General features: G+C 41.6%; 4 protein-coding genes and 1 long non-coding RNA gene across 5 annotated transcripts; 4 read left to right on the top strand and 1 right to left on the bottom strand.

Moving 5' to 3' along the window:
- The first annotated feature begins 1,459 nt into the window (after nt 1-1,459).
- Nucleotides 1,460-7,784, top strand: LOC122760285 (ankyrin repeat domain-containing protein 33B-like). Its single transcript, XM_044015370.1, has 6 exons — nt 1,460-1,483; nt 1,690-1,852; nt 2,174-2,314; nt 3,168-3,309; nt 3,529-3,727; nt 4,330-7,784. The coding sequence occupies exons 1-6, from the start codon at nt 1,460-1,462 to the stop codon at nt 4,873-4,875; spliced, it is 1,215 nt and encodes a 404-aa protein (XP_043871305.1). The 3' UTR covers nt 4,876-7,784.
- A 14,228-nt stretch (nt 7,785-22,012) lies between these two features.
- On the top strand, nt 22,013-26,364 carry calm2a (calmodulin 2a (phosphorylase kinase, delta)). The gene is made up of 6 exons (XM_044015373.1): nt 22,013-22,125; nt 23,148-23,178; nt 24,482-24,625; nt 24,712-24,818; nt 24,901-25,036; nt 25,126-26,364. The coding sequence occupies exons 1-6, from the start codon at nt 22,123-22,125 to the stop codon at nt 25,152-25,154; spliced, it is 450 nt and encodes a 149-aa protein (XP_043871308.1). The 5' UTR covers nt 22,013-22,122; the 3' UTR covers nt 25,155-26,364.
- Nucleotides 26,365-27,607: 1,243 nt separating this feature from the next.
- stpg4 (sperm-tail PG-rich repeat containing 4) lies at nt 27,608-34,261 on the top strand. The gene is made up of 7 exons (XM_044015374.1): nt 27,608-27,698; nt 27,867-27,923; nt 29,173-29,427; nt 30,107-30,171; nt 30,415-30,460; nt 32,894-32,998; nt 33,891-34,261. The coding sequence occupies exons 1-7, from the start codon at nt 27,615-27,617 to the stop codon at nt 33,996-33,998; spliced, it is 720 nt and encodes a 239-aa protein (XP_043871309.1). The 5' UTR covers nt 27,608-27,614; the 3' UTR covers nt 33,999-34,261.
- A 6,228-nt stretch (nt 34,262-40,489) lies between these two features.
- Nucleotides 40,490-64,846, bottom strand: LOC122760286 (tetratricopeptide repeat protein 7A-like). The gene is made up of 9 exons (XM_044015371.1): nt 64,491-64,846; nt 63,429-63,486; nt 62,381-62,453; nt 62,105-62,265; nt 55,650-55,766; nt 54,351-54,463; nt 53,467-53,601; nt 51,280-51,482; nt 40,490-42,604 (listed from the first exon to the last, which is right to left on the bottom strand). The coding sequence occupies exons 1-9, from the start codon at nt 64,567-64,569 to the stop codon at nt 42,386-42,388; spliced, it is 1,158 nt and encodes a 385-aa protein (XP_043871306.1). The 5' UTR covers nt 64,570-64,846; the 3' UTR covers nt 40,490-42,385.
- On the top strand, nt 42,592-53,471 carry LOC122760287. Its single transcript, XR_006358363.1, has 3 exons — nt 42,592-42,653; nt 51,292-51,401; nt 53,411-53,471. It is a non-coding gene; the product is annotated as an uncharacterized LOC122760287 (long non-coding RNA).
- Nucleotides 64,847-65,430: the final 584 nt, after the last annotated feature.

Raw genomic sequence — 65,430 nt, 5'->3', positions numbered from 1 at the left:
TGCAGCTGATGCGTGCAGTGTCTATGCCTGTCTTGACATGAGTTGGTCTGACTGCTTGTCATTTGCAGCACACTTGGCTTCATTAAAGCACTAATTAAAAGTCCCATTTGGGTCTGCTGGTTTGCCAATTAATAGTTGGTGTGTGTGTGTGTGTGTGTGTGTGTGTGTGTGTCATTGTTTGTTCAATTTTGTTGCAACTTCAGTTTTCAGTTAAAGCTAATGTGGCTTTCGCTAGTCACGTCAAATAGCCGATGGTGTTATCGCAGAAGCACGGCCACTTGGTATCTTAATGGGCTGTTACATTTCTCCAGAAAACAAAACCTGAAGGTCAGAGTCACGGTTTGAGAAACTGACGAAACACTGCAACAAATGGGCTGTCAGGTTTTCTAAAGAGTGGCAGTGGGGAAAGAAAAACTCCCCGCAGCCACCCAACTGATTTGATCTGAATGATAGCCATGTGGGAGACACTGGACAGGGAGGGAAAGAAAATACATGGCGCGTAAGAAGCCCATGTTCCAAATGTAAACAACTCAGACTTCATTGAAAACAGAAAATCTCTCAGGACACAAAAACCAACTGTGCACGGAATCTCCAGCCTGCCTATGTAACCTCACAGTCAGGCTGATTGCCCTCAGCTGTGGGAGAACACAGGTGCGTCCACTAGCTCCTGATTAACCAAGACACCTGTGACTTACATTGTGGATCTCTGTCTATAACCGGACTATATTATATTAAGATTAAGTTTAAAAAGCAACTAACCAAATGATGTACCTGTCCCGTTAAACACAAGCTTTTTCTTAAGCTTATAATACGAACCTTTGTCATGTAGAAACTGGAAGAGGAACAAAATAAAATAACATTACATTTTATTTAATGTGAAAACATGTTTTGGGGGAAAACATGTGTTAACCATTCATACACTTACACAATGAGTAAAAATATGTGTTTCTGTGTATGATAATGTTATATGTGTCAGTTTAGAACTGTTGTTGTTGTTGTTGTTGTTGTTGTTGTTGTTCTGCCTCTTCTCTCCTCCCTGTGTTTGTAAACGTGTTTGTTTTGGCTAGTGTGTGCACCTTCTGGAACTAATTCAATGTCTATGCAAATTTTCAGTCACATTCACAGACAAACATTTACACATTTGCCGACACACACACACACACACACACACACACACACACACACACACACACACACACACACACACACACACACACACACACACACACACACACACACACACACACACACACACACACACACACACACACACACAGGTTTGTGCAGTTATCCTTTTAAAGACTTGTTCTGACTCCCATTTATTTGTAGAGCCTAAACAAAGACTTAACCACAACCAGTTAATGCCCAACTCTAACCTTAACCAAACCACAATTCAAATCTTAGCCCTAAACGTAACCAGTTCCTCAGAAATTAGTTTATGAAATAGGTTTCCGTCTCCATGGGGACGACTGGTCCTTACAAGGTCAGTGTTTATGCCAGAAAAGAGCCTAAAATTGTAATAAACACAGAAACACATACAAAAGTATACAACAAATGGAGAGACAAATTCAAGGTGTTTATGTCAGGCATAATCACAGATATGACCTTTGTAGCAAAAAAAGAGCAAAACACATTTTTTCCCTTTTCCCTAAACTTCCTCTAACCTTTTCCTCATAATTCTAACTGTATTTTCTGTCATGTTTTCTTTCTTTTAAATATAAGATCGGGCTGTTGGTTGCGTGTTACCAAGGATACGTGGACGTGGTCATAGCGCTGTCACAGTGTCCATATCTGGATGTCAACTGGCAGGACAGTGAAGGAAACACTGCTCTCATCACTGCTGCTCAAGCTGGTAAGAGATGGACAAACCACAGGGTCACATAAACATTTACACCGGCCATTAATGGTAGTGATGAAATACTGACACACACACACACACACACACACACACACACACACACACACAGAATGAAACTAATGCTAACACACAGTTGAATATATAAAAAAAATACTCCAAGTGAATAAGGAGCGGTTATACTGACGTGGATCTGTCTAAAATATAGCAAACAGGCGTGAATGAGTGTTTAGCAGGTCTATTATAAAGCCAACACACTGCTTACAGACTGTGAAATGTGAATCACAGTAACTTCTCCCTTTTATTTGCTTTTTCAAGGCCACATAACAATCACCAACTACTTGCTGAACTACTTCTCTGGGTTGGACATAGAGAGGAGAAACTGTCACGGCTTCACTGCACTGATGAAAGCAGCCATGCAGGGCAGGGTGGATTGTGTGCGCTCAATCATGATGGCAGGTGAGGATTTCATGTACACCATTAAAATAATGTATCCAAAGTTTGAGTGTCAAGATTTCACAAACTACTGGCTAGATTCTAGAAGCAGATTCCGTTATCTTCTGCTTATATGGGACTGGGTTGCGGGGGCGTCACCCTTAGCAGGGAAGCCCAGACCGCCCTCTCCCCAGCCAGTTCTACCAATTTCTCCGGGGAGAGCCCAAGGCGTTCCCAGGCCAGTCAAGATATATAACCAGCGTATCCTGGGTTGGCCCGAGGTCTCCTCCCAGAAGGACATGCCCGTAACACCTGACCAGGGAGGCCTCCAGGAGCACCCCCACAGGATACCCCTGGGGACACGGGCATAAGGGCATAAGCTCCTCCTCAATCTGAAGTTCAACAAACGACCGGACCCCTCCTCTCCAGGAGTAGACCTTTCCAGGGAGGCTGAGGAGCGTGATCCCCCGATAGTTGGTACACACCCTCTGGTCCACTTTCTTAAAGATGGGAACCACCATCCCAGACTGCCGCCCCACACGCACTGCCCCCGATGACCACGCAGTGTTGCAGAGGTGGGTCAGCCAAGACAGCCCCACAACATCCATAGTCTTGATGTTACAGCGGATCTCGTCCACCCCTGGGGTTCCACCTCGGCGACTTCTGCCCCAGAGATTGGCCAACCCCCCCGCCCCCAGGCTCTAGACTACTTGAATAATGACCAGTGTTTATGCAAATGTTTGTTGTCCTATAAGTGGTAACTTTGACATGTAGACATATTTTATTTAATTACAGAGCATATTTTGGCTCATGTGGAGTTGTGGTGGTCAGCATCGTCACCTCATCACTTAATGTATCCACCCGCTCTGTCTACCAGGTGCTTCCCTAAATGCGAGAGACTGCGGGCGACATTTGACTGCAAGGGAGTGGGCCCTATTTACGGGCCGTTATGAAACTGCCTGGGTGATGACACGCTTGATGGAACGACCCTGTCCCCACCAGTACCGTGATACATACAGGTTAACATACTTACTTGTTGATCTATGTTTATCATGTGCAGTAACTCAACCCTTTAATCCCTATGTTGCCACATTTTCAATTGTATTTCAACAGAGGATAATGGAAGTTCAACAGCTGTAATATCAGTTGTTTTCATTTGGAAAATACTAATAGCAGTGCATAAAATGAGCATGTGAGCGTGTCACTGTGACTATTTTACGTCAAACTTGCTCCCCCAGTCTAGAGTGGCCCCGGCTGGCTTCACTAGTCGTCAAAGCCCAGGAGTCTCGTGGCTGTCTGAAGCGCCTGTCTGACACCATAAAAAACGTTTTCAGCATCGCTAATGTCACCAACCCCGAGGACGAGGGCGTGATTGACCACATGGTTTCTGTAACGACGGCCATGAGAAGCCCTTTCCTCGCTGTGGCCTGCCAAACAGTAAGTAATGGAGCTCCAGCTTATGGTTACATTACTTATTTATATTTAGTAATCAGCATAAAACAACAAGTGTTCCACAAATATGCTGAGATAAGAGTATCAGTACATTGTCTGCATTATTTCTCTTGTGGTATCTATACATACTTCGCATATTTACTTTTGAGCGGAACCAAATAGTCTTGCAAAAAAAACCTGTTCCGCAGACTTGAAGTTTGACAGTTGATGCTGCGTGTCTTGTGTTAATATGCAAATGACTAAAAAGGTTTGTCACAGCGGCTTTATACTGTACAAGTAAACAACTAAGGAAAGAAAAATAAATGTATATTTTGTCATCAAACTATTCTTCTGCTGTCATAGGATTAGTCTTAATGAAAGGATACAAATCATGCAAGGAATTATTTATTTATTTATAATTAATTCCTATCTGATAAGAGGTTTAATTCAAGATTATAAATTCCATATTAAAACACTAATGGAGACTAAGCCATGCTTTTTTATCATAGATTAAACACCAGGAATGATGCCTGTTTTTGCTTTTGCAGTGCTACTGATATTTGTCAGGAGAAAAACCTGACATTGAAGGACTGTTGATTTTGTTTCAGGTGTGTCCTGACAGTCCCCCAGGCGTGGGCAAACGGCGTTATGCAGTACCCGAGATCGTCCGCCAGCAGCGTGCCAAGGAGCTCCACTCGGCCAACCCGGACAGGATGGACAGCCACCTCAAACTCTTCCAGAACTCTCGGGTCACTTTTGTGGCCAAGACCTCAGTGGATCGCCGGGCCAGCCTCCAGACCCAGAGCCTGAGGTCTCGACACAGAAGCTCCAGCCTGGGTACTGTGGCTTGTCATGAAGCTATGGAGCTGCAAAGAACCAGCCTCATGCCCGTGCACATGGTGATGAGGAGGAGCAGCGTCAGGCCGGGCTTCAGCATCCCCAGACTCAGGGTGTCCAAGGCCCCGCCACCAACTTATGAACCGGAAAAGATCCGAAGGAAAAGTAGCGCCAAAGATGGAGGAGGAAACCTGCTGCAGATCCCAAAGTGGCGGTACAAGGAGCTAAAAGAAGAAAGGAGAAAAGCTGAGGAGGCTGAGAGAAGGAGGCTGGAGGCTGTAACCAAGAGACACCTCACTGCTGGGAAAAGGAAATAATAATATAATTGCCTCAAGCATAACCATAAAACATGGGTTTTATGCTGGAAAGGTCATCAGGTTGAACACATTTGTGTTTTTCTGCAACCTTTTAAAATCTTAAACGCTCAGGGCGAGATGACCAGCAGAGTTTCTGTAAGACAACAGTAAGACGAAGACGATGGATTTGTTTGCTCTTGGTCTTTTACAGCAGATCTGTATAATGGTTGGTGATGCTCAGTGTCCTTTACACTGTCAAACAGTGTAAACCCAGGATATTTGATACTTGAAATGTTTTAGATAACTTATTTTTTTTTTTTTCGTATTTATTGCTTTTTAAATTGTCATATATATTTCTTTTCTTGTAGTGTGCTGCACTGTTATTGTAGAGCAGAAGACACTAATTGCAACCCTAACCAAAGCAGATGTGCGTCCATCTATTTTCCTAAAGAAATGGAGATGTTGTGGAGCAATGTCTTGAAAAGAACACAGACACTCTGAAATTTAAACATAAGCTTTTATAGATATTATTGTCATTTGACGGACACATTTTAGATACCTTTATTTTGCTTAATGATGATAATTCTATTAACCTATTTTACTTACATATTTTTATATATATATATATATTAGAGATTTTAATGCTTTCTGGTGACAACTTTATTTTTTATTCAATATGGACTTTTCATCGGCCATTGCGGGAAAGGTTCTGTAGTCTTATTGTTTTGAGACTGAAACCAACGATGTAATGCACTTTTGTGGTGGTTTTGTATTGAAAAAACCCAAATTAACACTGGTTATGTTGGCGGTATAGCGTCACGCAAAGGAGATGTGTGCGTTTGGTGTGTGCAAGATGTAGAAGATGTGAATCAAAAATAAAAAAAAACCCAACGACATCTGCTAACAGGAACGTCGGGCGTGATAGCCATTAAGCCAACAATTTAAAGGTGTGTTGTCATTCACCGACAAAGACAAAAAAGTCCTGTGATGAAAACCAGGTCATCTCCCTGCAGCGAGTTTAAACACACACACTGACAATGAGGAAAAGCAGTGATACAACGTTGTCTGGATTTGGAGAGGACAATTTCACGGTCCTAACTCCTTGCGGTGATTGCAGCCAAAGTGCCGTCCAAGAGTGCGCGTCTAATATAAATGGTGATGAGCTACTAAGGGGGTTATAGGGGCATTCCGTAGCCAAATTGTTTCTTTGAATAAACTTCATTGACTCCAGAGTGGCAATCGACTCACAGATGCTCCCCAGAGGAAGTCGTTTGCACGTGACAAAGGACGAACAAACTGCACTGTTTGTTGAACTCTATACAAATGGCTGCAGAATTAACACACTTAACACAAGACGATCCTCGTGTGCACTGAATCGCCGACAGTGCAGTATTTTGTGTCTCGTTCATCTTCACTAACTTCATGCTAGTGTGTTGGAATGGAATGCAAAAACTATTACCCCCAAATGCATCAGATAATATTTAGGCCATTGTTGTTGCTCAAACAGCTGTTGGCTCGGATTGTAATATAAGATTATGAGACACGACAGGCCCGGTCAGCACCTGCACAACCTAAATCCCTCACAGAATCTCTGAAGTGACCCAATGAATAAGGCAACAGCCACATGTGTTATGTCATGCTTTACCGCTGCAGGGTGACAGTCAGACAGGATGACCTGAATCTTTATGTGCACTGAAAGCTCCTGTCAAACCTGAGAATGCAGAGTGGGGAGGGGCTCTCTGGTGTTTGGTTTCGGTACTGCATCTAAGGGATTATTACACAGTACTGATACAATCTGAGCCAAATGTTTGCAAATAATACTTTCCATATCTTATCTTTCTTTTAACAAGACCCAAATATTATTCATCCCAATTCCTCCAGAAATAAAAGCCATATGATTCTTCCATTAAAGTGGGTCCCTCCTAATGAATTCCATTTCTAAAAAAGCATGAATAAATTATTATGTCTTAAAATTAAATCAGCACCAATGATGATGAATTTAAAATGACCTCATTGATAAAAAAAAAAAAAAGTGAGGAAAACTTGAGCAGAAAATCTTCTGGGAAGTTTGGTGACAGTAAACCTGATTTTGGGCTGCACTACACCTGTTAGTAGACGATGCAGAAACAGCATTGCGGCATGACATGGGTTAGTTTTTCAGAAAACGTACTGTTTGACAAGTAACGGGTGTGATTTTGTGGGATGTTGGGAAAACTGTTCAAAATGTAGGGGAAGAAATAAAAGTGATTCTGGGTCAAAAGTGTCAGTGTAACTTTATAATATAAACTTCTTATCTTATCATATGTTATCAACATAAATGACCTAGAGCGTGTCCAAAATGGCACTGACCTCACTGAAATACCTCTTCTGTCGCACTGTTGCTGGAGCAAACCAAAAGAATCCGTGAAAGGTTTTCGGTTGAAACTAGCTGTAGCCAGTTTTAATGTCCCTGATGTCCACATGGCTGCAATAGCTAGTGCTGTCTGTGTGTGTGTGTGTGTGTGCTCAAGGCTAATGTAATAAAGTGCTTCTAAATGAGAATGACTAGGTCCTGAGGGTAAAGTGCCATAACCTTCACTGTTTTATGGTGTTGGGAAAAAAAAACTTTAAAGTAAACACTTTGGAGTCAGACTGACCTCAACATATAACTTGTTTTCCAAGAGCAAACAAAGAGAGCCAATCAGTGAAAGTACCAGCTGAAATAAAGCTTCTATAGACTTATAGTGTAAAAAAACAGCCAATTTGAATGTATATGGAGCATTTTACCTTTTTTTTTTTTGACATATTTTAAGTGTTAGTGTTATGAACTAACTAAACACTTGCTGGACTAGCGATGACTTACTCTGAGTCATAACTGTTTTAGACTACAGACAAATAGCTTGTCCTTTTCCCCAAATAAAACCTTCAGGCTCTTCTTGAAAACCAGAAAACATGTTTGTTTTTGTTTTTTAAGACACTTGCATCCCCTCTTTCTTCAGTAACTGCCAAAAGTACACACATTTCACACAAACATGTCTCACCAAGGACACAGTCAGAACTATAAAAGCATGACTGAATGAATACATGGATAGATGCATGCATGTAGAATTCACAATCTTTTCCATTCCTGAACATAACTTCCCGAACGATACAGTGAAATATTGCGATATTTTGTGTGGTGATATTATATCACTTTTGAGACACAAAGTATCAATTTTTTTTATTTTTTTTTTTAAAGCAAAGTTACAAATAAAACACACTCTTTTCGTGGATTAGCATATAAAAATCTATTGACCTTTCAGGCCACTAGATGGTGCCAAGTGCTCACTCCCAATACCGCTCAGTATTTTCCAGTAAATATCGTGATAATATCGTATCATGGTGTCTCTGTCGAATCCCACACTTCGTGACTGTCCTCCTCAAAGTGGAACATGTAACATGAGCTTTGCTTGGATATCACTCCAGTAAATGCATGCAACCAGCTAACAAAATCAATTTTTATTTGCTTAAAATGCTGTTGTGCAGACTCTAAAAAGTTACTATGAGCTTAAGTATTTTTCTCAGACTTTTCAAGGTCTGGAAAAATTCAAAAGTCTATACATTTTAGGACTTTCAAGACCTGCAAATGCACCCTGTGCCCAATTGACCTTCTTTCTTGTATAATTCATGCAACCACAGGTGCATTTTCTGCAGCGGTGCTCTCACTCCGCCCAGTCAGAGTAATACTGCATGGCAGGGGGAGGAGAGCTCTGCCACACTGAGGAAACTATATCCAAACACGGAGAGTCAAGGAGATTGTGTCTGCTTTAATACGCTCTTTCAGCTTTCTGACATACACTCCAACCAACTAAGCCAGCACTGGCTGCTTTATTGGGCTAACATAAGCTGACAGAACACCTTGGTGCAGTGCTTGTGTAAAAATGGATTACACGCACCAACACCTGGTGCGCGGAGTGTGTGTGTGCGTGTGCGCCGAAGGGGGAAAAACAGCAGACAGCTCTTGGAGAGATGCTTCTGTTTCATTTGAAAACGCCAGCTGAGCCCTAATCCCTCAGAGTGAGGTGCTAATTCACCATGGGATGTTCAGGTACTCCAGACGAGGAGGATGTACAGTATGCGAGAAATTGTTTCTTTCAAGTGTGGATAACGCCGCACTGTATCACTGGAGCCATCAAGAAACCGGTTTATTTAATTTCATAACCACTCAACTCTTTCGAGTTTGGTCCGTTCGTCATTTCAATCAAACAAAGGCAAATTTTCCAAGATAGTCTATATCTTTATTTACTATGACAACCACACCTACTACCAAAGTCCACCTAATGACTAAAGATTTGTACAATTTGAACAATTTTCTCATGAAAAAAAGAAATGAGAAAAAAAAATAAAACTCTTTTAACTTCATTAAATTAACACAAGATCAGTCATTCTTGGCAAGGTAAATTTTCTTTAATTTTTTCCTGGAAACCTGAACGTTATTGTTGTCACAAATGACACTTAAGTGGAAGGGGACATGTGATTAAGGAAAAGGGTGGTGTGCGTTTTGTAAAAGCTGTCGACTTTTACGACGCAGCAGGTCGAGTTTGCACTAAAATGACTTAACACTGCGAGGAGAGCCAATGGAACCTCTGTCAAATACAGGCAAGAGGAGGAAACTGCAGCAACGGATTTAGAGTGGGACATTAAGACATGCAATATACTGTATCGTTAGAGAAAAATAGGTCCTGTTTTAATCTAATTTGTTCCCTTTGCGGGGCACATGTAAAGCGGAGTATATTAACTCATCTTCAATTGCAATCTGATAAATCATCTGGAATGCTTGTCAATGCTGCTGTAACCGCAGCATTTGGGTTAATAACTGGTTCACGCTCTCATGTTACCGTCTAGTTTTACTCTCTCTGGTCCTTGCTGCACACGTGCACTTTGGCAACAGTCAAACGTGATTCCGAATAAACAATTCTATCCATGTTTTTGGTTTAGGGTGAAAACGGTTAACTTGGTTCTTTTGGTCATTGGGCCCCGGCGCATCACCGCGGCGTGATTGGTTGGCGAGTTGGCCTGATTGACAAATTGTGGTGATCGGCTGGTTGTGGCAACACGGTACTGGTCAGCATACAGGTGGATTCAGAGTTTCTTCCACAGACTCAGATCTAAGATCAAGTTCTAATATATATGTATATACTGTATAATCTGAGAAATATAGTCACTGTAGAAGACCCCTCCCTGCCCCTTTACACCATCTTAAGACTAGACAACTTCTGCAGCAATCTCATGTAAGGAGTGGACCCACAATTGCAGAATATAAATGTTCAGCAACAATAAGAGCAGGTGCGTTAAGAGCGAGTCTTCTACAGTGACAATATTACCATTACACATCTGCTGCTGTCAAATTCCTTGCATATTTGAAGAAACAGCCTGATAAAAAAAAAAAATTACTGTCATTATTTAGAGGAGATCTGTGCCTAGAGGGGGAAACATCTGCATCCTGTGTGTTCCATTGGGGAAGGCCGGCTGGTGGAGTTAGCATAGCCACGGTAGCGTGCTGCCTGGCTCACTTGCGGGGCTGGTGGATGTGCTGGTTGATGTGCTGAGCAGAGGGCAGCTTGGGGACACCAGGCTGAGGCTTCTGGTGTGCCACCTGAGCAGCGGCCGGGGTGAAGTCCCGATCACCCTGAACACAAATCAGTCAGTCATCAGGACAGAACCGGCAATGTTGGTCAGTATGTTTGCATGACATTGGAAAGACAACAACTTACTGTGTTATAATGTGGTTATGAGTAAATTACTATTGTACATGTACTTTAAATCAGACTGAAATCTGACAGAAAGCAGCGACATCAGCAAGAAAAACAAGGAAAATCAGGCTTTTACAATTTGGACTGATGAGGAGACCAAATTTATGCTTGATCAGCTTAAAGAGTTAAATATATTTCCAGTTTATAGACGTTAGGGAGACTTGGAATAGTACTACTGAACAATTATTAAATGACTTAAACTTGCATGAACATGTTAAAAAAAGGGGATTTAAACACAACATTTTGAATTTACCTTTATATTGTCTTTATCGTTATTTACACTGTGTGTTAAACCCATGGATTCCACTGAACATAACATTAAAAGTGTAATTTTCAGAATAAAAGCTCCCGTTCTGTTTTGATGATATTGTTTTTATATGATGATCGCAATTTAAACACAAGTTTGGATTAATTGCTCAGCCCTACAACTAACTAGCCACCAGTAAAGGGACATTTTGGTCTATAACGTAACGTAACGTAGCGTAGCGGCCAACCAAAAAGCGGCTAATTCTAACAAGCTGAAACAGGGGCATATTGCCACCTGGCATAGTCCAGTCTGACACACTTCATTCAATAAATCAATTCGCCACTAGTTCTCTCCTGTTACAAGGACAGTAGTGCACATTGAAATTAGATGGTGGCGCTCCACTACACTGTGCATGGAAAAGCACAACAGCCACAGCCCTAGCATTAAAATGAGTTCAATCATATGAGTCTATGAAGATGAAACCATTTCTAAAATGACATTGACATGTTGACATTTATAAAAGAAAAACATATAAAACCAGAGAAAGTAATCAGTTATTATCAGTCATATTGATTTACGTGGGGGGGACAGGATTCAATGCTGAAAACCCCAGACAAGATTAAATCAGGTCCAGCAGGACATTTATATTATCTGTACATCTACTACAAACATATGACTGAACAGTGTGGTGACGGTGATGAAACTGTTACCAGTAAGTTGCTCCATGTCAATATTTGACATTGCGGACAAAGCAGTGTAGCAGAGTAATTCAACTAATGCAAAAAAAAAAAACACGACAAAAAATACTCATAATATTTATTGTTACTGCCCTAATATTGGTTTATAAAAGCACGTATGTAATGAAAATTAGTGTCTAAGTAGGGTGGACATTTTGGCCCATATTTAAATTAGTTTTCCCTGAAAAATCACGACAACCAGGAAATCCCTAAAATGGACAAAGGGCACAGCACTTATCTGGCTCATCTGCTGCGCAACCTCAATCTCTCGTTCCAAGCAAAATGCCCATAAACAGACTCGCTGATCAAATCGGATCAGGCAGGAATTTGATCCTCCACAAAAGGAAGACAGAATTTTAATCTGAAACTTCCATCACTTATTTCTCTTTCATGTTTATCCCTCTCTTTCTTACTCTTCTACTCTCTATGTGACAGGTTTTTTTCTTTTCTTACTTCCTCAATGTTACACATATACGTGGGTGTGAAAAATTGCATTTAAATGCAATGTAAAGTGGCTTAGAGGCAGCATTTATGATGAGCATACCTTCAACACAATATTTTGCAGCATAATTATTAGCAGTTTAATAGTTTTGGTCTGCGATCCTGGATTTAAGTCTTTACTTAAGTATGTGTATTAAGGACTCTGGTTCATGTGAAGCTAAATTATATAAAAGCAATTGAACCAAAGCTCTATAAATGCACACATAAGGAAACACACATCAGCTGAGTCTCTAAGCCTTTTCCTGAACTTGACTCACCCACCCCATCCTTGCTTGACCCTAATCCTCTCTGTATGTGTGAGTTAGTTTTGTCCCTTTTCACTGTGTGTGTGTGTGTAGGTGGGCATAGAACATTGACAGTGTGTGCTTCTCTCATTTAAAGCCAATTCCATGGCTAACTGTATGGGATGTGGATGGACCTGACCTCCATTTGCCCTTCCGTCTCATCTCCGAGGCTCAAACCTTCCCTTTATCTCCATCCCGGTGATGAAAAGGCACGGGAGAGAAACGAGACAAATTAACTCTATTACGGAGGAACACTGTGAATAGAAGCACTGTGACTGGCTACTAGTCATGTTTCCAACTTTATTCTCGCCATTCTAGTACATGGCTGAACTTACTATCTGAACAAGTAATGCGATACTTTTTTTTTTATATATACTTACTTACTTGTTCAGATGGAAAGTACACATATATATACATATATATATATATATATACATATATATATATATATATATATATATACACACACACACATACTGTACATCGCACTGAAAATGTATTAAAACGATGAAATAAAAAAGTTAATATGAAGACGGAACGCTTCAGTACTTCTCCTCAGTCAATACATTGTGGATTTTTATGAATATTTATGGATATTGTTATGAGTAATATATTTCTTGATTCTTATTACTAGCGTTAATGCCTCCTAAACACACCTTTTAATGATCATTTTGCACGTCAAGCCTGAATCATTTAATGATTAAATGAAATAATTCTAGGATGATTCACAGACCTGTGTATTTAAGACACTTTCTAGAGTGTGCTATGTGACATGACATAATGAGAGTTTTGCCAGAGTTTGTCGTGACTTAACGCTGACTCACCCTCCAGAGAGAAGTAAACAGAATGACGTGAAGCTGGACCTTATTCTGGGGCTGGTTCTGGGCCTCGGCATCCCGCTGCTGCTGCTGCTTCTCCTGGCTATACTGGCCTGTTTCTGCTGCTGCAAGAAAAAGACTGCGACTGGAGAGTGAGTGACACAAATGAGACATTACACGTCACATGAACCAGAAACACATCTTTTTATTTTATGTGCGTGATTGAGATAAAACGACTAGGGAGCTTTAAACTTTCCAGTGGCCGAGCATCAAATGCTCTGCATTTAGATGAATGAATTTATCAAAATCTATCAATTTTCGAGCAATCAACATCAGATGTGGGGTGACTATACCACATCACATATGTTCTCTGGTGTGTAGTGAACATTCAGACCACATTACAGCCTCTATAAGATGAGGCATGTCTCATAAAACAAAAGCAAAGGCACCATTAGACCCCAAAATCTAATTTATTCCTTGTCAAAGGGAGGCTGCTGGAGCCAATCCCAGGTGAAATAGAGCAAAAAGTGAATACATATAATGCAATAAATGGTTCCAAAACCAAAACATACAACTTTACAAAACTATACATCAATAAATTGACTAAATGTAATAGCCAAAGTAAACAAAATTCAACTAATACAGAATAAAAAAAGAAAAAGATAATTTAGGAAAGATAGGTTTTGTCCAGTAGAGATAGTTCTTTTGAAAAGTTTTAGTTAGGTAACAGGTAACAAAGACTATTCTGTTCAGCAACTCCAAGACTTTAAATCCCGTTTTCTGCAGCAGCAGCAGCAGCAGTGCTGTCTTCTTCTTATATTTAACTTCTCAGTTGGAGGACGAACTGCCCACTCTCTTACTATATTAAACAAAAACACTTCCTACTAACTGCTTTGGTCCGACTTATGAAACTGCACTTGGATAACACAGCGGAATGTTTGCAAATAGAATTTACAGTTTATCAAGGTAATGACGACGGTAACATGTCCACACGTTTGACGTGCTCACACAACAATCATCCAGTGTGCTGATTTGCTCCCCTGTAAAGCTCTGGTTTCTGTGGAGCGAATATAACGTTAAGCCAGTTATCTTTGCTTGGCTTAAAATGAACGGCTGCACAAATTGACTGTGGTTGCGTGAGTTGCATGTCAGATTATTTATGTGGTGAGATCAATAACACACAATGTATAATGTATACAAGAATACAAGTATATATGTAGGATTTTGGAGGAGCTGGTGGAATTTGTTTCCTTCAAAAAGTGCATGAGAGAATTAACCAAATTAATCGTGTACCAGTCTCAAGCCCAGATAAATAATAACAAAATCTCTGCCAAAGAAACTTAGTGAGGAATTAAATGTGCTTTTTCCCAAAGTGGTAAACTATTCCTTTAACTATTCCTATAATGCATGTTTCTTTTTCATGTAATAGTTTGACAACACAAGATTAAGTGACTGAAATCATCTAAACAAATAGCACATACTGTATGAAAATATCACATGATCAGAGGATTTTAGTGTAAAACTGAAAGGTTTGTGTAAAGTGGAAATCCACTCTCAAACAAGAATGCATGCATGTATGTGTGTGTGTGTGTGTTCTGTGCATCATAATGTCCTTGATGCCAGCATGTGTGTGTACAGATGTGTGGCATCTGGGGCAGGTGTTAGTGGGCCACAGAGACACGTAATCCCCCTGATGACTGCCCTGCTTTCTCTGTAAACTAGACTCAACAGGGAAATAATGGTTGTGGTCCACGCCAGCAGCATTGTGGGATTATATTGTTAGATTAACGTGAGAAGCAAAAAGCCCAGAGAGGAGGTTATGGTGCTGGCTTTAAACAAGATTATTTGGTATGATATAATTTGTAGGATGCACGTGATATGATGGGGATGGAGTAGTGTTATGTTATGATCACTTTCAGCTGTGTATCATTTTGACACAACGAGGCTGGCGCTTACAAGTAGAAAAATCAGTCGGTAGGATATGTTTCAAGAAATTATTCTAAATTATAGAGTCGTTTTTTTCCATTGCTCAACAGACTCCGAATTGCCAAAGTCAGACAACTGGGAGTGGAGAGAAACACTCAGGGTGTAGATTTCATGTTTTTAAGCAGCTTTGGCCCCAGAATTCTGCATGTTTAAACAAAGTGAATATCTAGGCTAGAACCGGCATGAATATTCATGATTCACTGAGAATGCAACAACAACAACTGCTGCCCATCCAAACATGTCCGCAGATTGCCTGAGATGATGGTCTACTGAGTAGTGAATTATAGAGACAGCAGTAATCAGAGCCAGGAACCCACTGAATAATGGTACAAAATGTGGTGAAAATAACAGCAATAGAGATGAATATACAGCATTACCACTCTGCAGTCACCTGAAGATGAGCACATAAAGATAATAAGGACATCACTCGACTTGTTTGCTACCATCTAGATGAGGGGTGTCAAACGTAGGGCCAGCGGGCCAGAACCGGCCCACCAGAGGGTCCAATCTTGCCCACAGGATGAATTTGTGAAAATGTCATATTATGATTAGATTTTAATCCTATATAATATAAGATTAGAATCCTATATTTTTCAGTAGATACATGTGACTAAAGGTTTTGTTCCTTTGTAGATCCACTGTGATTCGTAAGTTGCAATGCATGTGAGAAGTGTAGATGATAAATTTAGGCATAATATATATATTTTTTTAATTTTAAAACTGTTTTTATCAAGAAATTTCAGGTTGTTCATAATATGTTGTTCAATTTCAATTTCAATTATATTTTAGTTATATAGCCCAACATCACAAACACAAGTGACACCCTCTGTCTTTAGACCCTCACTTCAAGTGAGAAATAACCCAAACTTTTTTTATAAAAATATACTTCATTAAACGTGAAACAAAAGGAAACATTTGGAGTTCTTGTTGTTTATAGATAATAGATCTATCTATAGATCAAATTGCGCTGTATGTGGCCCCTGAACTAAGATGAGTTTGACACCCCATTTCTTGTATACCTCTGATGCATCCTGATTGGTTGATGTGTTTTCTTTTCAGCCTCCCCCACCTGTTGCCCAACCACATCCAGCAGCAGTACAACCCACCACCCTTCAACTACGCTGACCCTGCTCTGCAATACATGACCCACTGCAGCCCTCGGATCATAGACAACATCCCACCCAGGCAGCGTCTCAGATAGCACATAGTCAAACCCCATAAAAATGCAAGAATATGTTTGTAAATGGCACACTGAAAGACAAATGTACATGTATAAAAACACAATGCAAGCACTTTTGGAACCAAGTTGTTTTATAATAATGTTAAGATGAATGAGACTTATTTATATTGTAGGCAACAAGTACCTAAAGCAGAATAAGTTTGAAAGTCAACCATTTCCAGTTCACTCTGCTGAGCGATGGACATGCCAAGTGTGAGTTGGAAGTTGTTGGGTCTTTTTTGCCAGGGCAACAGTTTACGGTCAGAGTCTGACCCAGCAGAACTTGACAATCTCTTGGCTGAAGGCATGGATGAAAAGTATACCACTGCAGTGCTCTTTATCTTCCAGCTGACACTGGGCCAACAGCATCCTTGAGACCAACATTAGCATTTACCAGAATACCTGGCGTGTCACACTCCTGCCCTCTGTTCACACAATTATCCAGTTTATCAAAGTTCTTGTCCAAAATGTACAATACATCATTATTTGGAAAAAAAAAGGCACCTGTCACCGAAACATTGCTAATTTGATCTATGTTGGTGTGTAACTGTTTTGCAAACACATCAGTCCATATCCATCTCCCTTTGGTCACACAGCAACAAACTAACAGCCGATGATTGTTCATTTGTTGCATCACGGGTTTCACCTGGCAGCTGTTTTGTTCTTTTTAAGCATCAATTGTATGTAGGCAGAGGATGTTGTTGTTGTTTTGTTTGCATTTTTCAGCTTCAAATGCTCTGGCTTGTTTGTCCTTTCGGGCCGCTGTAGAAACATGGCAGCGCAAGATGGCGGCATTCGTACAGCCTAAAGTGCATAGAAAAGGCTTATTCTGAGGCTACGAGAACCAAAAGAGTTAAAACATTGTGTGATTAGACATATGTATGTATATGGTTTTTAGGCGTTTAATCACTGTAAAATAAAAATCTTTTGGTTCTCGCAGCATCTAGTATGAGCCGATACAATAACGGTACTGGTCCGATACTGGATGTAAAATCTGATACGATCCAAAAATCCTACATATCGCATGCTTCACTATGCAGAGACTGTAAAAATGGAAATAAAAAGCAACAGCATTTTAGCTGAGTCATGTTGTGGGCTGCTTATTTCATCATTATGGTGGAAGATTATTGGTTACACAGTTGAAGAAATATGTATTTGAAACTACCTGAATTCGCACAAATGTCTAAAATGACTATCGGGTTGATTTTATTAGCAGCACATACTCGAGTTTGTGATATCGGTATGGTATCGGACACAAAGAAGTGGTATCGTGACATCCCTAGAAACTGAAAGAATAAGGAGAACTGGTAAATGTGTAGCTCATTTTAACAAGTCATATTTTAAAACGACATCCCAAGTAAAATGCTTGCATTCAAACCTTAGGTCAGACAGTGCATACGTTTAATTATCATCATTATCGAGTAGCAAAATAAAGGTAGGAGATTTGTGAATTTAACAGTCAGGTGAGATGGAAACAAGCTTTTTTTAACTTACCATGTTGTGTTTATTTTATATATCACCATCCATGGAAAATAATTCTTTTAGATCATTTGTATTCTTATTATTATTGCATTATTATTACACTGTTGCATGGACTGTGCTAGTTGGCAAAAATAACTCAATACAATAGATGATCAAAGGCAAAAAATGCTCTCATGTACAGTTTTGACTAAATGTACATTGTCTTCTGGCTTAATATTCTTCTTATTTATTTGACCTGCATTTGCTCCTTTAGCCACCAGATGTCCCAGTTGAGTCCTCCACGCCAGGCAGATCAATCACATTTGTTTATGAGCAGGGTGTAAGAAGAAGAAGCACTGCACTGTCTCTCACACACACACACACACACACACACACACAGATGACGAGACACCTGCTCTGCAGCCTTGATCTGGAAGTTGCCTCAGCAGTGGCGGCGCCTGCTGCCCCCTGCAAAATGAGCTCATCTGACAGGGGTGCGGAGTGAGGCAGCCCTGCACGTCTCTGGCACTGCAGAGACAGACCCGGCCTTCGCCACAACCTGGGTCAAGAACGGGTCACTTCTGGAAACACTCATGCCCATCATTTCTGGTTATACACTACAGGATGCACTCAGGCAGACCACTAACCTTGTGTCACCTCTGCAGTGCTTCTTGCATGTGCACTGGGATGATGTCGACAATACTACATACAGGGTCTGGCGTGAAAACTTCTGTAAAGAATAAAAAAGCCATATCAAGTAGAGCTCCTGACACCTGTGATACAAAGTGAACTGCAGCCACTAAGGATGAAATCACCTTGGCAAGAGAGCTTTGTCGTGCCACTCTTCTGGAAGATTCCAAGTAGCAGTGTTTCATGTGCTGCTGAAGGCTGCAGTGTTTGAACTCCAGCTCCATGCTGACTGCAGAAGACAACCTGGAGGCATGCCAGTGAGGGAGAGAGGGAGGCAGGGACAGAGTCGGAGAAAGAGAGATACAGAGATAGGGAGAGGGGAGACGGGAGGGGCTGAAAAATGAGTCAGTGTAGATCAACTGCAAGGATTCAGTTTGACAGCCAGTAAATGGTTTTCTCCCTCAGATCCCCTCAAATAAAACAAGTGACATGTGCAAGTTTGGAGGCAGTTGACGATCTGATGCCAGGCAGAAACATGTTGCGGGGGGGGGGATAGGAAAGTAAGTGCATTCTTGCTTCACACTGTATCCATTTCATCACAACGTGGTTGAAATCGGCTGGGAATAGAATGCCTACCAAATCCTCTTAGCTGCTTTGAGGCCAATAATCATTTCTGCTTCTTAAGATATAATCTTGGAGAACAAGTGATTTCTCACAGGTAGGCCACAACACTGATGGGGTTGGCTTGTGTGTGGTCAGCCTGGACCTTGGCCATGGCTATAGCCCTTTATTGCATGGCTGTAAAACCATTCACGCTGACTGGAAGTAGTTTGCTGTGTCGACCAAAGCAAGACCTTTGGCCACTAGTGCTGGTAATCAGGAGCGCTCAGAGACCTGTCAGGTGAAGCCAAAAATTGCCCGAGAGTCGGATACCTACATAAACACGCCTTCCTTGTTGGTAGTATCATCAGTGCATGTATGGAGAAGCATTGTACAGATGCATGATGTCCACTGATCCCACATTAACACACGGGTGCAGACAAACGAATGAATGTGCTCACTCACACAATGTAAATGTTTTTTCAGTCATAGCAGGTACATCCATGACAAATGACCAACTGCCATTATCCCCCATGTAAGGCGATCTGCTCTCTTGGCATGGAACGAGCAGGTGCATTACAAAGCCTCATTCATTAATAATGGTCTCTGCGTCTTTAAGTTACACAGGTAAACATCTTCTCATATTTGTAACCAGTGCTTTGTCTATTAAAGTCCTCACAGGCCACTTAAGTAATTCAGTTTCTTGAAGCTATTCGCTCGAAAGCTGCTTAATTTTAGGGCTTGACTGCACAATGCCAACACAGTTCTACTGCATACCGTCTCTCACGTGGCATGTGTCAGCCCGCCCCCAGGGCCACAAACTAACCAGAACCACTTGATACGTTGGGTTTTTTTTTTCTGTGAAGGGGATAATGTAGGTAGGGCCCAGGGGGGGAGATGTTTTATGGGATACTGGGAGGTGACATTAATGAAAACGAAAGGTCTGACTCTAGCCTGCCCTAGGCTGAGCTAAAATGAACTTTGACCCCCTTTGTCATGTGGAAATGAAAGCTGCTGTTTTATAAAAGTGTTCAGGGTTGGGTTGTGACTGATAAGGACTTATTATGTGAGGCAGTTACTTATTCAAAGAGCTGATAACCGGAGGGAAACTTAACAGTGCACATTTCAGAGAATACAATAAAAAGCAGAAGTGTGACATATGCTGCATCGCCCTCCACACTGAGGGTTAACTCCTCTTTGGCCTTCATCAAGGAGATTGTTTTTTACATTTTATAGACCATTAAGTCATGTCTCCTGAGTTTCAGTATGCCCTATACATATTAATCTCCCACCTACAATCACCTTTGACCTGGCACAAGTCCTCTGAGACCTGGGATTCATTGAAGGACATGTCATCAACCAACCAAACAGCCGACTGTGCATATTGAATGCAGTGAAGCTAAAGAAATTGGTCAGGAGGACAAAGCAGAGGGCTCATCTGATTTTGAAATATTTATGACCCAACAGTTAACCATTTTCTGTAAACAACAACTCACTTTAGGTGCTGCTTAATAACGTATAAGACCGGAAGAAATCCAGTTATGTGTTCATGGCAACATCATGTTAATAGCTAAGGTCATATTTTAGTATACTTTAATAGAAGAAAGGGGTGAATTCATGCCTGTCCACATACTGTTGCACACACGTGCCTCGGTTTATCTGATTCTTGTGACAGATTTAGACATAGATGCCGTCACCTTTGGCATTACATAATCTGCACAGTGACAAAAAAAACTGTAATGGGAGAAAAAAAAAACAGATTTAAAAGAAAGGAAATGCATGGTTTCCTGATTGTTGGGTAAAAAAAGTGTGGTTGATTCTGAGGCTGTTGAGCAGAACACATGACACAGGCAGCATCACCTCTGTCAACACTGGCACTGAAGGTGGGAACTATGTTGGAGCCTTGGTTCTTACATCATCTTTGGAGATAGTGAGCTTTTCACAATCACTGCTCTCTGCTTATGGTTTTAATTCCATGTCTAATTATAATAGAGGCAGAAGATTTGGGAGGAATGGGGGGACTGGTGTGGGTTGTGGAGATTCTAGCACATTCTGAGCAGTTCTTCAAATCCTGCTCCTCACACATCTCCATCCACCCTCCTCCATGGCAGCTCCCATGGGAGCAGGACAGAGGCAGGTGGTCACTGGGAGATGAGCAGCACAGGCTATCAGATACTCCCGTCCACACCAGATCACAATTAGACCTGGGAATGCAGTCATCCAACAGCAAAGGCCTGCAGCAGTCCAAGTTATCTAAACATGATCACACTCAGTAGTTAAATCTAAACACACATGTGCATATAACACATAACGCAAAATTGTAATCAAAAATGAGCAAAGTCATGGAGAAATAACGATAATAGCTCTTGTGAACACAAACTGGGTCAAAACTACAGCAGTAACAAGTCACAAACTCTGCTCCTAGTGGTTAATTACTTATCGAAACTATCACACTTTGTCACTGTTAAGATGATGCCCATATGAATACACACACACACCATGCAGCAGAGTGTCGGCTGTGCCTGTGGCACTGACTATGAATGTCCATGGACAAGATGCAGCGACAACGCAGGCCATAGGAGTGACGCATTGCAGGTACAAACGAACCAATCAGAGAGCGCGATTTCTTTCTGCTACGTCTTGTGCCCCATCACAGAGTAGCAGAAATTATTCATGCGCTGTCATGTAGACCCCCAGCGATAGGTTATATTTCTTTTAATTGAAGTGTCAAAACCCTCGAAACAGCCATGCACGGATACCGCGGTTGCTTCTTGTTTTTTTTATGTGGGATTAGTTATTTGTATGAGAGCCCTTTTGAATTATTCAGAAACTGAGAAAAATGGAAGTCGGCGGAGTGATATTGAAAAGAGGAGGAGTTAAAGACAGCCGTTAAAGGCAAGCCCAACCGCTTCATTTGCAGTGTGTTCAAATTGAGTGCGGCTTTGCGGAGGTTGAGAGTTGAATCTTGGCTGTTGTGGATTTTGTCTTGAACCTGCCGCTGCACCGACATCGAAATGGTAAGAGAAACTACATCACTTTTTTTGTAGCAATGAGTTGCTTAGCAGTCCTATAACACGTTGTCGGTTCCTGTACATGTCCAGAGCCATAGTTAGGAACACACGACACGAGTGGGTAAGCCTAATTCAACATAAACGACCCACTCGAGAGCCGGACGAATAAAAGTGTGGTTTGGTGGAGTCTACGTTGTCACACTGAGCTGGAACATAGGCTAGACGGGGCTCTTCAAAATGAATGTAGTAATATGGCTTTGTCTGGCAGTAGCGTAGTTGCACATGTTAAGACGTGTTGCGTTATATTGCTTTGGAGCAAACCCATTGGATTTATTGTTAATGTGGGGCTCCATCTTGCCAGATATTCAAACCAGTTTCTATGGGCGATGATCGAGAGCCAATGCTGTGACTTTTTGTTGCCTTGCATGTGGCGACTGTAGTGTCCAGGCATACTGCTGTAAGTGGGTGTCTATGGTCTACTGTTAGCCGGTGTCCAACAGTAGCTAGCTAACCCTAGCTCTCCCCAGCCAACGGTTACCGCCAAATTGTAAGTCATTCATTGTTTGAAGAGGAATTTGCGCCAGCCAACGTTCAAATGTAGATGAATGTTAGGTTTTTATGGAAGACCGTGTCTCTAGGCTATTCTCGAGATATATAAGTGTCATTGATAGTAGATGCCACCATGTAAATGCTTGTTTTGTGTAATTGCACCGTTTTAGCAGTCGGTATGATTTAGTAGTTGGATACATCCCAAAACAGGGATAATTGTTACAGTAGTACTTACAACTATCAAAAACTATATATGAAATATTAAAATGTATAATTTATGTCGATATAACAACATATCACAATCCTGCTATGAATACATAAGCATAAACACCACAGACATGCAGAGCGTAATGATTGAAATGCAGTTATTGCACGTCCTTGTCACTTCATGTCAACGGTCATGTTGTATGTAGGTGATCTGTTTATTTGCAATATCCTTCATTATGAAATACCATTAACCAAAAATGTTCATGTTTCAGGCTGATCAGCTTACAGAAGAGCAGATTGCTGGTAAGATCACTGCATTGATCTTCTTGTCTACTTATATCCTGCAAAAGTGGCCCGCATTATGGATTCTTGCATCCCCTGCAGTGAATTTATGTTTTTGCCTTTTAAGGCATTCACAGGGCTGCCTCCTGGTCATAAAATAGGAATGAATGAAACGGCTGTGGCTTGTTGGCTCAGGAAGCAGGACTACTCATGGAAAACCTCGCATTATCATTGGTTGCTATGTAATAAATGATGTAATCTGGAAGTGCTATGTTCTAGTGAGGTGTTGGCTGTCGTTTTTATACGTGATGTGTCCTTTGGCCCTGGGTGTGTTCTCAACAGACTGGAATACTTGAAGAACAATTGCTGCAGCAGCCAACTGCATTTTGTCTACCAATGCCTAGATGCTGTAATGTAAATCATGGGAGTGTCTTTGCTGGTAGAATGTGCTTCGACTTGAAATGTAAGCAGTCTAAATTGGGCCACAGTTGTCGTGGTTTTCCCCGATTGTATCTAGCTTCCTCTGATTTGATTTGAGTTGGAGTAGGTCTCATATTACAGTACTATTGCTGATCGTAATAGTGCTGCATTTCATGTGATCTGCTTTGTTTGCAGAGCCTTATATGATGACTGCTGATATGCCAGTTTTTATATGATCATTTTGTTCATACAGTATGCTCCAACATGTCCTGTTTATTGGCAATTAACAGTAAATTAAACTGTATTAATAGGCTGCAGTGTTTTGTTGGGTATACTGTGTACCAGATGAATTGGTCCACAGGCCTTTTCTCTGAACAGCAAGGGTGTTGTCCTGTGTGTTTGACCCTGCAAATGACAGGGCAGGTTTTGTTTTATGACACTGACGTGCTGTGTCATGTCACTACACATTGTCCATTGGCCTCCTCACACCTGATGTAATCATTCCTCGTCCCGTACGGTTCCCCCAAAACTGCACAGGGAATCATTCATTGCTGATACCTTTTTGATACTTGGTCATACGGTCACTGTCCTTGTTTAGCCAGAAACGACTACAGTTGGTATTCAAAACAGAAGGGCTCATTAAGCTGCAACTAGTTTATATGTAAAACATAAATGATGTAACAGTGTTTTTTAGGGTTGGACTAACTCGGGGCTGGGTCAGGGATGGTTTGCAGACTAAAGAGATGAATAATTTGCTAAGCAGGGAGGGGTGATTTACACTGATTCTAATGTGCTTTTAGTTTAAAACCACTTCAGCATGCCATTCTTGTGCATATCTAACTACAGATGTAATACTGCCACCTTTTTTACTAAAGCTTTCCCCCCTCATCTCTTTTGCATCCAGAATTCAAGGAGGCATTTTCACTCTTTGACAAAGATGGAGATGGCACCATCACCACCAAAGAACTGGGCACAGTCATGCGCTCGTTGGGCCAGAACCCCACAGAGGCAGAGCTGCAGGATATGATCAATGAGGTGGACGCTGATGGTGAGAGCTTAAATCTGCCTTCAAAACCTGCTAACCACTTGAATACTGTGGGCTGGCTGGAAATCCCCTTTATTTGTGATTCTAAGGAAATGGAACGATAGACTTCCCCGAGTTCCTGACCATGATGGCCAGGAAGATGAAAGATACAGACAGCGAGGAGGAGATCAGAGAAGCATTCCGTGTCTTTGACAAGGTAAATGCTGTCTCTGCCTCCATGTGTATGTGCAGCCCTTTTCTTTTTTTTTAAGAGTTATTGACTGATATGTAATGTTCAGGACGGCAATGGATACATCAGTGCTGCTGAGCTGCGCCATGTGATGACAAACCTTGGAGAGAAGCTGACTGATGAGGAAGTTGATGAGATGATCAGAGAAGCAGACATTGATGGAGATGGACAGGTCAACTATGAAGGTTGGTACATGTTGTACATCATATTTTAATCACTCATTAATTAGATCATTAGATACTGATGCTGTCTTTTTTTGTTTTTTTCCCTGCAGAGTTCGTACAAATGATGACAGCGAAGTGAAGGCCTTGTACAGATTTCGTATATAAATTTGCCTTTTTTCTTTGTGTAATTTATCTGTAAAATCTTAATAGCCCCCTTTTGTCCCTGCTCCTTCTGCTGTCCAAAGGAACTGCATGTAAACTGCATAGGCTCTTGTCCCCATGTCCCATTCTTTTGCTGTCATGGTGTTTTGGAGTGACGGAACGGTTGTACAACCAGAAGCCCGTGGAGGCCCCTGGGAGCTGGAGAACTTGGAATCTTCCTGTCTTGTGTGCTCGGGGCCCCTCCACGCATGGTGACATTGGAGACCTGTCAGCTGTTTGTCACTTGGCAACACTGTTGGCATGGAAACGATGTAGAGGAGTTAAAACTCTGCATGGACAATGGACAAAGTATATATGGAAATCTCTCAGCATTGCACTACTGCAAAAAAATGACACGGGTGTATCTCCTAGGTACTCGTACAAACTCTTTTTGTATCTGCTGTTCTATATACCAGAAAATGACTAATCTTATGCTTTTTAATGTTTTACTCACTACTTTAACTTTTCTTTTTATTTTAATGACCTCTAGTCATGCCTCAAATAATTCATTCCAAGTTGTATATTTTTGTTTTCCAATAAAATTTACAATCTACCCAGATATGAAATTGTCTTGTTTTCTCAGTTATAGATCCTTGAGTTTATATGCCCAGTTAATTCCCTTTTTTGTATTGAGGACAGGATGCTCCTTCTTGATGGCAATGTTTTCCCTTGTTGCTTGGAATACACATGAGATGTTTACTGTTCTAAATTTACAGTGTTCCCTGTTGAATTTCCCAAAAGCAGTGAGGAGCATCAGCCAATGCCTCTTAATGTTCCTATATGCTCAGATGAAATCTGTATTGTCATTAAAATAAAAGCACTGAGTGGGATCAAAGGCTTCTATTGTGAAGTGCACACAATGGTACTCGACATAAGATTAGCCTTGAACAGTCCACCTCCCCCACTGTCAAAAAGGCAATGTGTTGTATGCAACTGTTGGCACAGCACCATGTAGAAGCTGACTACCGCATGTCTTACTTGACATTTGCCCCAATCATGAGGCGCAGGTGATTGTACATCAGAAATCATGGTGTAAATAGAGGTGTACCTGTTTTATCTTTTCCGATTATTGAGTTTGTTACAGTAGCTTGCAGAGATACTAAGATTGTTATTTTGAATGATAAAATAAAGCTCTATTGTGGACCTCTGTTCCGCTTTGTGTGAATTTTGTGTATCCATTTTTATCTTTAGTCCCATGAAGTGTTTGGATTAACACTTCAAAAAAAAAAAAGGTTTGAGTCATTCAGGGAGTGGTGACAACAGTTGTTTGTGGCTTGGTCAGTTATGCATATTAAGGGATCCCTGTGGAAGCAACCGGATGTAATTTCATCACAGAAGCTTTCTAATATGCAATTTAGCAGCCCATACACAAGGGCTTTGATGTTAGAAGGCTGTTTTATTTCCACTACAGCTGGTCGAGTTCTAAGAGAGTGGAAAGACACCATGACCTAGAACATTGTCAAACGTGAACTGGGACCACACGTGGCTCTTTCCTTGTTGACACCAATTACCACAAGGCGGAAAAAACCTTTTAGTTATTAAATTTATCACGCTTAATTCCATGTGAGGTGACTCCCACCCTCTCATGTGCGCATACAGTGGTGTGCACACGTCCTTTGTGGTTTCTATGCTGTCTGTGTTTTCTCTGAGTGTATTTCTCCTCTCGGGTGTTGTGTGGCGTAAACATATGGAGTCTTAGTCTTTATAAATTTTGCATTCCATGTTGCCTAGCAACAAGGATGAACACTGCTTACTGGAGAGAGATTTTCACTTCAAGTGACAGTCGTATCTTCCACTGTACTGAGAGGAGAGGGCGGCGTATGTGTGTATGTGTGTGAGCACACCTAACACACCACACTTAATTGTGTCTAGTTAGTATAACACCTGAGGTGAGATATACTTCATCCACAGAGGGGATGAAACCATTTATCATGCAAAGTTTTATTTTTGCAGTGTTCTGACACTGAAAGGAAAAATCTAGGACAATAATAAGTTGCCATGTTGAAATATTGATTGTTTTCTGGGGCCACAGGAGATCCTCTGATCCTAGTTTTCCAAACAGTAATGCTGGCGCTGAAAAGAAACAGACATGTAGTCCTGTTATATCTCTTCCTGGATTGCAATTTGCACTTCAGTGCCAACGTTTGGGCTTTATATTCTATTCTGTCTAATGATGGTAGATTATATTTTGGACTACGTAACTGTGGCTTGTACAGCGGGTGTTGTACCTTGATGCTGGCTTGTAATTGTGTCATACTCAAACTGGTAGGTGAGTCTAAATTTAGCCCCTCTCCAGGCGAGCTTGTTGAAAAATTGATCGATAGCGGAGTTGCTGCTATAGTAACAGTCTCTGTTTTAATGGTGGTCAGGTGTCACTGCAAGCAGATAGCCCACAACTATGAGTACAGTGCAGGGCATGTGGAAAAACCAAGCTGTCTCTAAAGTCAGTGACATGTCCAGAGGTGGTAATAAAGCAGATAAGGTAAGGATCCATCTTTAAAGCCAACAGTGATTAATGAGGACAAGCAGAACTCGGAGAGCACAGGATGATACATGTTGGAGATGCACCAGGAGAGAGTTGACACAGCACTGTCATCAGAACTGAAACTATTTACTGTGTTGTGGCTTTTATCCTTGTTCTTATCTGCAGGGCGATGACAAGGCGGAGTTGTGTGGCCGAGGGAGCTGGTGGCTGAGGACAGTGAAAGTAGGTGTCATAATGCAGCACGAGTTTTATAGCTTGTCTTCAGAGCCGAGGCTACTACATGAGCTCCTGAGCAGACCCGGGCCACTTGTCACTGGTTTTGTCAGTTTGTAGAGGCTGATCAGCTGATGTGAAACTGTAGCAGTGCCGCATGGCCTCAGGTCGCTTCCAATAGCCGTGTCGTAGTAATATTTAATAAATAATAAAGCAGAGCAGAGCCTCATAAACGTATCAGTGTTCCTGCGATGTGTACGGTTTCCAATTACCCGCTTTTATTGCACTGTACTTTCCCACTGTCTCTTTCTAAAGTGTGCTGCCTGCCAGAAATAAATTTAAACACTTACACTACAGCGAAACCAGTCCCTGAGTGTCCCACAGTGCATACCATAATAACACAGACCTAATTAATTATCAGTCTGTCTTGATGTGATCCTAGCTCTCGGCTCCATTGTTATAAGCTGTCTTCTGTCTAATAATGTATCCTGCACAGCAGACTGCAGGCCAGGCAGCTTGATGTATAGATATACAGTATATAACTTATATTATGATTTGTTTGTTTTCTTGACACATCAGCGCTGCCTGAGCTGGACATGTTCCCAGCTGGCTTGAAAATATTGCCAGTGGGGACACAAAGGAAACCACACTTTGGCTTATTAACAAAAGGCTCACCCGTTCAGGCTGGAAACAAGTTTGTAAACTAATTCTTCCACACCAAATGTTGTAGAGAAATTCTGTTTTGACAGGGCGGCGAATGATCCAATGCTGCCTTGTTTGGTAGTTGTGTCACACAGGTAAATCAGAGCGAAGAATTTCATACAATAACACATTTGAACTTACTGATGGAGGCAGAAGTGAGTCAATCACTCCTGTGTGTTATGACGTGAAATTGCAGATTTTCTCTCTATGGACCTTGGTTTACAAAGTGACACAAAACAAAATGGCTAAAATAGGACTTTCCTTGTGTGCCATGTTTTCAGTAAGGCTGCATGTTGGTGATGTGTCTGTCCCGTATATGAACACAGTTCTCTTCAAAAGGTCCACCTGTACAAAGAAGCATGCTCTTATGTATGTACAGTATAGGAAAGGCTTAGACATTCTAAGCGTGAATGCTCAGTGTGTGCCAGTGTTCCAGTTGTCTGAGCTGAATTTGGTTCATGCACACAATGATTCATTGATTCCTGGAGTGGAGTGACACGTTGCCCGGCAACAAACCATGTGGTCCCCAAACATTTTTCCTCTGATCACCTTCCAGGACACGCCCAACCCTGGTGTCTATCACATTCGTGACTTCATTGAAGAAGCAGAGCTGAACCCTGTGAGGAAGACCTATGGGTTCAAGAGCGTGGGCAGAAAAGTCCAGACTCTGGAGCTGTGTAAGGGCGATCTGCTGCTACCTGGGGCCTATGAGTACACTGACTCCACCCAGGAGGCTCTGATGCACCAGGCGTCCTACTCTTTCAGAAGCTGTCCACGGCCTGACATCATCACTCTCGGCATTAGAGACAAGGTCAGCGTCCGATTCTTCTCTCCTGAGAGGTTTTCAATACTCGGCTCATTATCATGTACATGTTGTTTGCAGAACACCACCACATTCTCTTTAAAGGAATAATTAATCCACGCAGATGACACGCTAGCTGTTCCCTCTTTATGCTAAGCTATGTTAACCTCCCAGCTCGATGTGAACGTGCTATACATTATTTTAAAATGTACATCCAAATATACATCCAAAATAAAACTAACGAGACTCATGCAGTAATGCATTGCCTCATTTTAAATATACCTAAAAACATATTATAAGCGTTTACTGTCTTTGCATGTTGATGCTGTAACCCAAAAATGGAGACAGTCTGGAGTGTAATAAGCAGTCAATAAGTTATTATTAGCAGGAACTGTTGCTATGCAACATTGCCTCTGCACCACCTTGATTCTCTTCTTTATCTCAGGGTGTGATTTACTTAAGCAGCGTTTATTATTAATTACATATAGTTCCTTTGACATGAAGATGTGCATAGAAGAGAAGGTAAATTGGTGTAAGAGTCTCGATGTGACCCTGTGATGGACGACTGAAAACAGGAGATCCGTTTGAAACCGAAGGCCGCTGCACTTAGTGTAACACAGCTGAGCAAAAAGCAAACACATGGTGTCATATTCAGTAAACAGATGTGTATCTTTGTTCCCTGAGACAGCATGTAAACACTTCACCGTGCGACTACAACGTGACAGCGAAACCAGTGGAGAAGACGCCCTGCAAGTAAGCTCTCGACAAACAGCATCTCTTTAGCTCTCAAGTCACGGCCGAGCAACACTTGAATCCTTGAGTCCTTTTTTTCCTCCTTCAACTTTTCTCTCATCCTCCTCGCATCTCAGAGATGAAGGAGCCTTCCACCGACCTGTTCTCTCATTTTCTCTTGCTTGTGATCATGCACACCATTCTTATTTTCTCCTCTCGTCATTTTTGACACCCCCCTCCCTCTCCCTCTCCCTCTCCTTGCAGGCATATGATGTTTCGGTCAACTGTGCAACGGATCAGCTTTCCTCCTGTAAGTTATGTGATCACCAAGACTAGTTATTAAGACCTCCCACTGCTCATTACAATGTACTTTTAATATATTTTGATTACAAGCTGTGAGACTATGACTATGTGGTATGTGATGTACAAGAAAACCCATTCCACAGACTGCTTGTATCATTTATGCCGTTTTAAGGCCCGTTGTGGCGCAGTACCGGCTGACCAGTCAGCTTTGGTTCATATTGCAGAGTGCGGCAGTCTGACCCACGTGTGTCCATGCTGGTGGCTGGTGGATATTTGAGCCATGCTGGCAGCTGCTTAGTGTTGACAGAGAAGGAAAGGCGCTAAGAAATCCCAAGGGTGTTATTACTGCAGAGTTGGGAGCAGTTTTCTGCTATTAGTGGTGTCATAGCGACTCCATGACAAGTTTATTGTCAAAGGTTAAGCAGCTACACAAATGCCACAGCCAAGTTAACAGAAAGCGCAGATCGTTAACAGAACAGATCGTTCAGACAGCCGCCCTGATGGGCCGTCACAGACATTAGTGGATCAAAGTTGAGGCGTCTTAATGGTTTACATTGGGATTTCTATGTCCTCTGCATGGACTCTCATCCCACAAAGAAATAAATCAAGTTCCACACTGGGAACACAGTAACAAAAACAATATACTGTAATAAGTCTGCTTTTTTATTATTCAGCGTAATCTTTCTCCTGAGGCCTCTGCATGTCCTAGATGTAGGAACAGATCGTCCCTTGAGATTCGGGATGTTGGTGTTTCAATTGTTACTTATTTTTAGTGGCATTATGTTGACAGCTTTGTCATGATACATACATCTGTGCTGCTCAGAGGATGAATTGTGAAGATGAAGATGTCCTCAGGTTGACATTTGTGTCTCTATGTGATATATATATATATGTATATGTATACATATATATACAAAAAGTTCAGGTGACTTTATTCAATTCTGTGGGGACATTTATTAAACATACTGTTATGACATTTAAAGGTCTGGTGAGTAAGAATTAGTTGACACCTAAGACTGAGACTGCAGACTGTAACGGCGGACGGAAGGAACCGCGGTGGCCTTCACATACCAGTCACAATGTCATTCCTCTTGGCTTGTGTAGTCACTAAGCGTCTGCTTCGAAAGGTGAAACTTGTTCGCTTGGCCTGCTGTAGAAATTGTGCCAGTGCAAGATGGCAGTTTTTGTTAAGCAAGGCCATTGCCTAAAGTACATACAAAAATGTTTTTTCTAAGACTTTCAAGTTCTGCTAATAAACCCTCCTAAATGTTACACACTGGACCTTAAAATACATGCACTGCCCCTGCAAGATCATCTGTAAAGTCAAATTGAAAGTGCGCAAACTATTATGCAATATACATGCTCATGTAACCAATAGCCTGTTAGTATTATCATTGCAAAGCCTGCTGACATAAGCGTCACCAAGTTCAACGGGTGTTGGTTACAGCATTACAGTGATGTGACATTGTTTGCTGTGCTCAAACCCCTTGGTGCACAGACTTAATGATACATGCGATACAACAAGTTGCATTCATTTTTTGAGTACCATATTGCAAGGTCTTGGATGCACCTGTCAAAAACAGGTCAAAGTTTGAATGTTTCACAGACACTTGCTGCATGTGCCACTGTAGGAAAATAGGTCAGGTGCTGTAGCTCAAACACACACACACATCTGTAAAGGAGGTACAGTTGTCCCGCCTGCATCCCTGAAATACGCATGTATTAACACCTCTGTGGGCCAGCGTGCCAGTTGCAAATGATACGGCGAACTGGCAACTGGGTTTAAATGGCACATCATGGAAGCTGCCGTTCCTCCAAGGAGTAGAAAAGAGGAAAAGACACCTTCGTTAGAACCAGAGAGCGTCTGAAAATGAAGAGACTGGTCCGGTGTTCAGGGACAGGGAGATAGTTTTATGTCTAAAGAGGAGGGTGGAGGCGGGTGATGCTATTTCTGCATGGCACGCCGCTGGTGATGACCAGTATGTGTGTTAGTGGGTAAGAGGAAAGGAGAAGTGAAAGACATGGGTAAGGAAAGAGAGACTCGCACACAGAGAGACTAACTGTGCCATACTTGAACAACACAGCCACGATCATAAAGTCACAAGACAAAAGATATGTCATAGGTCTGTGTTTGGCAGTACGGAGGCAACAGTAAATGCGATATGGCGGTAAACTGGTAACCACAAAAAGATGCAGAATTGTATTTTTCTGCTCAAAAAACACATTTGTTCAGCAGTTTGATTCTATAAATGCTTAAGTGTATGCACACAAAAACACTGCCTCTGCTTGACAGAGCCTGTGTTGGGATGAAGACACAGCATACAAATAATCTTTACAATACAAATTCTGTTCATGACAACCAAACAGAGGACACATGGGGGGAATGTTACATACTAATGATCACATGCTACTTTTTTCCCACCATTCCTGACCATCCCAGAGGGAGGGGCTGTCTCCATGTCACTACAATCCACAAACCAGACCTGAGAAAGGAATCACTTCCTGCTTCAAATCCACTTTACCGCGGCTCCATTATGTCCACCCTGTGAGTCCAGTACCTCATGTTGACATCTTTTTAATTGCCGCACACCGACCATCTGCCAATACATATCATATCATATCATACATATTGTTTCTATGTAGCCTCTGCAAACCCACCCAGGTGTTTCATATTACCCATTACACCGAGTCGGGTGGATAATGTGTAGAACTATAGCAATAAAATAGCAATTAAAGCTGCAAGCAGAATTGTGCGGGCCCTCACAGCCGGTGGCGCTACGACTATGTCTCAGTTTTCATATGCTGATGTTTTCTGGCTGGGTCTCTTATCTCACGTATGAAGTTTCGAGCAGATTGGTCAATGAGCAGCATAGTTACAGACCACTTCCTGATTTCAAAATGTCTGACTTCCTGTTGAGTTGAGGCAATGCTCCCAATAGATTTTTTTGTTTGTCTTGGGTTGTTGTTCCCACCAAGTTTCATGTAATTTGGCGCAACTTAGTTTCGGCTTTCTCCATTAAAAACCATAAACACAACAACATTTGAAGGCACAGTAACCCAGAGTGCTAAACACTTTAGCAACCTAGCAATAACATCTCACAAACAATCACAATCACAATTCATTCTCCTTTGAATTTGATTTGTACAAATGTTTTCCCAATTTTTTATTAATTTGTCTAGTCCCCTGTCATCATAGGTTAAATATTATACATTTAAAATGATGCATCTCTGTAATAATATGTGCATTAAGAATATAGAGGCATCATAGTGTTGAAAAGAAAATGTATCTCCTTCAACAGATACAGTAAATAAACAATGGCCTCAGCACTTACACAAAATACATGAAAACAAACAAACACATAGAAAAAAAAACCCACATAGTTTGTCTTTTAGCTAATGTTTTCTCTTTTGTATTTTGGTTGTTCGTGTATTTGCAGAAGACCCCAGGACCAGGAGCTTACGAACCATACTGGAAGTTGGATGACCATTTGAAAAGAGATGTCATCGACCCTTCATTTAGCCTCTTTTTCCGCAGCATTACCTAGTCTGCACTTTATTATATAGATTATAATCCCAAAGTCAATCTATTGGCAGGTCGTATGTGACAGTGCTTCACTGATATAACAATAAAAATCCAAACTGTACAAACATAAACAAACCTCTGGCCTCTTGTTACTTGAAACCATGTTTAACAGTGATGGATTTTTGTGGGCCACCAACAATATAATCAAATACATGTTTTGAACTTGAATCCCTAAACGTAACACAATGTAGGACGCGCACTTGGGATCCGGGATTAACGGTATTTTGTTCCAACTGTAAAAAATATGCAGAACTTCTACTGTATAAACAACCATGTCTTCAGACCAGGTAACGTAGAGTATATTATAGCATTTTTATACAAATATGATTACACTATTTTATTTTTCAATATTAAAAAAACAAAATAATTGATAGTGCTGTACTTCAGTGTTTCTCAATCCTACTCTTGGGAACCCAAGGCTAGTTTTCCCAGCTCCAACACACCTGATTCAAAGAAATGGGTCGTTACCAGGCTTCTTCAGTGCTTGTTGACGAGCTGACTAAGAATCAGGTGTGTTGGAGCAGGGAAACACCTAAAACATGAAGGCCGGTGAATTCCCAGGACCAGGTTTGAGAAACCCTTGCAGTTATAACCCATAAGCACAATGGTTGAATCACTTGATTTATGGATGAGATGGACGAGTGGACATGGTGGTTCTGGATCCAAACACAGAAGTTACGTACTGCCAATGCAGGTGATGCAGGATGTCATTTACCCTGTTATAAGTTAATGTAGCATGAAAATAATATTGGAGACATTATTTGAGTGTTGGAATCCTACATTGTGTCGTTTTAAGTGACACCAGCCAGGGAAGCAGAATGATCTTATCTGCAACAAAGGATACTTCATTTAACTCCATGTACCAGATACTTCTCTTTTCCTCACGCCTGCTCTCTCTCTTTCTCTCTCTCCCTTGGCATTCAGGCTGCATCGCCTTCCCACTATCTCTGGCCTACGATGCACTCAGGAGGAGGAATTCTGCTCAGCCATGCATCACATGCACATAGCTTAGTATGGCATGCTGCTCCCTCAGATCACACAGTCAGTATTAGGGGCCAAGGCAGTGGCACACAATAAAACAGCTATTTTTATCGCAACCTACTCTGCATACTGTGTGTTTCTTTCGACAAACAAACATGAGCAATAATGTCAAGACACAGAGAACGCCAATGAAGGGAATCACATGGTGGTGTAGAGTACACCAGCACAGCAGGGACAAGGTATATTTTTACGCTAATGCACCAAAGTTACAAGCAAAGAATCAAGATGAAATGAAACTGAAGCAGGCAACGCTTTTTTGACAGTATACGCAGTAGAGGTGACCACACTACACCACTGTTTGTTCTGTAGCCAGACCACCAGCATCATTACCAAAAACAGTGCACACATGATCCATTTTCCCCAACTTTTATTTGCAAAAATATAAGCGATATAAGTTATTTTACAAAAAAGGGTGATTTGATAGGCATTTTGTAATGTTGGTGATGTTTGTGGGTATGTGGCGTATACCGGTGCATCAAGCAGACCTGAGAAACCTAATGAAGATTTGTTATTCATAAATTTGCATACAGAAAATAGAGCTGAACACAACTCCATGTTTATAACAATGATGTATGCATGCAATATGTATAACGTAGAATCTAAAGTTAAATACAGGCAAAAGACATTCGCCTCTTTAACATTTTATCTCCATTTATACTTTTTTGTAAAACAATGGGAAATTTTGCATTTGTAAACTTCAAACAATGAATGTTCCGCTTTTGTCAGGTAGTAGCTCGGTGAAATCTGTTGAAATATAGGAATCCAGTCCATCACAGCGCCACATAGAGACAGACAACCATCCGTACTCACACCTATGGTCAATTTAGAGTGTTCAATTTGCCTAATTCCCAATTCTGCATGTTTTTGGACTGTGGGAGGAGAACCTGCAGAACCTGCAAACTCCATGTAGAAAGGCCCTTGTCCCGAGCAGGTCGCGAACCCGGGTCTTCTTTGCCCAACATAAAATGTGTCCATTTGTGCCATGAAGTGATTGATTCAGTTGGCTTGCAGCTGTGCTGGAATATTAGCATAACGTTATTTTGGCAGATGCTCAAGCTGGAAAAGTTGAAAATTTCTCAACTTGTGCTGCACGCGACGCGAGCAAAGCAAATGCAATGCTTGCCGTAGCTCCATTCAAAGTGAATGAGAAGCATTTCGGTTCACGCCTCCATGGAGCGTAAGTGTCAGTTGACAGCAGTGTACCCGGAGGTGGTAGAACTGTGTCTACTGCAGGGTAAAGCTTTGATATACAACTAAAATGAGAGCAGAGGCTTCGAAGAACCTCCTGTCAGTAATACCGAGGACCCAAGGGGATTTTGGAAATTGTAAGGTAGTGTACATACGTTACGAGTCATTGTACTGACTCTGCTACACGAGCTCATTGTACATCAGCTCAAGTGTTTTGTTTGTGACAACACTCAGGTGAAGTATGCAGAAAGTTACCACAGCACATCTACTCTTCCCTCCTCCACTCTCTTTTCTTCAGTGGCAGACACTTGAGGACATGAAGAGGTTCAAGACCTGAGCTCTCCTCTCCCAGGCATTGTTCTGGAGACAAAGGAGCGCACACTTCCACACAAAGAGGAAGTAAATCTTATTAACATGGGGCTTTGCACACAGCGACTGAAGGGCTGGGCATGTGTATCTGCTGCTTGTGAAGAAGGATGCAGTGTGTGAGATGTGTGTGTGTGTGTGTGTGTGTGTGTGTGCATGTTGTTTGTGATGAGCAGCTATTCGGCCCGTGGTCAGGGCACCAAACCTTCAGTAATCTGTCCGTCTCAGCCCACGCGCCCTTCCTCCCATCTCATCTCAGTGATCTCCAAAGTCCAGCACTGATCTCTGACATATGCCTCATACTGACGACTTAACACCCTCCATGTCCCAGAGCCCGCCTCAACCACAGGCACGACGAGGCAGCCACTCTTTCGCTGTCAATCATTCTCACCCTCATAGATGCTCATTGCTTCAAAGAATATGCAAGCAGCCGCGCAATGCCATAAATGCAAATGCATGCGTGCTCTCGTGATCCCTTGCTTTTTAAAAACACTCATGCGGACGGACGTGCAAACACATGCATGCACTTGTACTCACTTCTTCAAAGGCTCTACGGACTCATAACTGGATCATAGCTTGCATATTCTGAAAAAAAAAACATGTCATTCATTTTTAATACATATGTTAAAAATAGGCCACACGGTTAGTGTAGTGGAAAGCACTCTTGCCTTTGCAGCAAGACCAAGGGTTTGCGACCTGGTCAAAACAAGGGCTTTCTTCATGGAGTTTGCATGTTCTCCCTGGGTGTGCGTGGGTTTTCTCCGGGTTCTCCGGTTTCCTCCCACAGCCCAAAAACACAAATTGGACACTCTAAATTGACCGTAGGTGAGAGTGGATGGATGTTTGTCTCTGTGTGGCCCTGTGATGGACTTTCAGCTGGGATTGGCACCAGCAACCCTCATGTGAAAGTGGTACTGTATCTCAGTGGAACTGTATCGTTTAAAGATCACAAGAGCATCTGGTGTTGAAGCAGGTCGCACAGGGAGCCCAATCATCAGCTGCCAGGAGGATCATCAGTGTAGCACATCTGTGAGTGTCTGGATTAAGTCTGTGTTTTTGGCAGCCTCCACCAGAAGCTGACCCTTGGCTGGGTGAGAATCAAGGACATTACATTAGCAGGACATCATACTAAGAAAAGCTGATGCTAGTCAAGAGTGATGAGGACAACAGGCTGGTGGAATGTTCTAATAATGTGCGGTTATATAAAAATACCCATAATCCCATACCTTCCTGGGAGAAATGCCATTATCAGTCACTAGGGACCGAGTAAAGGTCACCGAACAATGAAACTCTCAGACAGAGCAGCTATTGTTAATTCATTGACATTGTGCTGAAAAAAAATGGCCTCCCTCCAGACAGCAGCAAGAGGGCCAAACAAAGGAGGTTAAGAGGCGCTACTCCCTCTGGTCTCATTTAAGTCCAGGTCACATTCGCTCTCATCACCCCGTCCTGCTTTGAAGCTGATTACCTGCTGGCTGAGAAATTTTGCGGTCAGAGTGACACACCAGGAGAGTGACCAGGTATCCAGTTGCCCCCCTCTAAGCTGCTGACAGACAACATTACGCTTCTATTAAATGACATTTGAAAGTTTAATCAGCTCTCGTGGATGACTATTAGCAAAAAGGGGGTTATTGTTTAAGTGGGTAATGGTGCTGGCAGCGCCACGCTGGGTGTGGACACGAACCAAGAGCGCTGAAGGCCAATCAGGTGAGTTGGAGTGACCAATGGACGAGAGCCCACCGCCTGCCAAAGACTCTGTCCTCGATAATTTTAGCCTCATAAATGAGCATCAGAGCATGTCGAAAATTCTAGCACGGCAACAATGTGAGAGGAATTCAACTCTTATTTCATATCATTAAATGGGATTAGCAGGGCTACTTGTGGCTTCCAGAGCAGAAGAGGTTCTTGTGTCTTTGAAAAGTGTGACCTTGTTGCCTTCACACTTGTATTTTCTGTTCACAGCTGTGTGAAACTTATACTGGACAGTAAATATTTTTGGAAAACAGCTTGCCAGAGTTAGTTTCACTCTGTATTATTGTTCATATGATAGCTCAGTAGACAGACAGACAGACATACAGACTTTGAACCGTGTACAGTATATGTCTGTGTGTGTGAGTGTACTGTAGTGGCTATTTTATTTATAAATGAGATAATGGACCTGCATCTGATCCTCATAACCTCCATCACACCCCTCACCCATCCATGACTCCTGGCCTTGTTTGGACATGACAATGATGGTTTATGGTTTCCTTCTTGGCACCTTTCACCAGCACAACCCGGTCCGTGCCCCCCGTATGCCCCTGCAGGCCTGGCATTCACACACGCGCACACACAGACTTGACCTGAATACCAAACCCACAGACACAGTCATCACTTCTTGTGTGTTTCTATTAGTATCTATTCAATCTACAGTAATATAGCTGTGGACGGCATAATACTGTCTTATATTTCCTGTTTGTGTGTGTGTGTGTGCCACCACAAATTACACATACATGTGTACATTACATGTACACATGTATGTGTAACTGAAGACGTGACAGCCGTCACTCCCCCGCTGCTCCACCCTCCCATCACACAGCCAGTCTTGTGATGCACAGGTGTAGAAGTGAGAGAGTAACCAGAGCGACACACCTGGGTGCTCTGATATCACAATAACACAAAGGCACACACACGCACAAAATGAGACCTGACGTATTAGACATATTGATCTCAGGTGTGTGTATTGTGTAGGCAAACAGAACGTCATCTGCCCGTTGTCATGCTGAAAGGCTTTGTACTGGACCATTCCCCCCATTAATCTTTCTCCTTTTACCCGAGCTGTTAAGACCAGTGTGTATTTGAGCATGGGCACTGTGGAACACGGTGTGTTCATGTGCCTCTCATTGCCACTGTGTGCGTGCATCTGTGCTTGCATGAGCACACCATGTAATATTTCACTCCTTACCCACAGGGATTAGACCATTCATCTCCCAGAGCCCCTGTGTAGGTGTCACACACAGCGTTAATGAGGAGAGGATGGGAACATGGGAGAGCCAGAAAGCGAGCAGGGAAGAAATAAAAATAGATTTTTTTTGTGGACTGCAGAAAAGACCTGACAGTGATCAATAATTCCTGCAAGGGAATCGAAATATTGATACATGAAAGATTTTCATGCTGGCATTGTTGGGAGGGTGGAGGTGGGGCTGTGGTTTTAAAATAAGGTGGGGATTATGATTCTGTAGACCTACAGGGAGACAAAGTGATAAGAAATTGTGAATTTACTGAGAGCAAAGGCAGGGACTCTTCCCATAACACAAATCAATTTGCACCCGGGTGAGACATTGATTACAGCTGGCTCATACCGTACATGGTAACAGCAGACATCAGACAGACACTGTCAGGCCTGTAAAACAACACAACAGGGGCATTATCTGCCGCTCACAGTGTGTGTGTAAGTGTGGTGTCGGTGGGGGTGGGGGGTGGGGATGTTGTTGAGCAGACCAGATATCTCTCCCCTTCCCCAGTTACTCAAACAAGGGGATGGCTGCTAGGCAACCAAGCCACATCACATCACATCAGGCAAGCTGGGAGAGAGCAAGAGACATAGAGAGATGGTGGAGAAAGAGAGAGAGAGAGAGAGAGGAGAGGGAGTTTGGAGGCAGAAAATTGTGCTGGCAGTATTACATAAGCTGGCAGCGCGGTCCCACAGCTCACATTAATGTGGTTAGGCACTCGGAAGTGATGTCCATTAGTCACAAGTGACAAGGCAGGTGAAGGCGCGGCATCCAGCAGTGATTTTTTAAAAGCTGTTGTTCATAGTGGACACCTAAGACACACACACACACACACACATAACTAATATAATAAGGCCAGATAACACCCAAGAGAGATGGTCTTCAATAAACACTCATACACATTGTGATGCAACATGTAAAGACACACTGTATGGAAACACACATGTGAAATGATCAGTCTCTTCTAGCTGGGTGGAAATTGAGTACATGTATACATACAAGCTGTGTCAATCAAAAAAAAAAGGCATTCAAGACTTAAGATGAAGTGGAGCGTCTGTACATAATCCATGCATCTGCATTTCAACATTTTACCCCCCCAGACACAAACAGGACATCACTGTGATAGACTGTGGTTCTGATTATTACTCACATTATGTCACCTGCCATTGGCTGCCATGGGAGATGTACGTTGATTCAGACCTTATTACAATATTATTTCCCCATACGTCCGTGCAAAAAAAAAATCTGGATCCTAATCCTGATCGTTTCCATCCAACATGGAGATAGGGATGTCCCGATACAACTTTTTCACTTCCGATACGATAATGATATTGTAGCCTGGAGTACTGGCCAATACTGATATTGATCTGATACGATATCAGCACAAATCATACATACTTTAATTTCTTATTTTGTAGTGTGGAATGTTCACTTGATAGGCTTGATCAAGTGATATTACTTAAACAGAGAACAACAGTCAGCAACAATGGGTATAAGAAAAACTGAACCATTTATTATTAACTGATGGGTTACATAAATTTTAACCTTCAACATAAAAATATTTGATTTTTTGCCATGTTAATTTCATACAGTCTACTTTTAATTTCATCAGGAGGAAAGTACCAAGGGCTAATGGGGGTGTTTGCAGAGCACCCGTGTTTCACAGGTAACAGAGTGTCTTCAGAGAACACCTCCCCTTGTTTTCACTATTTTGGATTAGCCCAACCCACACACTGTGAGTGACTCGTCCCGCAGGTAAACCCGCAGACGTACTTAGCTCCTTGTGTGGAGCTTCAGGACACATTTAAAACACAGAAGCCTCTTGGCATGGCTGTTTTTTGTGGTATAATTAACAAACGGAGGCTGTTGAAAGTCGACAGGTGGCGCTGGTTTATAAAATAATGTTGTTTTAGCAGCTCGCCTCAGCATGAGCTAGCGTGGTGCTAACGGCTACCTACCACGTGATCACAACAAGCGCTGCTGGATAGAAGTGCTGGATCGGAAAGACTGCTTGTATCGGAGCGCTTATATCAGAGACTTTAGAGGCAGTCCGATTCCTTTTTTTTTTCCTGATATCGGACAGATATCCGATAACAAAATCGGGACATCCCTATATGGAGATGCTAGGAATGTACAGCTTAAGTATTACTGTAATAAATTAAAGTCTGACAGTGATACACACACACTTACAATAACACAATTAACAGTCAAAGTGAAACCTAACGTCTTTCACGTCCTATTACAAAACGTCTACTCTTCAAAGAAATATCACAAATTTAAGATTTGCCATGAATTTGAATGGAAACCAAGTTGCTGTCCTAGTCTCTCAATCCATCTGTCTCGCTGTTAATCGTGCGACTGTCAAACGGGTCAGTTGACTGGCTTTAAACTTGGCAGGGGTCTTACTGTGTGCACCAGTGTGTGCAGTGTGGTAGAAATGTGAGAGACATATTGCTAAATGAGCCACTTAAACATGCCTAAAGACAGCTGTGCCAAAAGAGAGGCTACACAAGGCAAAGTGCCATGCATGTGATTCTGAGTCAGTTGAAGCCTGAGATGCTGGTGTTGCACTAGTTAAACTAGACATTCAGACAGTTCATGCAGTAAAAACTCTTTCCCAGTGGTATCCGTCTTCTCTTTCCAAAAAATGTCAAACTATTCATCTGAGGAACATTGTCCCACCTAGCACACAGTGACAGTGCAATTATTCAGGGCAATTAACATTAACTTTATCTGAGACCACCATCACAGCCCAGACCCCTCATAGCTCTCTGGGGACGATGGTGAAGGGCCGGATGGGACAAGACGCCTCAAGCTCCAGTGCTGTTAAGAAGCAGTCGGGGGCCTGGCCGGCATCTCGAGACTGCAGAGCCTCGCCCAGGCAGCTCCACGCCTCGTGTGAGGTGCTGTGGACCTGGACTGCATCGCGCAGGACCTTCTCGCCAAGGTGGACACGCCCACTTTTCACAAGCAAACGACCCTAGACGGACAGATGGACGGGGTGGAGAAAACGCAAAGTCAGTTCAGCAGTAAGTGCACACAAGTCATGTTACATTTCAGAGGTTAATAGAAAAATGTATGTCCCATCTTTGGGAACAGTATGACAAACAATATTGTTTTAGTGTTTTGAATCCACTCGAATTTATAAAACTACATGCTGGTTAAAATTATTTCTGTGGCTGATTTTGGAATTCTGGAAAGGTATGATAAAGTTACTATAACAGTGCTGTAAATTATGAAAGTATTATTCAATTGTTCAATTTGTTCAGTGAAAACTCAAAACACAAATATTAAACCTCAGAGCCTCCTCTCTAATGCTTTTTCATTCTAAATATCTAACATTACACACTTTGCTTTGTTTAATAAGATCAACTAGGCAGACGGTGGCTTTTCAGAAAAAAAAACAAATTGGGGATTATTATGTCTGCTGCCCTGTGGACTCATTAGGTACAAAACAACAACAATGACAAAAAGGCCTAACCAAAGTGTTATCCCTAACCGTAACCATACCCAGTTAATATAAACTTATTACTAAACTTAACCAGGTCCTCAGAAATGAGGTTCTATCTTATCAGGACACACACATACTGAGGCGGCCTGAGGTCAGACAGACAATCCTTATTATGCTCATCTAGATTAATTGGGCTGGAATTCACATCGCTGTCTCGCGGCTCTGATGCAACTTGCAAAAAGTAACACACACACACACGCACAAATTTAGTTTCCATGACTTCAGAGGACTTACATTCATTTCCTGGAGACTAACCTTAAACTCACCCTTATCTCATCCTAACCATACGACATGTCGTCACCTTACATTGTAATGATTAACGTTATAGCGACTTCCCTTTTTTTCCCCGTGAGGAAGACAAGTCTCTGTAATGTGACTGTGTAAACAGATGTAGGTCCCCACAACAACATGAATAATACAAGGAACACACACACATCATTGACATAGTGCATTCCCTAGCCCCTTACCTTAACCTTAGCCATCACAATTAAGTGCTTAACCTTAACCCTTACCCTAAGCCTAACCTAAACCCAATTCTAACCCTACCCCTAAAACAAAGTCTTAACCCTCAAAAAGCCCAGAAAAAATGTCCCTACAAATAGTTTTTTTAACGTTTTTTTGGACCTTGAAAAAAATAAATACAAGTACACACACACGCACACACACCCTTCTCTTTTATATATATATATACATACACATATATATGTATACACATATGTGTGTTTATGCATGCATGTGTGAATACCAAGGGTGTGCTCTCCAGTCTCCTGACTCACAGGTACTACATTGTTCCCCATTTCTAGCATGAACACAGTCGACTGTTGGGCTAACACACACACACTAACACACACTAACACACACTCTTCCATCTGTGTAGATGCATGTCAGGTATGCTGGTAACCATGGAAAAGTGGATCAGGAGCTCAGTCAAATAAACTCCACCGTACCGTGTATACAGTACAAGAGGACACCCTGATACACACATACTGAACTGGCCACCCAGTTAACACTTAAAGAGAACATTTTGTGTTTTCTTTTTGAGAATAAGATAAGAAAAACATTTCCGTTTTTATCCAACTTGGTCTCAAATTCAAAATTTGCATGAAGTAGTTTGGTGGTAACACATCTTGACTGCTTCAGAGCTGCAGAAACAGATAGCCTGTCTCTGGTTTCGAATCATTAAATAAATGTATCCATCCACTCAGGCTACTGCTGTTTGGAGTCTCAGGCTATAGTGTGGGTTGCCAGACAGAAGTTTACACGTACAGACTGTTTAGGTCTCTGTAAACACAGTACGGTTCAGTTCTGTACGTTACACTTTCCATTTCCATTGTCAAACGTTAAGGAGTGCTTGGTACCCCCAACAGAAGGATGCCAAAAACTGAGATGTATGGGTGACTTATTTTGGTGCTACCAAGCACTCCTCAAAGGGTGGAGCTACACACCCTGCTGTGGAAAAGCAAGCCAGAAATCATTCACCAATCTGAACTGCCCTTGGTGGAAACAACACCTCAAACACTCAACTATTCCTTTAAGTTAGAGATGAACAAAAAGCTCTACAGACCCTGCTGACCACATCTCAAGAAGTCCTTTAGGCACTGAGAGACACCATGTCCAAAAGTGCTTCCAAATGCCATGCCAAGGTTCAGTGTCATCAGTGTGTTGTTGTAAATGATGCTAAAGAGAATATAGGTGCTGTATACAGTTACTGTAAATGCAACTGAACAGATAAAAGAAGTAGACACATGAGCAAACATTTTTAAATTCCTACTGTTTCTGGCACCACACAGATAAAACTGGTGTCTAATGTTTTTTTGCTTTAATTACTCCGAGCCATCTGTCTCCAGTTTTACCTCAACAGATCCTATCAGGCTTGGCAGCATAGGTTTGTTTCTTGTCATGCCATTTAAGCACGAACTGAACTGAGCCGAGCCAAACTGAGCAAGTGGGCAGTGGCGTTTCAAGTTAAATTTAAGCCTGCGTTTGAAATGCTGTAACACAAAACACCCATAGCGTTTAAGTAAGTGCTGCTCTGTCAGCTTGATCAATCGAAGAGAACGGAAGCTTCCTGAACAGAGATTTGAGTATTGGGAAATAGGTTTTTTTATTATAGTACCAAAAATGGTTCTGCCTTAAAGTGAACATTTACATGTCTCATTAACTCAAATATTGAAAGCTACTGATTGAAAATGAACCACCTAATTCTTTGGAGGCACTACTGGAGAATGATTATGGGTGGAACTTCTTAAGCAGAAGCGGAAGCAGCACAGTGGTAAAACATGGTGTGTGGCTGCAGGATAGTGCTGCTCCTGCAATGCATGAGCCTCCTGCAGCTTGTATAACACCTGATGTAGAAACTAAAACCCAGACTTGGTTGATTTTCATCTATTTTATTTCATGTGGCTGCAATTTTGGGACAAATGACTACATCAGTTTTTGTACACTGTCTCTGATCTCAACCATATGTGTCAACAAATGTGTCCAGTGTCTGATCCTGTAGTGTTTGAATGTGTGTGTGTGTGTGTGTGTGTGGGGGGGGGGCATGTGCCGTGCATCCCCGAATTACTTCCCAGATTCTTACCTTTCTACAGATTATAGCATATGCACACTGCACGTGAAGAACAGTGTGGAAGTGGCCATGACACGTACACACTTGCAAACACACATACTCACATGTAAAGAGAGCAACAGGAGGAGAGGAAAGGAAAGACCACAGAGGACAGGGAAAAAGAAGCAACGAGGAAAGGGAGCGTGAGCAGAAGAGAAAGAGCTAAAATTGGAGCAATGAACAGAGAAAAAGAGAGGCGTCAAAGAAAAAGGAAAAAATAAGTGGGCCTTGATGAGCCATACATAGCAACGGAGGCACCAGTCAACTCCCAATAGTCTCTGCTTGCAAATTTTTTTTCTACCTCTTGTCTTGTCTCTCTCTCTTTCTTTCTCTTTCCTTTACTCTCTTCTTTTTCTCTCCCTATGTATCGGTGGTTTTTGGAGGTCTTGCTCAACAGAATATAGTTCCCCGGTTGCTAGGCAATCCCATAAAGTGGCGAGAACGAGCAAAGTGTTATAAATAATGTATTTGCATTATCTAATCAGCTGACAACCACCCCCATCCACACAGAGAAAGTGAGGGTGAGAGAGAGAGAGAGAGAGGAGTGATGGGGGCATTTGATAATTGGAACGCGATTAATTCAATGAGCACAAGTCCTCGTCCTTGAGAGTATGCATGCATATGTGAAGCTGCATATGAATATTCCTCTGTTCAAGAGGAGGAAAAGCATGGAGAGAGAGTGTGTGTGTGAGAGAGAGACACAGAGAGAGAGAGACTCAGAGTAGGCTTCACTACACAACAGGACGAATGAGATGTGGAGAGTGTTGGGAGTGGGTCAGATTCATTTCATACCATAGCCAGAAGCAAGGCTGGGCTGTGTTTCAGGATCAGTTATCCATGAGAACAGACACACATGCACCCCGTGCCAAACATAAACACGTCAACCAAACCCTTCGATGGGGTTAAGAGACGGACACATTTGTAAACGCTGACATGGCACATGCCACGAAAGACAAACAGAACAGACGCTTGGTTTGAAGACGTGGACTGCAACAAGCAAGACATAAAAAAAAGCCCTCGGTCGTTAATAGGGTTAGAAATATCCAGAAATAGCCACACTATCAGTTTCATTACCATCATTAAAAAAAAAACCCTACTGAGCAGTCGTGCACACATTACAGAATATGAAGTATACCTTGTTTAACACCAAGCCTGTCCCTTTAAGAAGGTGGCCTTGTGATTATTTATGAGAGGAAATGTGGGTAATGAAGTCTGTGAAGAAGTTGTTTTTAGCCGCAGCCGGAGAGAAGTGGAGCATGTGTGCTTCATGTTACTCATCCATATTCACCACAGTTAGTCACAGTCGGAGCAGTGAGAGGGACGTGTTCCATGTTCTCCACGTCTAACCAGACTGCTTGTCGTTACACCACTGACGAGCTGAGCTAACATCTGATGTGTGATTCTTCTCTTTAACAGAGAGAGAAAAACGTTTCCGTTTGCGTCATGAGGAATGGGCAGGAGCTGTCGGTAGGCTGTCAAGAAAAAAGTAAACATTCTGTATATCCTGATAGTTCCTAAAATGAAACCAAGAGACAGTACCTGCAGCATTGTTGCTGCCTTTATATATTATGTTTTTATTTCATTTAATTCATTCAGGTTCCCCCTCTGAGCCCTAGTCTGTCATTTATTAATTACACAATAGTAGTGTAAAATTGTGAACGCTTCAAAATATCAAAAAATAAATGCACACATACACACACACAAATGTGTGCTTAGTGAGGACACCTCAGACATAATGCATTCCCTAGCCCCTAATCCTTACCCTAATGTAAACCCAAATCTAACCCTAATCCCAAAACCAGGTTTTAGGCTTAGTGTGATGACCAGCCAACATGACCTCACTCCCACTCCCAATTTCCTCACTCTTTTAGGTTTATACATTTTATGGTCCTCACAAAGATACCCATACAAGAACACACACACACAGCATACCATCTGCCTATAATGGTTTCCCTCACCATCACACCCTCATCCATCCAAAAATACTCTAAAACCAGCAGCTGACCACAGCTGTGAATCTTTCAGACACACACACACACACAAATGCTTATGTCATGCAATTTGATTATAAGGGCAAGAATAATAGCGATGGAATTAAAACACAAAAGCAGAAACAAGCCGAAAACTATAACTTGACTTTTATGACAAACCTAAATGGCTCTTGAAAGTTTGAATAATGCATCTACTTTAAGTTTTTGGACAGAGTTTCATAGTTGGCCCATTTCTCTAGAATTTTATTGCCAAGTACTTCCGTGCAGTGACTTATCAATTTACAAACGGTTGCCTAGCAACTAAAAAGACAAGTCACTGCTCCCAAAACATTTTATTTGGCAAGAAATGTCATTCCCAGGAAAAAAAAGAAAAGAAAGTTGTTTGAAAAATAATTTTGTTTCTGAGAGACTTTTCTCATTGCTACATGTTGTCACGCAGTGTTCACGATGAAAATCTCCCGCAAGAAAAACTAAATTTAAAAATAGACACACGTAATATTAAAGGAGTACGTCTTTTTATACACATGTATAACATACAGTACACTACTACGCCGATATATAGCTATAACACACCTAAAGCATTCAGGAGTAGTACAGTATGTACTTTGCAGCATAATGGCTGTAGAGTGTAAGAATATCATCCAAGAATATCAGAATTCCCCCCAAGGCAGAGCAGAATAAATGGGCCACTGGCACACAAAGTGTCCACAGCATAAAAATAAACGCACGGAGCCGGAGCCACTGGGTAGCAGCAACTGTAAGTTGTATTCTTGCAGACTGATGCAAGCCAGAAATATGGGCAATGTTCCAATTAAAATGTCCTGCACACACACGGCTCCAACACAGAGTAAGGTTGGCGACTGCTTCATTAGTGACATGTAATCACGTCTATTGGACTTTTGTTTATCTGACCATCATTCCTTACTAGACCTTACTAGACTAGAAACTACAATATCGGCCGTGACAATGACGGCACTTTGTCGTTGGAATCTACCTGCTATATAATGTGCGCTATAAGTGTTAGAATGAATCATTAACAGTCTTAGTTTGACGTCAGTTATTAGAGACACCCACAAAGATCAGATTATAATTTGAACCCTGGTTTAAATACATGTGGGTCCATTGATAGCACTAAGGTTCCAAGTATTCTGTAATAAATAAATAAATGAATAAATAAATAACCAGAGCTAAGTTCATGGACAAGGGTGAAGTGAGTAGGAAAGGAGGGAGGAGATGAGCCAAAACTAGGTGGAATGCGAATACACGACTTGAATATGATATACATGAATATGCTAATTGCCATGTTGCACTTCCTCAACTACATTGTACAGTTTAATCATAAAGAGTTGAGCCATATACTCACATACTTTTGACCTATTTTTGTTAACTCAGTCATTATGGTTAATTGAGTGTAGATTGAATGTGCAACTACTGAAAATGTCTGGAAACTTTATGGAACAGCTGTACGTAGAGCTTATTATATATATGTATATATATATATATATACATATATATATATATATATATATATATATATATATATATATATATATATATATATATATATATATATATATATATATATATATATATATATAAAAAAATAAACAGTACTTGTGTGCCACTTCCATGGAGGACGGCAGTAATTGGCACACATTAATATCTGTAACACATGTGCACACGCACTCACATGTATACACACATATACTAGGGCAGACAGCCATACTGAGAACACACAGCTGCCCCCATAAGAGACCCAGAGTAGGACAATGTCAGCTGGCTTTGTTTCAACTTCTCACCCCCTGGGATTGGTTCTCCCACAGGCCAAATATGGAAGAGACACATACCCCTGTCTAACCCAATCGATGTACACACACACACATATTCTTGTACAGCATTTTTAGTAAGGACTCTCATAGACATAATGCATGCCCTAGCCTGTAACCCAAACCTTAACCACAACCAGTAAATGCATAATCTTAACACACACACACAGAGCAAGATTAAAAGCATGAGCCTTATGTGAGCATGAGGTTGTAGTACTAATAAGAAAAATATCAACCAACACATCTATAGTCACCATGGAGACCAGATTCATGTGTATGTGCATGTTGTGTGTAAGCAAGTATCAGATTTGAGGGATTCCCCGCTCTGCTCCATTCACCATGACAACAGAAAGAAAGGTTCAAAGGTCAGAGCATCTGCTGTTAATCCAGCGGTTCAGACTGACTAGCAGAGAGTATGGGAGTGGATGAGGTGGGTGAGTGGGGATTGTTTGAGATGGTGTGTGTGTGTGTGTGTTAGAGCGAGAGAGAGAGAGGGAGAGAGAGAGAGAGAGAGCGACCGTGAGAGAGGGTCTTCTCGGATGAAAAGAATGTTGGCGAGTGATCAGACAGACAAAACCAGTCTTTAAAAAGCAGTCGAGATTTGCTGGTTACAGACAAAAATTGTGTTCCTGTTTTCTAAGATTTCAGATTTGACTGATGACTGAACCATAAAGTCTTATTGTGAAAATGACCACAATCCTGACACATTATAATCTGTACATGGGAGAAGAGGGGTGATTATACACTGAGATTATTACAAGCCTAAGGGACACCACTGACCGTTAACAACAACAACAAACTCACTTAATAATTGCTGCTGAATAACACATCAAGAGTGGGAATGTTATTAAACACTGTCTTAAATAGACTGCAGACATTATTGTATACATGTTAAAATGATGAAGCTTTTTTTTACAGCATGACAGATATTATCTGCTAGCCATCTAGAATTACACAGGAAAGACAAGATAGACAATGCAAAAGTATTTGAAGGTGACAAAAAACCAAAATCAGTTAATATAAGCAGGAAATTGCCATCATGTGATGTACGGTCTGAAACCCAGACTGACCGTATGTAATTCCCCCGTGTGCGTGTGTGCGCGTGTGTTTGTACATGTCTATAGTGGTCTGTGAGGGCATTTCAAAACGATTCAAAACTGATTTGTGAGGTTGTTTTAGCTGGTCCTCATAACTTAAAGGGTACTGTAGTTGTACTGGTAGTTGCACTGTGCCTTTGAGAGAAACAGCTGAGAGTTAAACCTTAAAATGTGTTGTGTGATAATTTGATCGTTTAATGATTTCTACCAGTTCAAATGGAATAAACGTGGATTTTAAAGATTGACCCACGTGAGACTCGACTGAGTCCTGTGTGTACTGTTGGTGTTATTCGCATTTGATAAGAAGCTCTAACAGAACTGAAATATGCATACTTATTTTAGTGGATTTTAGAAAAACCATTTAAATTGGTTTGTGTCTGTACATGCCTAAACTGAGTTACTATAATGTTTTCAGCTCTTGTGTAACAGAGTGTAATGCAATTTCATGAACTCAAGTGTATCATTTCAAGCGTGTGCATGAAATGTGTGCACAGAAGAGTGTGAGCAACTTACACCAGCCGAAATCTGATACCATGATATGAGTGGGGACACTTAACACAAGTGAACTATATAAATTGCAAGTGCATTTAGCAGCCACTGATGCTTCCATTGTCTCTCTCACCATGTGCACCAGTATGCGCTCTCCTGTGGGATGGATGGCCAGAGCTTCATCGTACAGGCCTTTGGCTTCGTCCAGTTGGCCCCGGAGCTCGGCCAGACGGCCCCGCTGCAGCAGCACCGAGTGTGAGTTGGGGAAGATCGCGCTTGCCTCAGCTATGCAGAACTGGGCCTCCTTTAACCGTCCATCTGCCATGAACAGCTCTCCTGCAGGAGAAGGAAGATGAGACACAAGGTTGACAGGGGGTGAGGGAGGAGAGAGAGAATACAGAAAAGAGTATCAGGAAAGGACCGTTGAAGAGAACAGGGATAATCAGGGAGAGAATGGAGGGGGAAAATATCGTGAATCCCCCGCAGTAGTAAGTGAAAGTAACAGATGAGATGACAGTGAGTTCAACGGCATCATGTTAAAATGTAAACGGTGCAGCACTGAAATACAAAAAAACACAGTCGGATGAACGCACACACACACACACACACACACGCACGCACGCACACACACACACACACACACACACACAGACACACACTGGAGTGAGTGGGAGCAATAGAGTGCCTGGGAAGTCAAGAGAGTCTTGCCTAAATATGGCCATCGCATACTAAAGCTGCCTGCTTCCTTCTCTGCTGCTGCTGCTGCTGGGATGATGACGACAGCCACACACACACACACATACACAGGGACACAACCCTGAAGCTGACCACTGTGAGGACAGGATGCTGTCATTCATTCTCAGAAGTGGATGGTGGGTCGACACTGAAACCTTGGGAAAGACACCCCTCAACTCAGAAAACACACCGACCTTGTCAGGACCAGGAACTAGTTAAGTTTAGGGCTAAGATTTAAATTCTGGTTATATTTAAGGTTAACACTTTGATTCGGCTGTGACATAATGAAAGGAAGTCAACGCGGTGCTCAGAGAAGAACAGCCTGTATGAGACCCATGTGTGAGTTTGGTAGTGGATGTTGTGTTTGTTTACATGTGTCTGATGATGCACAGATGGGGAACACTCAGCGCAGGCATGTCGCCTCTGTGAGATGAAAGCGAACCATTTGGACCACTTGTGCTTTCTTGTCATAGGTTTCAGGAGAACAAGGATTCAGGGGAAATAGGGCTACGGAATTTTAAAGGATTAGATCTGTGCTCGTTTATCAGTTTGAGTGTTTACATGCAGCTGAGTGTGGCCTTTTTGAAGACCGCCCCGCCCCCAACCTCCCATTCTGTGTGTGTGTGTATGTGCATATGTTTTCCTATGTAGCCAGTGAGGATGTGAGATTGAGGGGGAAGTGACTGATGTTAAGAGGAATGTTGGGGAAGGAGGGTGACTTGGGATAGGACATGCTCAGCCTTGAGTGAGGGGTCATACCCCTGGTCTCTCTCTCGCTCTCTCTCTCTCTCACACACACACACACACACACACAAAGTGCATGTTTTATTTTGCCTGTTCTCAGCCGAGATATAGAGAATAACCTTCAAATTATACTCGGCCACAAGGGACGAGACCTCTTGGCCCGTCCATCCATCTTATCCTATGTCGGTTTTGTTACTGCCTTCACTTGAGTTGTGGTATGAATTCCTATTCCCATGCCTCATCCACTCAATCTGAGTGGATAGACGGAGTGCATCTCTGCGCCCCTCTCCCTTCATTTCCCGCTAATGCACAAGCTCACCCTGTGAACTTCCACATGCACTTCCCCTGCCATTCTGCCCTTCCTAGAGCAGTCGCTGCACACACTCCAACATCAAGCATGCAGTATTCAATGGGACTATAATGTCTCTGAGCAGTATACTGTTTACAGAGTGTAGATATACATCTACTTACTTCGGGATCACCCCAAAAATTATGCCAAGTGAATTTCTGTGACTGCAGTGCCCCCACAACATTTGTGCTCATATAACCATCGTCTTACTCCCAAGAGAGACTGAAATTCGACTAAGCTTGTAAGCAGGTCAGTAAGGTGTGCGAGACAGTCACACTGCACAGCTTTTGTAGTAGCATCTGCACAATACAGTCTGTGCAGAGAGGAGGGAGTTCCATTCAAATTTGCCATCAGTCTCACAGCTTCTTTTTTTTTGTTTGTTTGCTTGATCTGTATTTGTCTGTGATTATTAAAAGTTCATCTGCTGACCCCGCAGACCAAGAACAAGTGCAAAGAGAAACTGTGTCGGAGCTGCGCGTGTCATTATCATACCAGCCTGCAGCCAGATGTGTTCCAGCGTGGTCCAGATGTAGGCGGGTCCTTGGCGGCGGGAGGAGCTAATGTCCGACACCTCAGAGAGCGCCGCCTCCAGGCGAGACAGTGCAACTGACGACGGACTCAGTGAACCTGTGAAGGCGGCATGAAGCTCGTTGAAACATACAGTGCCGTGCAAGTCTTTCGTTCGATTTGTTGCTTTAGGAATGTGTTCATGACCACATCCAATTATTTTCCCATAACCTGAAAATACAGGAAATATGTGTGCAGGACTAAGATAAGTGACATTTTTCAGAATGAACAGCTTCTACAGGCTAAGGTGTCGAGTGTAGGACTCTAGCTCTCTTTAACCTACATGCAGTGGAAGCCTAATTAATGTCATTGGTAACACCTGTGTTTGCCCTCATTTTCTGTACAAAATGGCTGCTTTAATAATGTCATGGCTTATTCAAGACATGCTTGAGCATTAGACAAACATGTTGTATGAGTTGAATTCATTGGACGCTTGCTAATATTTAAGACCACCTTTCAGTCACAGAAGAGATAATAGAACTTGAGCGACATTAATTTATAATTTTCCCATTAGCAAGGTCAACAGCAGTAGTAATGGCTTACGACTTTTGCACAGTGTATTCATATATCATTGATAATGAATACATTTAGGTTGGCAAAGTGATTATATCGTCACACAGACATAGTTTTACTCGATAAAAGGTCAAATACCCTGGGATTGAAAGTGACTGGCATGTTCACCTTTCTCACTGGTGTTTACCCAAAAACAATAGATGACTTAAGATAATCAATTCAGTACGAAGCAGTTTAAATATGTGCAGCAGAGGGTCCTCATTAAAAAAAAGACTGTAACCACTGAGTGAGCAGACCAGTGGAGGTGTCCTGGAAGTCAGGCAGGGTCAGGTGGATGGAGGATTTCCTGCCTCCGGGGCTGACCTCTGCCCTCTCAGCCACCGGTATGCTGCTGCTGTCATCTGTCTCACTGCAACACACACGCACAAGTCATAAAACCGCTCAATTCATGTCAATTTATGTCAATTAAGGTCATAAATAAAATTCCATTGCAAATCCCATTTCGAAACATTCTAGAGTGTCCCTGCCAAAGTGTGGTGGGGCAACAGTTAGTATTGGCTGCATCATAGGCAGAGTTTCAATTAAATATGTTTCTTTAATCACTGATGACACATCACAGTCATTGTATGACTGTGATGACTGTGAATACAGCACATTTCTTGCATATAGCTTGTTTAATACACAGCTGCAGAGTGTGTTTCAAAGACAAAGACATCAGACTGCGACAAATAGAGCACAATATTTCATTTTGTAATTGAAATGTTTACATTTCTTTCGAATCAAACAATTTGAAGATGAATTATTTCAAGCAAAATACACAAGGGGGTTCCTAGAACACTTAATATCATAAATTGAGAACCTCTGTTCTAAATATTCATAAAACAAATACACTATATGGTTTAAAATGTAGTGTAGGATTTGAGAACACACAGATCAGAACCGTCAACTCAAAAAATATTTCCTTCTGCCCTTTTTTAAGGAAGGAAATGTGGGTAGAATGTCATATTTATATAAGGAATGCTTTGAATGCTACTCCATCAGTTTTGTAGACATGAGAACTATGAGGTCCACGATATATAGAAGTATAAAATGTTAAAATGATGGGTCTCCACGAATGTTGCAGCTGTTTGTTGTTCTAGTTTCAGAGAAATGCTATTCCTCCCAGTCCTTCTAATGTTGTGCTTAATATCTTTATTATCAGATTCAACACGCCTGACTTCTCATCAGCTGCGCTGAGTCATCGCACAGACACTGTACATGCTTGTGAACTGAGCTGTTCCACGACAAATGGAAACATGTCTGAATGCAAGGAGGACAAGGCACAAGAGCAAATTAACCTCTGATCCTGCTGACTGCTCTGCTCTGCTCCCGAGGCTAACCTCATCAATATATCGGAGTAAACGCACACACACACACACAATAGTAAGTAATTAATGCAGGCAGTACCACCTCAGCAAAAGCTCCCCCCTCACATCTCGACATGTATGGCAGTAAAAGAAAAACACTTGGACCGTGAAGGCTCACACATCCAGACTCGCAGTGAGCAAGAGGAGCAAACCATCACAGAGACGTATGTTACACGTGAACACACTCACCTGGAGCGACCGACGTCATAGCAGCTCTGCCAGCGCTGCAGCATCACTTCACAGGTCTGCAGAGCTGTGGCCGGACCAAACAGGGCCTCCTCCAGCTTCACCTTTGTGAACAGCAAACTAGAACACACACACACACACACATAGAGAGACACACTACTCAACAATATTGTAACAACTATGGAGCTTCTGCAACGTTTTATTGCCATGTTGTGCGTACCACGTAAAATAAAACCCTCATTATACAGTCGAGTATTTACTGTTTCTGTACCTGTATAGAAGTTGAACTGTCAACTGTTATTAGGAAACACAGGCAAAACCTGTTTCTTATTGTCACTGACAAGAACCAACACACAACATGTGTACACTGTGAGGTTCGCAAGAGGCGGAGACCTCTGCGACCTGTCAGTGGCCGCTGAGCAGCTGAAACTATAGCAGATATTATCCCGTAGTGTTTTGTTTGACAGTGAAAAATATAAATTAAGCAGCATGTAAAAGTGGACATTTGTCCTTGTGTAAGTGTTTGGGCTTTGACAGTGGTTGGTTAAGTGCTTAAAACCCATCAACATCTATCTGATGCATGTGGACTGAGATACACATGGATCAATAGAAAGAGGGAGGAGGGGGGTGTAAAGTCAGCCATCAACAACAGGTCTGATGACTGTGTGTACCTTGTGGTATGTGAGTGTGCTTTTTTTCTTCTTTTTTTTTTTCTTTGCCTCTTTAGGACCTTTTCTGACATAAACGCTGACCTTGTCAGGACCAGTAGTCCTCATGGAGACCAAAACCTGATCCTAATGAGGCAGAACATCATCTCTGATAAATCTAGGGCTCAGATTTTTAATCGTGGTTAGATTAAGGTTAGAATTGGACAAAGTTAGGGATTGTTTAGGCTGTCCAAATGAATGAAAGTCAGTCCAGTGTCCTGAGAAGAGTAGCTGCGCAAACCTGTGTGCATGTGTGCGTGAGTGTGTGCTCGCTTTGCGGTATGAGTGTGTGTGTGTTGCAGAGCGTTAAGAGGCCGAAGAGTGATGCCATCGAGTGAGCAGAGTGATTCTGCTCAGCCCTTTTAGTTGAAGACAACTGGTTAAGTGATGTGGGAGTCTCTGGTGTGGGTGTGTGTGTGTGTGTGTTCGCACACACGCGTGTGTTTACTTGTTTCCTCTTTGGGACTTTTCCACTGACCTTGTAAGGACCTCAAGTCCTCATGGAGACCAAAGTCTGGTCCTAATGAGGCAGAACCTCATTTCTGATGCTCGGGTCAAGGTTAGGATTGGGTTAAAGTTAGGGGTTAGGCAATAATTGGCTAGTATGGCTTTGGGTTGGTTGTCCAAAAGAGTGCAATAAAGCATCCTAACAACAATAGCTGAGCAAATATTTGTGTGTGTTTAGTAATTGCCAGAAGGGGCCCTCAGAGGATGTACTCTGCTGTCAACATCACTCTTCCCTCAGTGTGACAATGACAAGAGAGAGAGGGAGAGAGAGAGAAACATTGAGACTATGGTATTTGCCATATCTGACGCCCGTCTACCGAGCTGTCCACTGTCTCCCTGTTGTTGAAGACCCCTCCAATTACTCTGTTCTCTCCTGTCAGAGGGTGAGGGGAGAAGAATGATGGAGGGAGGCAGAAAGGAAAGGACAAAGGGATGGAGAGAGGGCGAGGATCGATAGCAGCGAGAGACAAGCTTGTGTCAGGGGAGAAAACTCTCAGTGAAATGTGCCTCATTACCAGCTGACTGCTTGGTGGATGGATGGGGGAAGGTGTGTGTGTGTGTGTGTGTGTGTGTGTGTGTGTGTGTAGGGTGTGAGTAGAAGATGGAGGGAGGCTGGTAAAGAAAAAGAAAATGAAAGTGTATATGAGTGGGAGGAAGGAGGTTGAATTTCTCTGACATGTGGATGACAAGTGCTGCTGAGGGACTTTGTGTTGAGGATACGCCTGCCAGTAGGGGGTCCACTGTAGTGTGTGTGCGTGAGTGTAATTTTTTGTATCTCTAGACTCGTTATTACTAATAATGCACTAAGAAGGTGTGAATCAATTCTCCATGACAGTGTAAGAGTGTGTTGGTATCATTCAGTAAAAAAGGAATCTTTTGATGAAACAGCAAAATTTAATATGCTAGATTAGATTAGATTAGATGGATTCTCAAAATGATGATATTATTCAATTATCAACATTTGTCTTTTACTTTCGACTCTATTTTTTATCTCAAATCTCAAGTTGATACAAAGGCAAGATGGTCCTGTATCATAACTGACATTTACTGTTACATAACAAGACTAGAATGTGCAGGCTATCCAATTTTCCTCACATCACAGATCATCCAAGAAGTAAGGGAGATGCCAATTGGACTGCTTTTAAAGTCAAACCTTTTACATAAAGTATTAAGATTCATTGGCCCGATATCAAAGGAAAAAACAGGAATAAAGGCTTGTCTCTGCCTCAAACAAAAGCCAGGTTCCTCCTGTTGATGAAGCTACACTTTGAGAATAAACACCTCATTTTTGCAGCCAATTTGCATTTTGTTTACAACCGAAATAAAACCCAGCTGCTGGCGTTTAAACTGAGCCTGTATTAATAATGTCTTATATTTGTTAACATAATTACTATGTATGACTTATTTAAACTTCCAATCTTAATGTTTCATATTATTCTGTCCTGACAGAACCACAAAGGTCCAGGAAAATAGATTCTATCAAGATTAGACCAATCACAATGCTACACATCAGATTACAAAGGCTGTCATTTTTTTTTTCCAGTCTCGTGGGAATAAGCCTAGCTTGTGAGTGGAGTGTTTGAGGATGGACGGCAGCGAGCAGTGAATGCTCGGCGGTGGCTAATAGTAGTGAGCGTGAGTGTAACCTCTGTATAAAAATAACTAACAATATTCCCTTGGAAAAGTGTTAAATCTACAGTGTTACTCACTCTGCACTCCCACAGATCACAGTGTGTATTCACGTTCTCTACAGGTACACACATACACACACACATACAGGTTTGTGCAGCTGTTCTTCTTAGGACACTGCAGTGACTTCCATTCACGTGGACATCCTAAACAATGCATTATTCCTAACCAGTTAATGCCCACTCTTGACCTTAACCTCACCACAATGCAAATCTTAGCCCTACCAGTTCTCCGAAATGAGGATCTGTCTCATTAGGGCCAGGTTTTCTGTCTCCATGAGAGACAGAACTGGTCCTGACAAGGTCAGTGTTTCACACACGTACACACACACTATGTGCATGTACTTGCTCATGCAGCAACATCCCATTAGATGAATTCAGAATCAAAGGCTGGGATTAATCATTCTCTTTAGTACAAAGTGAAGACCATGATCTATCTCTCCCTCTCTCTCTCTCTCTCTCTCCGATGTAAATCAGACACTTTCAAAAGTCATAACAGAACGTTGGTTATGGTATGGTAATGTCAACTGTCCAATGTTGATATAATGTGTAATAAATGTGTCTTCTCCTCACACCCTCCCCCAAAAATCCACTCGTTCCTTCTCTCTCTCTCTCCCTTTCTCTATATATATATATATATATATGTATATATATATATATATATATATATATATATATATATATATATATATATATATATGTATCTATATATGTACATGGATTATCTGCAACATGGATCCCAAGGGTAGCAATGCATCCTGACTTGGTGTGGATTAATTTTTATGGGCATAATGCAGGTCTGAATTAAACTTTTATTAATGAATTCATTAAGCTTTCATAGCAACAATAATATGATTACTGCACCACAGAAAACATTACCCTCATCTCAATTGTAACACTGTTGTAATTCTCTATTATAACAAACATTCAGGTGTCATTTGGAAACAATCATGTTTTTTTTGTTTTGTTTTTTATGCATTTGTAAGAATTCTGGGAAGGATGCTAATGTGTGTTGCCAGCCGGCCCCTTACACAGCAAGATGGATTGACCAATGAGCTACTGAGCTTGTTGTCGAGATTAGAGAGATACTGTATGTGGGCTCCTTTGTGAGAAAGCTAATTTCCGATTTATGGAAACAAACCACTCTGCATTGAGAAAAAAAACAAACAACCAAAAAACCTTTGTTAAGTGCTTTTCATGTTATTCTCACCAGACAAGTTTGTGATTCATTTTCCAGCCCTCCCTTTCTCAAGTATGTCGGGAAACTCTGGTGGCCTTTGTATACCAAAAAGGATCTTAAGATTCTTTCTAGTCTCCCACTGTCTTTGCTGTTTCCTCCTTCTTATTCAACTTGTATCAAAGTTCTCTGTAACATTAACAGTCAAAATGTATAGTAAAAAAATCAACATGCCTTCTCAAAGACATTTAAACAAAACAAAACCTAGGCTAACACTTTTAACAGTGTACTTATCTCCCACCCGGCTCTAGTCAGGGCTATGTCCGCAGGTGCTTCCCCCCCGATTTGGTCGCCCGAAACCCCCCACCAAAGTTCAGGAGCAGTAAGCTTTAGCTTCACTCTGGCTGGTTTGGCTGCTGTATATAAACATGGCAGCACAAGACAGCGGCTTCCGTAAAGCAAGGCCCTTGCCTCACAAACTTAAAAAAAGGCTTACTAATATATTCAAATTCTGTCACTTAAAACCCTCATATATAATACACACTGGACCTTTAAGGGTCATGTGACTGGTCACCTGATCAATCTCTGGAAACGTAACCATGCTTTTAGCAAGTGTCCATCAGCTCCTGCGGTAAATACTTGGCTGCTTAGCTGCTAAATGTTCCACCATTTTCACCCACTAGTTTCTCACGTTGCCTGATGTTTTGTGAGAGCAAAGACACTAAAGCACCAAACTAAAACATTGGAGCTTCAAGAGCATACAGTTCTCTTAAAAGCCGAGTCGTGTTCAGAGTCGGGTGATAATTCTGTGCAGATTTATCATTAGCCGTGACTTTACAGCAGATCCATGCAAAGACTGTGACTATCAATACATAGTAAATCATGGAGGTAATGATACAGTAAATGGCCTTGCAGTTGCAAATCATTTGTAATTCAGCTGTTCTTTTTAGCAATTTACAGCTACATAAAGCTGTATCTCTCTCTTCCTGACTCAACAACTGATGCTGTCTCTACCCATATGACCTCATGGTTACTGGGGCGATGGGGATTCCTGGTGCGGGGAGCATTGTGATTGGCTGAGAGTGCAAAAGAGGTTGTAAATGGGTCAAAGCAGTCAAGTGTCCCGATGGCGGAGGTGTTTTGTGTTTTGTATTTGTGTGTGTGTGTGGTGTAGCATATCATTTTGCATGTAGACAGAGCGAGAGAACAGTTGTACAGCAACGATCAGGAAAAACGTGCAGTAATGAAATGATCATCCCTCCTGAATTGTCTCACTCTGTATCTGTGTTTTTGTTTTTGCCATCAGACTGTTACTGTGTCATCAGTTTTCTTGTTTTTCTCCACCCCCCCCTTTCCTGCTTCTGAGGCACGGATGTGAGTCCATGGCTGTGTGCTGGGACCATAGAGGCCAACACTGACCCCAGATGGCTATGTTATGAAATGCTTTACAGGCCTTTAAATTCCTCAGAAAGATGATGCAACATGCTTCTATGTTGTGACTAGAGTGAAATAATTAGACTGGATGGTTAATGCTGTCTGTCTCTGATGCAACAGCACTTCCATCACGGCTAATGAACGTGTTTTCAATGTTTTTTGTTCAATACAAACGACTGAAAACATTCCTGAGAGTGAAAAAGGATGATTTTTTTGTAGTTTTGTTTTTAGAAAAAATAATAATTTCACTGCTGTGCCATTCCTTTATGAAGACAAAAACGTCTCAACAATGAAAACATTTGCTCTCAAGCGCTAAAACAACTTACATATTTCCACAATGTGTTTTACTATAATTCATAAAATGTATGCACATATTCAACACAGATAAAGTGTAACATACGGTTAAAGAAACCAACCTAAAAGGTCACAGGTTGAGTGCCTCCAACTATTTAAAGTACCCTGCAGCAAATCACTAAATCCCTGCAAGCACCAAAATGACTGTCAATGTCTGAGTCAGGTTTACTGTGTTTAACCTGTTTAGCATAACAGATGGCAGGGTTTGACTGCTGAACGACACACGAGTCAAGAAAGCAGCACTAGGGCTTAGGTCAGAGCTGCAAAGTTAAAAGGGTAAGAGTGCATGAGGGGCATAGGTGCTGCAATGCAGGCGTCCACTCCAACACATCTAAATAAGGCGTAGAGTGTGTGTCTGCTTGGCCTCCAACACATCAGAGCTGAGATACCCAATCCCTGCAGAGAGGACGAGTGTTAGGATGGTGCTGCACCACTCACTGGAGCCACCCTCACACTCACACACAGAAAAACAAAATGCAAAGTTTTAAGTACAGCGATCGATTGGCACCTTCTCCTCATTTCACCAACACTTCTTCTACCGACATCTTTCTACTGCTGTGCATGTGAGTGGGATGGAGAAGTGGGTTTTACTTGAAGTTGTCGGGGTGCTGGCTGAGGGCCAGGCCCAGGGTTTCCAAGGCATGACGGTGGTGTTTCTGGGCGCTGAGCAGCAGGGTCAGTAGGTGGAGGGAGTGCAAGTCGTCCCCATGAAGAGAGAGCGCCGCCTGCAGGGGCTCCATGGCTGCGGATACCTGCCAAACAAACACACGCTCCCACGTATAACTTGTTCTTCCTCATGTGCAGTTTTCTAACGATTCTCAATTATGATCATTTATATCTCATAACATTTCTGTTGTCTGGTCATACCTGGCGTACGAGTGCCAGCTGCAGAGCCAAGTACATAGCAATCTGAGCATCCAGAAGGTCTAACGTGTGAGCTCTGAGGGAGGAAAGACACACATCCCTGAGTTGTTTCTTGCATTTTGATCACAGACTGTATATAAAAATGAACTTCATCTATTTAAAGAGAAGCCTGGAAAGTAGAGTGGAAGTAACATTTAGACAGGCAGCTGGTTTAAAAAAGAACGCTCTTTGAATGCAAGTCTCTGGGGAAATGAGTCTACTTCTTACTTGATTTATAACACCGGTAAACATTTTCCACAGAAGTTAATGGTCTCAATTGCTATTTGCGCCTTCTTCAGTAGAACACGATGTAAATTTTTTAAATTGTGTCCCCATTTAGAGGAAAATAGGCAATAAATCAGGATGATTGACAGCTAGTATTGTCCAGTAGGTGCCTGGTTGCAGGTGATGCCTGTGAACGTCCTGTTGCGAAACGTTTGCAGGATTGGAGACTACTACTTTTAAGAATAATAATAATAATAATGATGATACATTTTATTTTTAGGCCCCTCTCCAAGCACACAAGGTCACCTTACCATGCAGAGTTAAAACAAAGCAGTCAAAGAGTAGTAAAATTAATAATAAAACCAAATTCATAATACACCGAATCATGCAACACTGGGAGGGTTTGAAACGAATAGGTGGATATGTGAATATAAGTGAATATGCAAGTTTAAACAGATGTCTTTTTAGACGGGATTTGAAGGTGGGAAGTGAGTCAAAGGTGCGGTCTGGTGGGAGAGTGTTCCAGAGGTGGGGAGGAGAGCGGCTGCAGGCTCGAGACCTCATGGTAGACAGGTGAGCAGATGGAACATGGAAGTGGATGGAGGAAGATGGACCTTGGGTGTGTGTGTGTGTGTGGGGTAACACTGTTACAGCATAGCCAGTTGGCATTTTAAATAAGAAAAACAAACAAAAAAAACATTCAAGACAACTACAGCTGAGCTTCTGGGGATGACATTTATTATTGCATATTGCATATACTGTGAAGATTAAAAGAAACCAGACCTACTTGCTCAGAACCCGAAGTGCTTTTTTGTTGAATTCGTCCCGCTCTGCTTTGAGGGAAGCTGCAGGTGGAGAGACATAATTGTACATCTTCAACTGAGACACAACTTTAAAATGGAAGTAGCATGTGTCCAGCAAGTCACAACTGCACATGACCCACATGACCTATATGACTCATGACACATCATAAATAACGGCACCGAGACAGGAGAGCCAGCTTGGTTGGCAATTCCTGGAATGTCTGCTGGTCTCTTGGCAATGCTGGTGACATCACTGTAGGTCAGCGGTTCTCAAATGTGGTTCTAGACCATGACACACTACTAGAGGGTCTGTAAAAGGTTTGCAGATTAATTTAGAAAAAAGATCACGATATATATATATATATATATATATATATATATATATATATATATATATATGTATATATGTATATATACATATGTATTATTATGTATATTTATCTATTATAGATGCATTACTGTTGAGCATACAGCAAAAGAAAAATAAATAGGCTTCAGAGTATGAAATAGTTCATAGATTAGTTTCTAATCCATCATTTTATCATCACATTATTCCAAGGGAAGCAACTGTACAAGAAGATTTGTAGAATTTTGTGTCCTTCATTGAGAGGAATTTAAGAACTGATACTCTAGGTCATAAATTCCAGCAAAAATAAAATCTCCTGAGATTTGTTGTGTATCCATATTAGGGCTGAACAATGTATTGTTATGATATTGAAATCATAATTTGAAACAATACAATTCACAAAATGCAAAAGCTATGCGATTAATATATTCTAATTTTGAGTGCTGTGCTTTATGCTAATGTAGGCAAAAAAAATAACTCATATATTTTGGAAACAGTTTGCATGTTCAAGTTATGCTTTCAATAAAAATAGAGTCATGGTAGTGTGGTAATGTGCCATCAAATTTGCTGTATTACACAGTGAAAACTGAAATGAACTTGGACTGCAAATCGAATCACAATTGCAACATCTGCCGGACAAATTGCAATCATATTGTTTCACCAAATTGCTCAGCCCTAATCCAGTAATCCATATCCATACCATCAGAGGCCTGTAGACTGTAGCAGAGTCCCAGAGCCAAGTAGGCCTTGGGTAGAAATTCTCCAGCTTCCTTCCCCATGGAGACCACACTCTGGGACAGAGCTTCTGCCTCCACAAACTAGACACACACACAAACACAGTTTTGCACATTGCTGAACATACTTCTGACTGGCAGGAGAAACAAAACTATTCTGCTTTTACACACAAATCCGGACACTGCTGCAAGGCATTCTAGTGAGAAGTGCATTGCAGTGCAAGCATCTACTGTTATTATACTGCGTTTATTTCGTTTCATATTCCTCTTCCCCCCAAACACATACTAAACCATGACATTTTGGTGTCATACTATAATATGACTTTTTTGTCACATTTTTGACGACATACTAATGAATGACTTTTTGTCAAATTTTAGACGACATACGAATGTATGACTTTTTTGTCACATTTTGGACGACATACTATAGTATAACTTTTTAGTCACATTTTGGACGACATACTATAGTATAACTTTTTAGTCACATTTTAGACGACATACTATACTATGACTTTTTTTTCACACTTTGGACAACATACTATACTATGACTTTTTTTCACATTTTGGACCTTACATACTATACTCATGACTTTTTTCACACTTTGACAACATACTATACTATGACTTTTTTGTCACATTTTGGACAACATACTAAAGTATGACTTTTTTGTCACATTTTAGACGACATACTAAAGTATGACTTTTTAGTCATATTTTGGTCGACATACTATAATATGACTTTTTGTCACATTTTTGAAGACATACTAAAGTATGTCTTTTTAGTCACATTTTGGACGACATACTATACTATGACTTTTTTTTTCACATTTTGGACAACATACTAAAGTATGACTTTTTAATCATATTTTGGTCGACATATTATAATATGACTTTTTGTCACATTTT

This window comes from Solea senegalensis, unplaced genomic scaffold, assembly GCF_019176455.1.
Source record: "Solea senegalensis isolate Sse05_10M unplaced genomic scaffold, IFAPA_SoseM_1 scf7180000013358, whole genome shotgun sequence".
NCBI lineage: Eukaryota > Metazoa > Chordata > Actinopteri > Pleuronectiformes > Soleidae > Solea > Solea senegalensis.
The sequence above is the reverse complement of the archived record's forward strand: the minus strand, read 5'-3'. Positions and strand labels throughout refer to the sequence as shown.

Coding starts and splice junctions, on each gene's coding strand:
- LOC122760285 (XM_044015370.1), top strand. CDS start 1,460: ATGGGGACGACTGGTCCTTACAAG. Junction 1,853..2,173: donor CATCACTGCTGCTCAAGCTG/GTAAGAGATGGA, acceptor TGCTTTTTCAAG/GCCACATAACAATCACCAAC. Junction 2,315..3,167: donor GCGCTCAATCATGATGGCAG/GTGAGGATTTCA, acceptor TCTGTCTACCAG/GTGCTTCCCTAAATGCGAGA.
- calm2a (XM_044015373.1), top strand. Junction 23,179..24,481: donor TACAGAAGAGCAGATTGCTG/GTAAGATCACTG, acceptor TTTTGCATCCAG/AATTCAAGGAGGCATTTTCA. Junction 25,037..25,125: donor TGGACAGGTCAACTATGAAG/GTTGGTACATGT, acceptor TTTTCCCTGCAG/AGTTCGTACAAATGATGACA.
- LOC122760286 (XM_044015371.1), bottom strand. CDS start 64,569: ATGGGGAAGGAAGCTGGAGAATTTCTACCCAAGGCCTACTTGGCTCTG. Junction 54,464..55,649: donor TATGACGTCGGTCGCTCCAG/GTGAGTGTGTTC, acceptor TGTGTGTTGCAG/TGAGACAGATGACAGCAGCA. Junction 42,605..51,279: donor AGCGCATACTGGTGCACATG/GTGAGAGAGACA, acceptor CTGTCCGTCTAG/GGTCGTTTGCTTGTGAAAAG.
- stpg4 (XM_044015374.1), top strand. CDS start 27,615: ATGAGTACAGTGCAGGGCATGTGGAAAAACCAAGCTGTCTCTAAAGTC. Junction 27,924..29,172: donor GGTGGCTGAGGACAGTGAAA/GTAGGTGTCATA, acceptor ATCACCTTCCAG/GACACGCCCAACCCTGGTGT. Junction 32,999..33,890: donor GGCTCCATTATGTCCACCCT/GTGAGTCCAGTA, acceptor GTGTATTTGCAG/AAGACCCCAGGACCAGGAGC.